The sequence below is a fragment of the Mytilus californianus genome, unplaced genomic scaffold (assembly GCF_021869535.1).
Source record: "Mytilus californianus isolate M0D057914Y unplaced genomic scaffold, xbMytCali1.0.p SCAF_3, whole genome shotgun sequence".
NCBI classification, from domain to species: Eukaryota; Metazoa; Mollusca; class Bivalvia; order Mytilida; family Mytilidae; genus Mytilus; species Mytilus californianus.
The window spans coordinates 5401321-5454315 of NW_026262679.1; the positions used below are offsets into that span (position 1 = coordinate 5401321).

Sequence of the window (52995 nt, forward strand, 5' to 3'; positions counted from 1 at the left end):
TTTTCACGTACAGACAGGTAATGAACATTTCATGTCTAATTAGCTGTATAAGACAAAAGAAACATGTTTCGTTGTTGTTTTTATTTATTGTTTGTATATTTAAAGGATGAAAACAACATTTCCGATCAGATTTCATGTCTTGAAAACATACAATTCATTTTTACATGATTTTGTGGAAGGTGAATTCGGTTTATAATTTATTACATTATCTATTAATAATTCATTCATTCACTACTTTAATTGCCATATTTTCGTGAACGTTAAAAAATATACTAAAATACAGAACTTCAAGGTAAATTCAAAAGGGGGAAGTCCATAAAAACTAATTCGATAAAACGTTAGACTTTATCAACCAACAGAACGGATGGTATTATATGGTCATATTCCTGACTTGGTACAGTCAATAAAGATATTTTAAACAATGTGTATCTATGATATTACTAATTTTTTTTTACAGTATACAAAATAAAACGTAGAAAACAGTGACTAAAGACTCAACAACACAAACCCAACCTAAAACAGGGGGATCTCAGGTGCTCCGGAAGGGAATAAATAAGCAACAATTACATTGGCGTTGTTTTCATATTTCAAGATACACCTATATTACCCACGGTCTTCATTCAGTTATACTGAGATATGAATATATATGACGGCGGTCAAGTATTGCGTGAAGGCAATTAAATTCTATTCAACTTCAAAAGCTGTGAAAAATCCGTAGTATCAATAAAAGGCGGAACACGGATCTGAAATGGGTTTGTCAAATTGGTTATAAAAATGTGTATGTAAAAATTATCAGTATTGCTTAATAATTTTGCACACACGAGAGAAAACCAGTTTGTTCAAGACTGAAACATAAAAAGCTACACATCTCCCTCTAAAAATTGACAAAGGCAACAAAGGTTTTGGAATGTATGTTGGTTATTCCAAGTCATCATATCATATTTGAAACTAAATCATTTGTGCATTATGTAGTCTAGTGAAATTCAATTGTTTTTTTTTCTGGAATTTCTAAAAGTTTTAGTTATTTGATAAAAAGTGAGATTTTATTAATTTTAAACAATAATTGCTCGTGACAAATCAGGCACCGTATAACATTGATTGTGATGGTAAGACATTCAATGAGTGGTCAGGCTGAATCATCTCTTTCACTAATTGTATACTTTTAATTAATATTAGTGCCTAGTTACTTAAAAAAAACGTATGTATTAACAAAAAAAAAAAAAAAAACGAACTCCAAGGTAAATTTAAAAAGGGTGAAGTCCATAAAACCCGACAAAAACAAACGCTCGTCTATATCAGCCAACGGAACAACACAACTGTCATACTCGTGGTTTGGTACAGGCATTTTCCGAAAAAAAAATGTGGGTTAAACCTGGTTTTAGAGCTAGCTTCATCTCTCTATTCCTGTACCAAGTGAGGAATATGGCAGTTGTTTTTCACTTGTTCCTTGATTGATAGAATTTGATTTTGTCAGTTTTTATGGACTTCCCCTTTTTTTAATTTTCCTTGGGGATCAGTATTTCTATTTTACTTTTCCCCCACTTGTACGACAGTTGTTTATAGTTCCGTTAGATTGACAAAATTGTGTAAGCAATCCAAAGAGACATAATTGGTTATTGTGACAATAATTGGGAACAGCGGCAAAAATAAACATACATCATAGATATACAACACAACTGACTTGAAATTTGGAGATGGAATCTACGTTTCTAATTGTTTTATCAATTTTATTTCATTGTCTTATTCCGTGACAAATATATCTCTGTATTCCGACATTTACTAAACCTTTAGTCTGGTTTTCATTTTAGGTATCTCGGACAAAAAACATTGACATTTTTCAAACTTACAAGCTTAAGTTATTCGAAATCGATAGTAAACATGATAAGCAGCACCTATTTTGGTACATAAATACTGCACTGCATTAATACAGTGAAAAGTTCAGAACAGTAAGTAAGCTCAGGTGCTCCGTAAGCGTACATAATGCCTGTGCTGCCGTAACAGTGAAAAACTAAATCTAATAGTGATATCATGTGCTCCATTAAGTAACACAACTCCTGTACTGCAATGCAACAGTAAAAACTAAATCTAATAGTGATATCATGTGCTCCATTAGGGAACACAACTCCTGCATTTCAATACATCAATGAAAACTTAATCTTGTAGTGATATCATGTGCTCCATTAGGGAACACAACTCCTGCACTGCAATACAAAAGTGAAAACTAAATCTTGTAGTGATATCATGTGCTCCATTAGGAAACACAACACCTGCACTACAATACAACAGTGAAAACTAAAAATACTAGTGATATCATGTGCTTCATTAGGGAAGACAAATCCTGTACTCCAATACAACAGTGAAAACTAAATCTAATAGTGATATCATCATGTGCTCCATTAGGGAACACAACTCCTGCACTGCATTACAAGTGAAAACTAAATCTAATAGTGATATCATATTCTCCATTAGGGAACACAACTCCTGCACTGTATTACAAATGAAAACTAAATCTTGTAGTGATATCATGTGCTCCATTAGGGAACACAACTCATGTGTTGCAATACAACAGTGAACACTAAATCTAATAGTGTTATCATCATGTGCTCCATTAGGGAACACAACTCCTGTACTGCAATACAACAGTGAACACTAAATTTTATAGTGATATCATATGCTCCATTAGGGAACACAACTCCTTCACTGCAATACAACAGTGAACACTAAATTTTATAGTGATATCATATGCTCCATTAGGGAACACAACTCCTTCACTGCAATACAACAGTGAAAACTAAATCTTGTAGTTATAGCATGTGATTCATTAGGGAACACAACTCCTGTACTGCATTACGACAGTGAACAGTATTGTGTGAAATCAGGTTCTTCCTAGTGGTACACAATTCATGTACTCATTACAACAGTAATAAGTAGCTGCCTGGTAGTTAAATCAGGTGTTTCGTAAATGCACATAACTCTTGCAGTCATTTTGTTGGATTCGATTTGGCCTTCCAAGATCTTCCAACTGTTCTGATTCTAGTACCACTGGTCACGAAACAAACTCGCATCTGGAATACTAAATTTTACGCATGGAATCTTTGATGAGTTTTTAAAGCCACTGGTTCGATTCCACTTATCACCAATGGTATCACCACCCCAGAAGTCATAAACTATCTTCACAGTGATATGTTTATTTTCTATAAATTTACTGTTTATATAATGTTGAACTTTTCAAAACACTAAGGGTTTTCTATCCATAGGTATAGATTGCCTGAGCTACAATTACACATTTTTTTTTTCCAAGTTTTTCGGTTTTTATCTTATTAATGCTCTCCAAGTTGTCATGTGATTTTGGCTTACAAGTGTTTAGATTTGTGCGCCACTGATGAGTCTTGTGTTTGTGCTCCACTGGTGAGTCTTCGACTTGTGTTTGTGCGCCACTGATGAGTCTTGTGTTTGTGCGCCACTGATGAGTCTTGTGTTTGAGCCCCACTGATGAGTCTTGTGTTTGTGCCCCACTGATGAGTCTTGTGTTTTGAGCCCCACTGATGAGTCTTGTGTTTGTGCCCCACTGACGAGTCTTGTGTTTGTGCGCCACTGATGAGTCTTGTGTTTGTGCCCCACTGATGAGTCTTGTGTTTGTGCGCCACTAATGAGTCTTGTGTTTGTGCGCCACTGATGAGTCTTGTGTAGGCAAAACGTGCACTGGTTTACCAAATAATAGGCAAGGTATCTTTGAGGAGTTTTCACAACAGTGAAAACTAAAGTAGGTAAGTTTCTATTAAAAGCTGTGCAGAACTTTATAATGAGTCGCAATCACTTCACATTTACAATCTAATACATCTATTCACTCATCCCTTCAAAAGAAATATTGTCCCTTTCTGAAATAATATTATCCTTTTTTTTAAATATCTTCTCCCCCCTGATTTAACTTTTCATGTATAAAAACTCACATATAACATCCAATAATATTCTGCATTTAATTTATTTCATTCAGTATGTGTATATCTTTTCCCTACGTATTCGTCTGCCTATCAGCGTGTAAATATAGTACTATAATCTTTTATTTTCGAAATTAAGGTAATGGATTTATATAAGAGCAGTGCTTTTTTTTTCTTAAATCCATTTTTGAATTACTTCTTTACTTCGTAATAATTCATTATTGTAGTGATACATGACCAATCCATCAATAAAATATGTTTACACTAAGCTGGTCGAGATATCAGGTGCCCTAAGGATTCACAGATCCTAAGATAGCTTGACAGCACAATATATCCACAACGGCTACTATTTCTTGATTAAAAAATTAAACAAAAAATGGTGTGACAATTCTTGTGAAGTAGAAATTTGCCAGATTTATACACCAAATTTGACTTATTTCGATTAAATTTGATGGCCGAACTAACCCATTAGAGGCTTTGCTTGAATGGAATTGAAAAGAACAGAAAACTGAAAATTCTTTAAATTTTCTAAATACTAGGGTCATAATTCCATGAAGAAATCTGTCAAATAGAAAAAAGAAACTCCATCTCCAGAATCTTAAAATATGATTTCATACCAAAAATCAGCTTAAGGATGTACACATCTGAGGAACCAAAAATTTCTAGAATTGAACTTTTTTTCTTAACCTGATTTTCTGGTTTATAAGACTGTAAGGTAATTGGTGAAGAAAAAATCATATGGTGGTGCACTTCTTTTTTGTTACAGCCGTTTGAAAGTACCCATTTTTAATGATTTTTCCATTTTTCATCATTTTTACCAATTTTTGACCTTTTATCATGAAAAAAATCAGTTGCACATTAAACTTTTTTTCATACTTTCACTACAGATGAAGTGGACCCATCTGAATAAATTTTACTTAAAAAAAACCATAAGTTGGTGTTGATATTAATAGAAAGTTCTTTAAAATTTTGTTGCTTTTTCATGTCATGCTGTCAATTTTGTAAATTTCAGAGTCTTCTTTTTTTTTTTAGAACAAAAAGCATATTATTTTCAACTTCTTTGTTATAAATGGTTTAAAAAATACATATCTAAGAGTTTTGAAAAGAAAAAATTTTTATGGGATGTACATATTCTTGGTTGAATCATTTCTTTGTACCCTTCATCCATTTTCGCAATATTTTGGCTGATGACACTGACCGGATTGGTTATAAAATTTGAAAATTTAATACTCAAAAAATACTTATTGTAAGTACACAACAATTTTTTCACAGAGTTTAGTTGGATTATAATATTTTTAAAATTCATTGATATTTTCCACTTGTATCACGTTTTAGAAATTCCCGAACGAGATTTCAACGAGACTGGAACATCAGAAAAATACATCCTTAATGAGTTCATTATATATATAAAAAAAAACTCATCATCATGATCATAGATACACAGTTTATCTTCAATTACAAACTTTAAAAAGTTTCCCTGCATTAAACCTGGAATGGAAGTAAATTCAACTATATGAATAGATTCAGCTTACATTTACCAATATATATGCATCATACTACCGAGTTACAGGATGAAAGTCCAAAACTATTGGTGAAATACACTCAGAAAGAATAATTAATCATTCCCATAGCAATAAAAATCAAGGCAGCCATCAGACTCAAATAGCTCTACAATAACACCAAGGCACATGACTGCAGTACAATCAATCTCCTTAACTTGGACATATAACTTAAGCCGGAGTAGTGCACAGTTTTTAGTTAATACAAGAGTGGACACACTGAAATGTCTCGCCTGTTTTAGTGTTCATAATTGAATTTATGTTGAAAGTAAAAAAAATAAGTTTATATAAGCTTTACATTAAATTAACATTTTAATGATGAATGAACATGAAGTCAAGGTGAGATAAACCCTATCAGACAAACATGTAGGCCGTACAATCATTCCATACACCAAATTTATTTAACATATATTGCCTAAAGTATCTTAGAAACAAACCTCATTGAGGAAACTGAACTTTGACCAATGAACCATAAAATGAGGTCAAGGTAAGATGACCTGTCAGACAGACATATACACATAACATTCATTCCATACAGAAAATTTTATGAACTTATCACTTATCTGCTAGTTGGAAATGTGAACCTTACGATCATTCTATACACCAAATATAGAAGACCTATTGGTGATAGAATTTGAGATATGGACTTTATCATGAAAACTAAATCTTGTTCACTGATCCATTAAATGATGTCAAGGTCAAATGAAATATGTCTGACAGATATGTGAACCATGCAAGGTATGCACATGCCAAATAAAGTTATCATTTTACTCATAATAATTGAGAAAATCACATTACAAAAACCATACAGTTTTTTTTCCAAGTAGTTGCTGGACCAAGAAAATGAGGTCAAGGACAATGGACATATGACTGACAGAAACTTTGTCACATAAGGCATTAGAAATATTAAGCTGTAAGTAATGAGATAATGACGCTGCTGCTGCCGATGCCCCTGCCAACGCTGCTGCTGCCGCCTCTGCCACCGCCCCTGCCGAAGATCACTATCATAGTGTCTTCATACTACAAATTGTATGGGTTATTATCCACTATATGAAAATATGCTGAATAACTGTGGTTAAGGTTAAATAACATAGTGATATACCATTGATATTGATAATTGTGATTAAACATGGCAGTGATGAATGATATTATGATTGTTAGATTTTAACACAAGAAGAATATTTAATCACAATCTTTGCAAGTTAAGTGCTGAAAAGTGAAATAGTTTGACATGTGATAATATTACATCTGCAGTGAGTTATAAAAACATCATAACTGCTGAAAAGGAAAATTATTAATATTAACTATTACTGAAAGAGGGGAATTTGCTTGATACCAGATCAACCAGAAAATCAGTAAATGTGATTCTGTTGTGCAAACAAAATTTCAAAAGTTCTTCAATCTGTACATATTCAGCCAATTAATCTTTATGAAGGGACTGGAGTGAACTGTATTCTATGTTAAACATTCATGCATGAGTGACCTTATTTTAACATTTTCACACCTTCCAATGTTTTTGTTAATCACGGTTTAGTAATGATCCCTTAAAAGTTTTTATTATTTATTATCATTATTAATGTTATTTAAAAAATTTTATAAAATAATCTATTTCAATGTAAGTAATCAGCAGTTAAATAATAAAATACATTCCATACACCAAATATAGTTGACCTATTACTTATAGCATCTGAGAAGAAGACCAAACAACAGAAACTTAACATTGACCAATGAACCATGAAAATAAGCTCAAGGTCAGATGAAACCTGTAAGACAGACGTGCACACCTTACAATCATTCCATACACCACATATAGTTGACCTATAACTTATAGTATCTGAGAAGAGGACCAAGCAAGAGCAACTTAACATTGACCAATGAACCATGAAAATGAGGTCAAGGACAAATGACACCTGTCAGACAGACATGTACACCTTACAATCATTCCATACACCAAATATAGTTGACCTATTGCTTATAGTATTAGAAAAACAGACCAAAACACAAAAACTTAACATTGACCAATGAACCATGAAAATGAGGTCAAGGACAAATGACACCTGCCAGTCAGACATGTACACCTTACAATCATTCCATACACCAAATATAGTTGACCTATTGCTTATAGTATTAGAAAAACAGACCAAAACACAAAAACTTAACATTGACCAATGAACCATGAAAATAGGTCAAGGACAAATGACACCTGCCAGACAGACATGTACACCTTACAATCATTCCATACACCAAATATAGTTGACCAATGGCTTATAGTATTAGAAAAACAGACCAAAACACAAAAACTTAACATTGACCAATGAACCGTGAAAATGAGGTCAAGGTCAGATGAAACCTGCCAGACTGACATGTATCCCTTATAATCATTCCATACACCACATATAGCTGACCTACTGCTTGTAGTATCTGAGAAACGGACCTAATCACGTAACTTTAACCTTGATCACTGATCCATGAAATGAGGCTGAGGTCAGGTGAACCCTGTCTGATGGACATGTAGACGTTGCAAGGAACCCATATACCAAATATAGTTATCCTATTACTCATAATAAGTGAGAAATTTACATAACAAAAAAACTAAACTTTTTTTTCAAGCAGTTGCTGAACCATGAAAATAAGGTCAAGGACATTGGACATATGACAGACGGAAAGTTCGTAACATAAGGTATCTGCATACAAAGTATGAAGCATCCAGGTCTTCTACCTTCTGAAATATAAAGCTTTATACAAATAGTTTACGCCGCTGTCGTCGCCGCCGGATAGTAATACCTATGTCTCACAAGACAAAAACTGAAAACCAAATAGTTAATGAGCAGCTGCACTATGAGCGGATGGTATGTCCAGTTTGTACATATTGAAATTGTCGCCAGAATGAAATGGAAAAATGAGAAGGCATCTGATCAGAAATTAGTAAAATGGCTCTGTAGAATACCTTTCATTCCTTCTTTCTTTGTGAATATTACTTTTACTGTTTAGTCTATTTTTGGTGATATCCATTTGACGTGGCTCGGTACTTATACATCCCGTCATTGTGTTATTGTGCTATGGTAAATTTTTGTATTCTTGTCTTTTATTTTTGTTAAAGTGCTTTGTAGATATGCCTTTTGTGTTTCTTTGTTGACATATTTGTATGTTTTTATAGTGATTAAGATTATAACACAATGTTGACTGCTGTACCCCTATTTTTGACATTTTTACCTATCATGTCAGTTTGTTTTGTTCACACATCGTTGTCAATCTAATGGAATTTTATGGGACTGTCATACAAGTGAGAGATTTAGTTAGCTATAAAACCAAGTTTAATCCACCATTTTCTACATAAGAAAATGCCTGTACCAAGTCAGGAATATGACAGTTGTTATCCATTCGTTTGATGTGTTTGAGCTTTTGATTTTGCCATTCGGTTAGGGACTTTCCATTTTGAATTTCCTCGGAGTTCGGTATTTTTTTTATTTTACTTTTTCACCAATTTCAACAATTATGTAAAGTTTCAAGGTAACGTAAGAAAAAACTCAAATCTGACATTTAAAGCCCCATTACTCTGGAACAACAAAGTGAACAAACCAAAAATTTTAAAATCAAAAGGGAGCTTCATTTTATCAATCCCAACTTTAGTGTAAATTTTCGAGGTAACCAATCCAAGCATACTGGAGTTAGTTCATGATATGTGAAAAATTGCTTTAAATCTGAGGGTTAAAGTCCTGTACCTCTTCAATGAAACAACTTAAAATGTTCAAAATTGAAATGGAGCTTTCTTCCATCTATCCAAATAGTGTTTAAAAATTTCATGAGAATTGGTTCAAGCAAAGTTGAGTTATCCTATGAAGTGTTGACAGAAGGACAAATGGATGGAGGAAGGAATGGACAGACAGACAGACAGACATATGGACGGATTACAGTATACCATAATAAGTCAATTCTTAGATGAGGGGATAAAATGTCCTAACCCCAGCCTCACATTCACAAATTCACAAATAGACCTAGTGTCATAACTAAAACATATTTGGACTATTATTAGTATAACATATCTTGTACTGAATAAAAAGAAACACATTCAAATAAATATTTTATTATAATAACATCAAGTATAAATATATCACTATCAAATGATAATTGCACATAAGTAGAATGATAACTAATCATACACCAATCAATTTACATTATAATCAAAATGGTCAAGTTGGCCATTAAATCATAGGAATTTCAAAATTATCAAATTTTCAAAATTAATCAAATTTTCAAAATTAAACATTGGATCTTTGTACTTTGATAAAACATTGCAGTTTTGATTTGCGTGGATTAAAGTACCTTGAAATGATAATAAATTCACTAAAATGGTGAAATTCACAAAATCTTGCATTTTTTTCATTCAAACATGTTGTGATATCAAATTGAACACATGCCTTGGCCGAAGAAATATTTACACAGAAAGTGTTTTATGTTTCTTTATAGTAGCTGGCAAAAACTATTTTGAGTGATGCATGTGCTTTATGTTAAAAAGCTAAAGGTGTTCCTAATATTTGCTTAATTTTGTTTAAAAATTCTATATTTTTCCATAGATAAAATAAGCCCCAAAATGTACTTTCTCGATTTGAAAAAAAATATTGAGAGTAAATAAATGTCCTATCTGATGTAATACAATGGTAGAATCTGTCTCACTCATATCAACTTCATAATTCATTGAATACTGAATTTTGCTTTTGAAGATCTGTGAAAATTTTATTCTTTCCCCTTTTTTTAACCAAAAGGTATTATCTGACAGGGTTGCTAATTGTATGCCATTACAAAAGTAAAATCACAGAAAAGCATGGAAATATTTACTTCTAGAATTTATTTGCAACCAAAAAAGAATGGTGAAAAAAATATTTTATAGACCACACATTGTTTATCAAAAAGTACACAATGTTAATCCATAAAGAATTATATGAAGGTCTAAATAAAAACACAAGACCTGAAAATATAACAATACATTTTTAAAGTACAAAATATTGGAAGACAGACAAAAAAGACTAAAACATTACACTAACACAACAAAATAAACCCAATGTACTTCAAAATGTACAAATCACAAATAGTTTTAATCAATACACAACATTGAATATTACTAATGAATTGTTTTGATTTCATTACTGTTTATAATAAACAATCTATTCTGAAAATGAAAATGAATCAAAACATCAATATGAAAACATTTTCTTCTTAAAATATGAAAATAAATCTGTTAAAATTGCAAACATAACAAATGCCCCAAAAAATTAGATATTAGTAAACAGTATAATGGAATGATCTGCTACAAAAAATTATTAAAAACTCACCAAAAACCATATAAAATACAAAATAAACTTTGATGGAATTCAACCTGACTAAAATTCATCCACCACTGAAATCCAAAGAATCTAGGTACTGAAGTGCCTTAAAGGCCCTGTCCCCTGCCCAAATTGAATGCTAACATATTATCAATTCAAACAACCAATAAATTGGTTTTATTCTATTGTTGATACAAATTCCACTCAAATTGTATATGTTTTATTCTGATGTAATTATTTTTTCATGATTTTCAAGAAGTAAACATGTAAAGACATTTCTCTTTAAAGTGGTTCTGATCAGTTTGATGAATTCAATTTTTAACTTAAAACAAACAAGTTTTCCTAAGAAGATAAATATTGTAATTGACAGGGTAAAGTGGTAGAATCTATATTCAGATTATATAATTTAATATCTAAGTTATACTTCAGAAAACATTAAAAATGCAGAGAGGCAATCATTCAAATATATATATATATGCAGCACATTTCATGTTACTACTAGTCTATTTAAAGACAAGGTGTCAAGTAAACTTTCAATTCACCTGAAAAGGCAAGATTTACGTAAATAAAATAAAATTTAGTTTTAATAAACTTAAAAAGTATAAATAAATATCTATAAAATAATGCTCTATTTGTGACCTTCAACTTCAACATTACATTTATATAATGCTTATATCTTATCTTTATCGAAATATAGTTTAAAACACTAAAGTTATTTATTCAAGGTTGCCGTATTTATCGAAAATGATCGACACTATTTCCTCCTTCTTGAGAAAAACTTGCAACCCATTGCATTCAAGTTAGATATTGAAATTGTGAAACTTTGTAGACTTCCATCCTGTTGAACAGATATTGACTGTTATGTGAAGGATATCCATTTTATTGTTTTCATGGTGATCTCATCTGCTTCTGCTGAAACTGCACAGAGTTATTTGGAAATGTTTATATATTTCTCTGTTGGTGCATGACCCTAAACAATGTCTAGATACTTATTATAATGATTTATTTTAGTTCTCTATTGGAGTATGACCTAGGATTGACTTTTACAAAGTTTTAAAATGCAAATTTTGCAATGGATTGCAAAGACAGTAATATTCTAAACAAAAAAATTTAATAAATCACAAATTCTAAAATGGCACAAACCTTACAAAAATGCTATTTGACAAAAATGAATAACTTTGCAAATATAGATAAATGAAATTATTAAAATAAAATATAGAATTAATCCATACTTGGGTGAACTTTACATAATATGACAATTTATCAATGCTGAATCTTGCACCAAAAGAATAAGACAAAGGTAAACAAATTATTGAAATCATGCTGACCATTCTAACGGTAAATTAATACATGATACTTATTTGACATACCTTACAAAAAAGACTTTAGCTTCATTCCCCTCACTTAATCACTTTGATGTAATACATGATACTTATTTGACATACCTTACAAAAAAGACTTTAGCTTCATTCCCATAACTTAATCACTTTGATGTAATACATGATACTTATTTGACATACTGTACAAAAAGACTTAAGCTTCATTCCCATAACTTAATCACTTTGATGTAATACACATGTGGATAATGCCTCTCTTCTACGTGTGGGAAGTGCTTTTAATCTAATATTCTATGGGTTTGAATGGAAAATATATATTTAAATGCCATTTTAACTTCCTTGAATGCCCTTTTGGGGGTATTAAGTTCATATAGTTGAAGACTTTATGGGAATTATTATACATTTCTATTTTGGCATAAAAAATATGAGACAGTTAATGGGTCACAAATTGGTCTGTTAAAAAAATTATTGCTTTTAAATATATAAACCGCTGTGCCATGACCACATGATACGCCCGTCGCATTTTCAAAAGATATAAACCAGTCCCCAAAGTTTCATGAAAACTGCTCAAAGCATTTTTGAGTAATTGTCCGAAAACTGGAAAATCCCCCTTTTTTAATGAATAAAACCCCAAAACTCGGAAATGTAAAATCCTAAATTTATAAAAATCAAATAGGAGCTCACGTCAATAGATATAAACAATTCACCGATGTTTCATGCAAATTGGTTAAAGCGTTTTTGAGTTATAGTCCGACATGTTGATGATGGACGAATGGAAAGACGGACGGACAGACGGATTATGGTATACCATAATACGTCCCGTAAACGGGCGTATAAAAATACAACAGAGTCAAGGTATAATATAGAAAAAATTATTACAATGAATGTATGATCAGATTTTGTGCTTACAAAAACGTAAACACATAAAAATCACCTTCCTAACATATCAAATATGATTAGACAACATGACAATACAATTACTGTTTCATATAAATTAAAATATAAATGACATGTTGTCCCATAGAATTTCCTTTTTAGCACATATTTTGTCATGATGACAATGACAACTTTTTTTAAACTATTCTATTATTCTAATATTGATAAGTCTACAATATTATGTATGCATATATAGAATAATGGCATTTTTGTTTTTGATACTGACTTTATCAGCAAGAATATCAAGCGACCCCGAACTTACATAATTTTGAAATAAGATATTCAAGGGATTATGCCAACTTTCGCCCAGTAATTTCAAAGACGTGTGATCATACAATATGGAATACATCAAAAAGTTTTGACCACTAGATGGAATACAATAAAAAAAAATCAATATTTTATTTTCTTTTAATCCCTTTTCTTGTAAATGGTAGCAGTAAGGAAAATATAATAGCATTTCCTTTCTCTCATTTTTAGGATAAATATGTTCACTAAAATGAATTACATTTTCTGATGCTGACTTAAGTTTACATAACTCACTCACTATAAAAAAGATGTGTAAAAAGGGTATGTAATCACATTAAAGAAGAAAAGTTGACTGACAATAAATGGCTACAATGATGTTATGACTAAAGGAGATGGTATAATATGAGTCATTATTTGTGTTACTGCAGAAATATAAATTTTATGTTGATTGCACTTTATAAATGTCATAATTAACCTATTTGACCAAAACTGGTCATTTTTCTTATAAACTTTGATTATATCAATTATCAGCCACAGCATTACCAACCTTTCCCCCAAAAAAAACCCAAACAAACAAACAAACAAACAAGTAAAAAAAATAAAATAAAACAAGAAAAAACAACATTTAACTCATATAAAAAATTTGCATAAATCTTCTTTTGACTAAAAATATAGGTATGGCTCAAATCTAAATTTCAATGGATGATGTCAATATGTCAAAAAATATTAAATAACTAACTCCATTGCTCAAACTTTTCAATAAGTCTGTAACTATAGAGACATTGGTATCCAAAAGACATCAAAAGTACAACATAGTCATTAGACAGGCAGGTGTCTTTACAATTCATTTTAAAGGTCCCACCTGACCAGTAAATACAATTTACACATTTTACCCAATTTCAACCAATAGAAAACTTTGTTTTATGCTGATATAGTGAACATGATGTATAGGATCCACAAGTCTGTTGGTAAAATTGCATTTTCATTTGAAAATGATGAAATATACGAAAGTTTGTAAGGAATAAACTTTGCCCTCTTATGATATGACGATAAAAACGATGAGATTCTGTCAGGAAGAAAATACTTCATCCTGCTGAGATAACTGTGCCTCCAACTGCTGGACTTTTTCTGCCAGAACTTGTGAAGCTATTTTTTGGTGAGCATATGCTTCATTTCTCTCATGCAGCTGTAAAATAAAGACAGAATAGGCTTCATTGTGTTGTTAAGTTGCTGTCTCATTGAAGTATACCTAATCTACTTTTATTCATATACAAGACTGATTAAAATAAAGTGAATCAAATTTGACAGATGTATAACCTATGCAAATCATTAGGTGAAAAACATGTCTTTTTAACATACAACATGGGAGAGAACTCTAGAAAGATTTTTTCAATTCAAAATTGAAGTCAACTACTGTTTATAATGTTTTCTATGTATAAATTTTGTCAATACAAACACACAGGTCATTATATTGAGTTTTTCTGTTAAGCTAACAACAGGTTGATATTGCAGCTGAGAATTGTCTTTATCATAATAACTAATGTGTAAGGTTACAGTGCACCTCAGGTAAACCTTACTTCATTGAAACTTAAGTCAACTTAATATCATAGTCAAATTATTTAAACATAACAAAGCCATGTAAACTGGATTTTCTACTCTTTACTCTTTCCATTGTATATTTTCTAATGAGCCATTTTAACAAGACAACTTACAATTTGCGTAAGAACAAGAACTAGTTCTCTGTCTGTTAATGGTCTGTTATCAACTTCACCATTCTCAATACATACACCCAACTTAGAATTAGAAACTGTACGTCTCATCAGATCATCTGAAGAAAATATAAATAAAATTAGTTACCTGTATAAAGTATAACTGTGAGTCTTCCAAGGAAAATGTGTGTCCCCTGCAATCCTTGAAAAATGTGTGTAGAAGTGGATTATACTGAAGGTCCTTTCTCATATTCCATTTAAGCAAAAACTAACCAAATATTGATGTTTTTCTGGTGACATGTTATTTTCCTTCTAATGTACAAATAATGCAATTCTTTTCCAAGATAAGTAACTAAATTTAACAACATTTCTAAAGTAGCAAAATAAGTATTCTGATGACTTGTAATACACTTCACAAACTGGTTTCCATTATTATAATACTTGCCATCATTTAATGTTTCCAACAGGAACCTGAAGACAGCTTTAGCTCTATCTAGCTTGTTAGTTCCTGGTACTGCCATTGAAGTTAGCTGAGATAGGAAGACTTTATTTTTCTGTAATTGTTCCTCAAATGCCTGTCTGTAAGCATCTACTGTTAACATCACTTCTTTCTTCCTTTTCTTGTGAGATTCTACCTGTAATTGTATTATATATGTGAATAAAAGGACCTCAATGAGACAGCAAACCAAAAACAGAAATAAAGAAAAGCATCTTGCCTGTGACTTCTGCTGTCAGTGTAAAAGTGTAATGTTGACTGCTAAAAATAAGTCAATTTATCAGTTAAATATAGAATTCTTTTTTCAAATCAATTTTTTTTCAGATGCATTTTCTTAAATCTTCAAGAAGATTCAGTCCAAGTTTCATAATATTCCATGAAGGTTTGAAAAAGTTATTGATTGTTAAAAAATTTAACCCCAACCTGTATTTAAAAGTTACCTGCAAAAGAAGGTGCATAATTTTATCAGTAAAATTCTGAAAAAAACAAACAAAATATTTTGCAAATTTTGCTTCAGAAATTAATCTCAATCATAAAAAAGCTTCTTCCTAAGTTTCATAAAATTCTATGAAGGTTTGACAAAGTTATTTAAAATGCCAGAAATAATTAAGCCAAAGACTATATTTTAATGTTAACTGCTAAAAAACCTAAGTCTTTTTATCAGTACATAAGGAAAAAGTGAAAAATATATTTTCAAAATTTTACTCTAGATACTGTCTTTTTATTTTTAAAAAGCCTCTGTCCTAGTTTCATAAAATTCCATGAAGGTAACTAGGTTTAATAAAATGCTCCGCTGGGGCGCAGCTTGATACGACCGCAGAGGTCTAACCCTGAACAGTTGGGGTAAGTATGGACACAACATTCAAGCTTGATACAGCACTGAATTTGGATTGTAATTAAATATTTGACACAGCATAGGTTTCTGACACAGAATGAAAGTGGTCTAAGAACTTAAAAAATTTTAATTTACATATTCAAACCATAGCATTATTATTTGCTTTTATATATAAATCAGAAATAACCAATTTAAAATGGAAAATTTTTAAAGAAAAAAAAGGAAAAAAAACCCCCCCCCAAATTTTTTGAAACCCCTTATGATTCATCACCCCCAAGCTCAATCCCAGCCTTCCCTTTGTGGTATGGTACCTTGCAGTACAATTTCAGAGAGATCCATACACTTGAACACAAGTTATTGTCTGGAAACTAGAAAAATGCTTGTTTTTTGGCCCAATATTCCTAAACGTTTAGGGCAATACCCCCAAACTCAAACCCAGCTTTCCCTTTGTGATATGGAACCTTGCAGTACAATTTCATAAAGATCCATACACTTACACACAAGTTATTGTCCTGAAACTAGAAAAATGCTTGTTTTTTTGCCCTTTTATAGCCCCTAATTACTAAAATTTTGAGGGAATTACCCCCAAAATCAATCCCAGCCTTCCCTTTGTGGTATGGTACCTTGCAGTACAATTTCAGAGAGATTCATACACTTGAACACAATTTATTGTCTGGAAACTAGAAAAATGCTTATTTTTGGCCCCTTTTTGGCCCCTAATTCCTAAAATTTTTGGGCAATTACCCCAAACTCAATTCCAGCTTTCCCTTTGTGATATGGAACCTTGTAGTATTATAAATAGGAGTATCACTGCTGGTATATTTCCTTCTGAGCTTAAAAATGCCCGTGTCATGCCAAATCATAAAAAGGGTCCTAAAGATACTGTCGACAACTATAGACCAATATTTATTTTGCCTACTCTTTCAAAGATTTTTGAAAAGCATGTCTGCAAACACCTATACCGATACCTATTAAAATATAAGCTCCTTCATGCAAGTCAGTCTGGATTTAGAAGCCACCACTCTTGTCACACTGCTTTACTAAAACTTATTGATCAGTGGTTGAAAGCCATTGATGATGGAGAAATTATAGGTATTATCTTCCTAGATTTTAAAAAAGCATTTGATCTGGTAGATCACATTATCCTTCTTCAAAAACTGCAGTGCTACAAAATTTCAAATTTATCATGTAACTGGTCTAAATCATATCTATCTCATAGATTCCAACAAGATGAAAATGGGACAATCAAGTCAAGGGCACTAGAAATAAAATCTGGAGTACCTCAGGGCTCCATATTAGGCCCCCTTTTATTTTTATTGTTCATTAATGATTTGCCCCTTCATATAACCTCATCTGAAGCAGACCTCTATGCAGATGATACTACCATTCACTGCACAGGTCGTAGTCTAAATACCATCCAGGACAGCATTACAAATGATTTAGACAGAATTGAAGAATGGTGCAAGGGAAATAAGATGTATATAAATCCAACAAAAACTACATCTATGGTTATTGGTTCTAGACAGAAACTAGCAAAAACAGACCATGTTCTTAATTTGACTGTTGGTAACTCCCACATTAGAGATGTTAATGGCGAAAAGCTCCTAGGGGTTTTTATTGATGAAAATCTTGAGTGGACAGCCCAAATTGACACTTTGTGCACAAAAATCAGTACCAGGCTAAATCTTTTGTCTAGGATAAAGAAATCCCTCCCCCTGGAAACACGAAAGTTATACTTTAATGGTTATATTCTCCCTATTTTGGATTACTGTTGTACAATTTGGGGAAACACCAGTGACCAAAATACAAATAGATTAGATAAACTTCAAAAACGAGCAGCTAGAATTATTCTTGAACTTCCTTATGATACCCCATCTAATACAATGTTTAAAAAGTTATCATGGCTTCGATTTACTGATCGTGTTATTTACCACAAGGCCTTATATGTTCATAAATGTTTATATGGATCTGTCCCAGAATATTTGTCTAACAAAATCTCCTATGTTACAAATAAAAATGGAATGCAACTTAGATCAAATACTACCCAATTACTTAAAATACCAAAGGCAAGAACAAACACATTTAGAAGATCTTTTTCATATTCTGGCCCAACTTTATGGAATAAACTACCAGAAGCACTAAGACACATGTCAAACATAAATACTTTTAAAACAAACTGCTTTAAGTTTTTACTTGAAAATCCAGGAATTATTTAAATGATTATGTATCAATTTTGATTATGTTTTCTAATGTTTATCTTTGTTATGAAGAAATTGTGTGATGCATTGTGAGTGGAGTGTGAGGGCCTCAAGGGAGAATAGTGTTTGTACTAATTGAGCATACCCTCTTGAAATAAAGATTATTATTATTATTATTATTATAGTACAATTTCATAAAGATCCATACACTTACACACAAGTTATTGTCATGAAACTAGAAAAATGCTTGTTTTTTGCCTTTTGGGCCCCTAATTCCTAAAATTTGGAGGCAATTACCCCCAAAATCAATCCCAGCATTCCCTTTGTGATATGGAACCTTGTGATACAATGTCAGAGAGATCCATAGACTTACACACAAGTTATAGTCATGAAACTAGAAAAATGCTTGTTTTTTTGCCCCTTTTTGGCCCCTAATTCCTAAAATTTGGAGGCAATTACCCCCAAAATCAATCCCAGCATTCCCTTTGTGATATGGAACCTTGTGGTACAATGTCAGAGAGATCCATACACTTACACACAAGTTATGTCTGGAAGTTACAAAAATGCTTATTTTTGGCCCCTAATTCCTTAACTGTTGGTACCATAACCCCCAAAATCAATCCCCACCTTCCTTTTGTGGTATTGAACCTTATGGTAAAATTTCATTGAGATCCATTCACTTAAACTAAAGTTAGAGTGCGAAAACCAATGTGTCTTCTGAAGACCACGACAACGCCAACGTCATACCAATATACGACCACAAAATTTTTTTTGCGGTCGTATTAAAACTGGTTCAGGGGAGGTAACTCTATATTTTAGATCTAACATATACCTGAGATTTTAATCTTAACACTACTTGTCTCAATTGAGCTGCTGCATGGAGACAACCACATGGTTCAGGGGAGCTAACTCTACATTATCATATCTGAGGACACTTCTTGTCTCAACTGAGCTGCTGCATGGAGACAGCCACATGGTTAAGGGGAGGTAAAGCTACATTATCATACCTGAGATTTTAATCTTGACACTTCTTGTCTCAAATGAGCTGCTGCATGGGCACAGCCACATGGTTCAGGGGAAGTAACTCTACATTTACAGGCTCCCAAAACTGCAATCTAAGGAGAAGTATAACCTTTTTGATAATAAAAGCTTAATTCATCAGTTATAAAATGACGTTTTAAATTTTGATATACCTTACTCATAATTGTGAAAAAGAACTTTTTTGAGCCCTTGAATTTGGAAATCAACAAGTAGTATAATGCTATGAAATAACATCCTTCAGAAGTTCTCAAGACATTCAGTAGTATGTCAGATATCAGTAGTTATATTTTGTCTTTCTTATTTACTTTAATAGGTATTAAAGGGGCATTGGCTGTCCAATTCAAATTCATGATCACGGATTTGACTCATATTCTCATATTTGATTAACATACTAAAACGTATATCAAAATTGCAATCAAAGCACGAAAGCGCTGTAAAGGCAGTTAATTACAGGTTGTGTGTATTTTAAGTCCAGTTATATCATTATCTTGCATAGTACAGTGTACTTATCAGAGGTGGCTTTCAGTATTTAAGATTTAGAGTTCTCTAATGATATTGAATAAGTTTTATGAATGTCATATTCTGAGCACTATATGAAGGCGATTGTTCTCACTTGTTTATGAACTAGTGCATTATGTCCAGTTTGTACCTTTTTTATCTATGTTTATAGTCAAATTAGTTATCAAAGGTACCAGGATTATATTTAATACGCCAGACGTGTGTTTCATCTACATAAGACTCATCAGTGACGTTCAGATCAAAATAGTAACAAAGCCAAACAAGTACAAAGTTGAAGAGCATTGAGGACCCAAAATTCCAAAAAGTTGTGCCAAACACGGCTAAGGTAATCTATTCCTTGGATAAGAAAATCCTTAGTTTTTTCATTGGCAATCATAACACATCTCCTTATTTATATAATGGTCTATATTCAACGACCTCAGGTACAAAAAAAATGTATGTAACTAAACTATGATGGGGAAACCTTTGACTTCTTTCTTTATATAAACTTTTGATTTGGTACCATAGAACTATGTAGAGTAAATGTACATTGCAACATGTCAACTCTTTCAACTCCAAGCAAAATTATATTTCCAAGCATAAAGTAATTTATGAATGAAATAAAATGCTCAGCTGGGGCGCAGCTTGATACGACCGCAGAGGTCGAACCCTGAACAGTTGAGGCAAGTATGAACACAACATTCAAGCTTGATTCAGCACTGAATTTGGATTGTAATTAAATATTTGACACAGCATAGGTTTCTGACACAGAATGAAAGTGGTCTAAGATACTTAAAAAAATTTAATTTACCTATTCAAACCATATCATTATTATTTGCTTTTATATATAAATCAGAAATAACCAATTTAAAATGGAAAATTTTAAAGAAAAAAAAGGAAAAACAATCCCCCCCCCCAAATTTTTTGAACCCCCTTATGATTCATCACCCCAAAACTCAATCCCAGCCTTCCCTTTGTGGTATGGTAACTTGCAGTACAATTTCAGAGAGATCCATACTCTTGAACACATGTTATTGTCTGGAAACTAGAAAAATGCTTGTTTTTTGGCCCCTTTTTGGTCCCAAATTCCTAAACGTTTAGGGCAATTACCCTCAAACTCAAACCCAGCTTTCCCTTTGTGATATGGAACCTTGTAGTACAATTTCATAAAGATCCATACACTTACACACAAGTTATTGCCATGAAACTAGAAAAATGCTTGTTTTTTGCCCCTAATTCCTAAAATTTGGAGGCAATTACCCCCAAAATCAATCCCAGCATTCCCTTTGTGATATGGAACCATGTGATACAATGTCAGAGAGATCCATAGACTTACACACAAGTCATTGTCATGAAACTAGAAAAATGCTTGTTTTTTTCCCCTTTTTTGCCCCTAATTCCTAAAATTTGGAGGCAATTACCCCCAAAATCAATCCCAGCATTCCCTTTGTGGTATGGCACCTTGCAGTACAATTTCAGAGAGATCCATACACTTGAACACAAGTTATTGTCCTGAAACTAGAAAAATGCTTGTTTTTTGCCCCTTTTTGGCCCCTAATTTCTAAAATTTTGAGGCAATTACCCCAAAATCAATCCCAGCCTTCCCTTTGTAGTATGGCACCTTGCAGTACAATTTCAGAGAGATCCATACACTTGAACACAAGTTATTGTCCTGAAACTAGAAAAATGCTTGTTTTTTGCCCCTTTTTGGCCCCTAATTTCTAAAATTTTGAGGCAATTACCCCAAAATCAATCCCAGCCTTCCCTTTGTAGTATGGCACCTTGCAGTACAATTTCAGAGAGATCCATACACTTGAACACAAGTTATTGTCTGGAAACTAGAAAAATGCTTATTTTTGGCCCCTTATTCCTAAACTTTTTGGGCAATTACCCCCAAACTCAATTCCAGCTTTCCCTTTGTGATATGGAACATTGTAGTACAATTTCATAAAGATCCATTCACTTACACACAAGTTATTGCCATGAAACTAGAAAAATGCTTGTTTTTTGCCCCTTTTTGGCCCCTAATTCCTAAAATTTGGAGGCAATTACCCCCAAATGCAATCCCAGCATTACCTTTGTGATATGGAACCTTGTGATACAATGTCAGAGAGATCCATAGACTTGCACACAAGTTATTGTCATGAAACTAGAAAAATGCTTGTTTTTTGCCCCTTTTTGGCCCCTAATTCCTAAAATTTGGAGGCAATTACCCCCAAAAATCAATCCCAGCATTCCCTTTGTGATATGGAACCTTGTGGTACAATGTCAGAGAGATCCATACACTTACACACAAGTTACGTCTGGAAGTTACAAAAATGATTTTTGGCCCCTAATTCCTTAACTGTTGGTACCATAACCCCCAAAATCAATCCCCACTTTCCTTTTGTGGTTATTGAACCTTATTTTAAAATTTCATTGAGATCTATTCACTTAAACTAAAGTTAGAGTGCGAAAACTAATGTGTCTTCGGACGACGACGACGCCAACGTCATACCAATATACGACCACAAAAATTTTTTTGCGGTCGTATAAAAAGGAGTTCTTAATTAAGAAATAAACTGATTCGCTGAGCGCAGCTGGATACGCCCGCAGAGGTACTACCCTGAACAGCTGGGGCAAAAATGGACACAATATTCAAGCTTGATACAGGTCTGAATTTGGATTGTAATTAAATATTTGACATATTATAGTTTCTGAATAAATGTAGTCAATGAACTTGAAATCGGTTATATGAATTGAATTTATATTCAATTAAAGATTTCTTGCTGTTGTGCAATACACTGTGCTGTTGTGCAATACTTAATAAATCTGTTGCCAGACTATAAACAAATAAAGTTCAATTTCTTCTCAATGTCATATTTGAAATTTATGAAAATCAATAGGGAGATTACATCAATAGCTATAAATAATTCACCAAAGTTTCATGTGAACTGCTTAAAGCATTTTTGAGTTGTTGTCCAAAAACTGGAAAATCCCCCCTTTTTTAATGAATAAAACCCCATAACTCAGAAATGTAAAATCTAAAATTTATAAAATTCTAAAGGGAGCTTACGGATTGATAATTTAGTCTTAGATGCAAGATTTTTTTATCAGTTGTTAGTGGCTTTGAACTAGCTGCCAGTAACTGCGAGTACTCTCAAGATTTGTACTTAGTGTCTTTTTGTGTTTGGATGTACAACTACCCGACCACGTCCACTTGTATTTGTATTTATCCATCTGATGAGTTTAGCCTCTTTCAACTGATTTTTATAGTTCTTTCTTATATTGTACTGTTACACCACTGTCCCAGGTTAGGGGGAGGGTTGAGTTCCCGCTAACATGTTTAAGCCCGCCACATTCTGTAGTACATGTATGTGCCTGTCCCAAGTCAGGAGCCTATAAAAGTGTAATTCAGTGGTTGTCGTTTGTTTATGTGTTGCATATTTGTTATATTTGTTCATTTTTTTACATAAAACAGGCCGTTAGTTTTCTTGTTTGAATTGTTTTACATTGTCATTTCTGGGCCTTTTACAGCTGACTGTGCGGTATGGGCTTTGCTCATTGTTGAAGGCCGTACTGTGACCTATAGCTGTTAATTTCTGTGTCATTTGGTCTCTTGTGCATGTGTGGAGAGTTGTCTCATTGGCAATCATACCACATCTTCTTTTTTATATTTACATCAACAGATATAAAAAATTCACCAAAGTCAAGGTGAGACAACAAAACTTAGTTGTAAGATCTCTGAAATTTTTTATAGGGTACGAGTTTTTCTCATTGTTGGAGATTGTACGGTGACAGTAACACCTGTAACTGCTTAAACCCATTTCTTATGCACTTTAGTTTGATAAACTCATACCACATCTCCTTATTTTTATATGCATTACAATTTACATGTGCATGTAATTGTAAATATATATATATCAGAACAAAATTCATTGCGTCACTTTTATTTATGCATCCTTTGGCACAATACAAGTTCTAAAATTACACAACATAAAACAACTAAATGTTATTTCAGATGAAAGTTTTGTTTCAGTTCCATTCATAGGATTTATTAGAATTTTGTATGTTTTGCCAAGTCCAATAATTCGCTCTATGTGACATAGAGACATAGTTGACTAAACCACCAGGTGTCGAACATTCAAGAATTTTCAGTGTTTCTTTTTTTATTTGATGAAAAGGTTGCCTGAGCTCTAGGAGCTTTAGGTTTTATCACGGGATATTCTGTGCTGTCAATAATAATCCAAGTCGTAGGAAACTTTAATTTGAAGTTGGATGGTGAAAAATACCTGACTAAACCACTAGATGGCCAAGTGTTAGCCTCACACCACTGTTTAGACATAAAAACAATCCATGTATACACAATATTCTTAACACTAGATTCAATCTAGAATCTAGACAGTTCAAAGTTGGTTGTATGATGCCTCAATTTCATCAAAGTCATAAAAAAACTGATTTTCAACTGACACCCTATCAATTTGAAAATATATGTATCTCAAACAATGTGCTGCTGGACCAAGTGTGGTCAAAACAAATAAAAATTTAGTATACAACTCTAAACCGGTATAAAAATGCATGGCTGTGTCACGTGTCTTCATTTCAAAATTCTCTGCTGAAAACATAGGCATTGATGGTGTTTGCGTAATTCCATCTGTGAAGCTCAACATTAGCTCGGCAGTTGGTGGTGGACAGTCATAAATCCTTTCTGCAGTATGAATGACTTCTTCAGGAAAACCAACTTTACAATCAAAACTTTCCTCTAGATTTCTACTACAATATTCATCAAGTTTAGTTCTTTTGTTTTCACAGGAAACTGCCCTGATTTTTCTTTTTGCGGACGATTCAGTCTCTTGCTTGGTCCAGGAAAATAGGCTGGGAATTGCAGTAGACTTAAGTCTCTGTATGGTGGGTTTGCGCCCTGAAAAAGGTTATAAAACATTAGTTTTTTTATAATTAAATGAACTTCCATTAGCAATGTATACTTTGTACTACCTGGCGAAATATTAACTAGATTTATTCATTACAATCTGGATAAAACTATGTTTGCCTGATTCAATGTATGTTATGTAAATCCAAAGGACAAACAATGAGAGACTTATGCAACAAACGTACATTGTTTGTAACTCAATAACTATAATATAGATGAGAGCATGTCATTGTTTTGTTCCTGTTAACATTGTCATTGATATTTTTCAAGAAAGTCTATGAGGCATAGCTTATGCATTCCTGTCATTACTACATTAGCATAATTACTGCTAAAATAATTCTAAGTATGATATACCTCTTGTAAGAAATCATTATAATTGTAGCAATCACCAAAAAATCTCAAACAGATCACATTGAATCGTAATCCAAAAAATTATGACGTCTTGAATTACCCACCCCCTTTTATTCTAAAACGATAATTGCGGTTGTAAACAGACTTTGGTTTATACGCATGGCGATTACATATATAACTATATATTTCACAAAGAAAATAGAGTTTTACCATGAATAGTTTCCTGCACGTAGTCTTTTTCAGTAAAACGTGCCTTGCAAACAACAGCTGATTGAGATGGACTCCACGATATCATCGTGTTCTCGTCCAATCTGCGTATGGGCCATGGCGTTGATCCACCTTTTACTTCTTTTTAAGTCATTTGGAAATGCATGTCCTCCTCTTAAATGACATCCAGGTACACAACAACAAGTACTTGGCATCGTTAATTAAAAATATAACTGAAATAGTTGCACAGTGCAGAAACCGGAAGTAGAGGAACAGGATCCGCTACCATAGCGCCACCTATTCAGGAACGATAATTTGCTAATTTATATAACTGCGAAAATAACGTTAGACGGGTTCACGTGCATAAACAGAAATGCGCTTTAAATTGTATAATATAATTCATGTTCAGTCGACCTTTTATTATTATATCAACGACTGAAATGATTTATAAACATCTAGATTGCATATAACACTCGAAATTAACCCGAGCTCTTTCCACACGGAATTCAAATAATTCTAGTTTGTCAATCGGTTGACTGCTTATAATGCAAAATACTAATATATCAAAAGTTTTTAAAACTAACAAAACACAATGATCGTTTCTCTATTTCCCAATGTAAATGAAATGAAACAAAAAACATTTTATATCGCAATAAGAAGAGGAGAGAATTCAACATTTCCGGATCTACTTGGAGTCTAATGACCCCCCACGTAGATAAGTTGGATATCGCGGAAGGAAGGATTAACCCGGCAACTAGAAAGGCATTAAAGCACTGCCTTTAAAAAATCTAAAATAAACAATTAACAATGCATGAACTTGATAATATGTATCAACACTTCTTGTGTACTTTTGCCTAGACATCAATTAAATTAACCACCGAGATGACCTCCAAAGACTACCGACAGTCATATAACCCTATATAAATATAAATAGATAGAGAGCATGTGCAGCTTGATTTTTCTACGTCTGTTTATGTTAATCAGTCTTTACCTGTATAAGAATGTTTTTTAGTGGATCGAATCAGTCAACCAAATGGTTCACTCTTGTATCACTTTTAATGATGATATTTTTTTCCTTTTAATAACTGAACATGCCTAGTACATGCCTAACCCATCTCTAGCTATGGGTTAAAATAAAGGTAACATGAATACGGATTCAATGAGGTTACATTTTTGACTTGCCAGCCAATAATACATCAGCAATATTTTTGAGCTTATTTTGAAAAATTTTGACCAAACTGACTGCTAATAACGAAATATTATTTCAAAATTCCGCTTTTATTCATACTTGAAACAAAAAAAAATCGTATTCTAAATTCATATCTAAATCCTAGCTAATGCCCCTTTTAAACCTCTTGCATTTACTGACAAAAGTGCCAAAATAGCCCCATGTTGAGATCTTTCATTGATATTAAGTTATGCACCAAAACCTTACACAAAAAATATTTTGCAACAAGATGTCTAATCTAATTGTACCTCCTCCTTTCCACGATTTTCTTATAACATGTTGTTCATTAAAGAACATTTAGGTATATGAACTGATGACATGTAATGTACACTACCTATAGATAATGTTACCTCAGCTGAAGTATAGTTGCTATAATGATCATCTGAGGACCTGCTACAAGTTTTCATGTATCTCTCTCTTTCTTTTACATCTAACAGTGCCAATAACTCATCTCGCTCTCTGCTTAAACCTGTAAAGAAGTGAGAGCATAAAATATACAAATATTAGGGAGTACCTGTTCTTGATTTTCCCTAAACAATCTTGAACTTTACATTTTATTTACAACTGTTCCTAGAGACAAATGGTCCATGGTTTCTTTTATTCTGATGAAATAAACTTTTTACATTTTATATATGAACAAAAAATATAAAATAAATAATTGGTACCAGATTGCAGTGGATTACTTCTCGATCTTGTCTTTACATTTTATTTTAGAATTTCTTTTAAACCAGCACTATATGGTAAAATTCATACCTTTATTTTGTGCTGACACTTTCTGTAAAGCCTTATTTTTTTCCTCCAGTACAGATGTCAATGATGAATTCTCTCTACATACACTGAAATTACAAAAACAATACTTGAATGAAAAAAATGATCCCTGTTCTTATAAATTGGTAAACAAGAATATCAGCTCTATAGGATACAATGCACTCACTATCACATTGTTATGTTCCATTCTTAATTCAGGGAGATAACATTAATTGAACATACTGTGAAAGTATTTTTATTCGTGGGTATCAATTTTCGTGGTTTGAGCAAAAGTTATACGTTCCTAGGTTCTTAAATTCGTGGATTTTAGTTTTCTGAAATAAAAATGAGTGAAGAATTTGAAGCCATCAGTAACAAAGATTCTTGAAATAATCCTATGTTGTTTTATAAAGATTTGTGGGACATTGCAAATAAGGTGTTCATTTTCACTTACTTATTCGTCAGCTTTCATTACTGACAACATTCATCAAATCTTTTAACAAAATAATAGCTTTAGGAAATATTATAAAGCTGATTCAACTATGCTCTTTTACAGTGTCGACTTATCTATTGAAGGAAATTGCAAAGGAAACATTTCAATTGTTGCACACGTGTAATCAGAAGTGATGACACTAGTAAACCCAATATAATATGATCAACAGATTAACAATCATCAAAGGTGTTAATTGGGCCATAAACAAGTCACTTAAAGAAAACATGTAAATGAAAATTGCTACAAATGTACATTGAATTGTAGAATTAATTCATATGAAGTAAAAAAGCAAGTTCAATATGAAATTGTTATTTTTTTTTCATATGAGAATTATGAGGAGATGAAATGAACACTTCATCATTGCATATCATCATTGGAAGTCTGACTTTCATCGATTTAAACTAATTTTTCATGAAAATTAAAAGGTTAAAAGTCGTACAGTTTAGGTTTTTTAAAGATTAAATGGGTAAAATCCTTTCTAAAGTTGTATATATAGTTCATAGTGCGTTTGCTGATATTCTATGTATTCTCTAGATTATATGCTGATATTTATGTAGTCAAACCTACATGGGGATCTTTGGACAGCACTTGTTATATTTCGTTGGACACTTAGATTCATGGATAAAGCCATCGACGAAAACCATGAAAATTGGTACCACACGAATAAAAGTATTTTCACAGTATATATTTTAAAAAGTTCACATAATAATGAACATATGTACTAAGTTTCAAGTTGATTTGACCACAACTTAATGATAAACTTCCACCAAACTTTAACCTGAAATTTGACAGATTGATGGGCAAACAGATCAAAGTAAGGAGTAGTGCACAGACCAAAAAACAAAAGGCTCAGAAACAGGTAGAATGTGAGGCTGTGCTAGTAAAACTCTTGCTTTGAGACAATGTATAGTTAGCATTAATTACTGTTGTTTAACATGAAATACTGTGGGCTGAGCTAGTAAAACTCTTGCTTTGAGACAATGTATAGTTAGCATTAATTACCGTTATTTAACATGAAATACTGTGGGCTGTGCTAGTAAAACTCTTGCTTTGAGACAATGTATAGTTAGCATTAATTACCGTTGTTCAACATGAAATACTGTGGGCTGTGCTAACATGAAATACTGTGGGCTGTGCTAGTAAAACTCTTGCTTTGAGACAATGTATAGTTAGCATTAATTACCGTTGTTCAACATGAAATACTGTGGATTCATTTATTTTACTTGGATACCAATTTTTCGTGGATTAAGGGAAAGTTGATTTTGTGGTTCTGCAAAAGTCTGTTTATATGAAACAGAAAATTTGTGGTTTACCTGTACCCACGAAATACACCAAAATTGGTCTCCAATGAATAATGATGAATCAACAATATCTTGGATCAAAATCAACAATTATGAATTTGAATTAGAACATGAAAAATAAAATGCTTCGCTGGGGCGCAGCTTGATACGACCGCAGAGGTCGAACCCTGAACAGTTGGGGCAAGTATGGACACAACATTCAAGCTTGATACAGCTCTGAATTTGGATTGTTATTAAATATTTGACACAGCATAGGTTTCTGACACAGAAAGAATGTGGTCTAAGAACTTGAATTTTTTTTAATTTACCTATTATGGTCCAATGTCCAAAATCAAAATACATGGTTAGATTCAGCATATCAAAGAACCCCATATATTCAATTTTTGTTAAAATCAAACAAAGTTTAATTTTGGACCCCAACTTGGACAAACTTGAAAACTGGGCCCATAATCAAAAATCTAAACACATGTTTAGATTCAGCATATCAAAGAACCCCAAGAATTCAATTTTTGCTAAAATCAAACTAAGTTTAATTTTGGACCCTTTGGACCTTAATGTAGACCAATTTAAAAAACGGGACTTAAAATTAAAAATCTAAATACACGGTTAGATTTGGAATATCAAAGAACCCCAATAATTCAATTTTTGATGAAATCAAACAAAGTTTAATTTTGGACCCTTTTGACCTCAATATGAACCAATTTGATAGCGGGGCCCACAACTAAAAAATCTAAATTCATGGTTAGATTCAGCATATCAAAGAACCCCAATAATTCAATTTTCGATGAAATCAAACAAAGTTTAATTTTGGACCCTTTTGACCTCAATATGAACCAATTTGATAGCGGGGCCTACAAATAAAAAATCTAAATACATGGTTAGATTCAGCATATCAAAGAACCTCATATATTCAATTTTTGTTGAAATCAAACAAAGTTTAATTTTGGACCCCAATTTGGACCAACTTGAAAACTGGGCCCATAATCAAAAATCTAAATACATGTTTAGATTCAGCATATCAAAGAACCCCATATATTCAATTTTTGTTGAAATCAAACAAAGTTTAAATACTGGACCCTATCTTGGACCAACTTGAAAACTGGGCCCATAATCAAAAATCTAAACACATGTTTAGATTCAGCAAATCAAAGAACCCCAAGAATTCAATTTTTGTTAAAATCAAACTAAGTTTAATTTGGACCCTTTGGACCTCAATGTAGACCAATTTAAAAAACAGGACCCAAAATTAAAAACCTAAATACACGGTTAGATTTGGAATATCAAAGAACCCCAATAATTCAATTTTAGATGAAATCAAACAAAGTTTAATTTTGGACCCTTTTGACCTCACTATGAACCAATTAGATAACGGGGTCCACAAATAAAAAATCTAAATACATGGTTAGATTCAGCATATCAAAGAACCCCATATATTCAATTTTTGTTGAAATCAAACAAAGTTTAATTTTGGACCCCAATTTGGACCAACTTGAAAACTGGGCCAAAAATCAAAAATCTAAATACATGTTTAGATTCAGCATATCAAAGAACCTCATATATTCAATTTTTGCTAAAATCAAACAAAGTTTAATTTTGGACCCTTTGGACATTAATGTAGACCAATTTGAAAACTGGACCCAAAATTAAAAATCTAAATACACTGTTAGATTCGGCATAACAAATAAATAAATGTGATCAAAGATTTTACAAATCTAATGCGCCATACTGTGCAATTAAAGATTACTTCTTAAATTTTTCAATATTTGAAATTTGAAAAAAAAATAATATTTGAAGAATAATTCTTTTTAATTTCTGAAATCTGAAATGAGAAAAAATTGGCCCCCCACAATTTCTTTTTATCCCCCCCCCCCCCTTTTTCCCCCCAAAAAATTCTTTCCCTCAAGATATGGTCATAATCTCAATTCAAATTTCCAATGGAGTTGGCAACCATAATTACCCATTTAAATTTACCATGGTGCTAACTTAATCTATTTTATAATAGAATTAATAAAAATAAAGTGTCAAATCTTTCATATGGATTTTTTTGTAAAAAAAAAAGATGAAAACATTTGCAGATATTTTTACTGGTCTTCCTTTATAAATATGCATTTCTTTAAACATAATTTAAAAGCAGTGTAAGGGAAGTAACCAAAACGTTGTATTTGGATTACCTCCCTTACACTGTTTTAGATTATCTTTATTGTTCATTAACCATTACTTTATACATAATTTAAAAGCAGTGTAAGGGAGATAATTTCAATGATGTATTTGATTTATCTCCCTTACACTGCTTTAAATTATGTTTTGTACTAAAGTATTTGTCCATTAACCAGGACAACCTTGTTTTTCCCCCTTTTTTGCCCCTAATTCCTAAACAGTTTGAGCCATAACCCCCCAAAGCAAATCCTAACCATCCCTTTGTGGTATGGAAACTTGTGGTATAATTTCAGAGAGATCCATACACCGTTCCACAGTTATTGTCTGGAAACTAGAAAATGCTCATTTTTGGCCCCTTTTTGGCCCCTAATTCCTTAACTGTTGGTACCATAACCCCCAAAATCAATCCCAACCTTCCTTTTGTGGTATTTAACCTTATGGTCAAATTTCAAAAAGATCCATTCACTTAAACTAAAGTTAGAGTGCGAAAACCAATATGTATTCGGACGACGACGCCGGACGACGACGCCGGACGACGACGACGACGACGCCAACGTCATACCAATATACGACCACAAAATTTTTTTGCGGTCGTATAAAAACCTCCAGAGTCCTTGAACCTGCATTCTTTTACGACACATATATACTTACTTGTCAAATCTCTCAGCCCATATAGCTTGACTGCTCAAAATTGACACCTACTTGTCAAATCTCTCAGCCAATTTTGCTTGACTGTTCTCTAACAATACCTACTTGTCAAATCTATCAGCCCACATGACTTGACTGTTCTCTAATGATACCACTTGTCAAGTCTCTCGGCCCATATATACCTACTTGTCAAATCTCTCAGTTCATATAGCTTGACTGTTCCCTTATACCTACTTGTCAAATCTCTCGGCCCATATTGCTTGACTGTTCTCCAATGATACCTCCTTTTGGTCCAACTCAAAGTGCAGCTTATTTACTTCCTAAAAGAATTATAATGCACTGAAAATACTTTTTGAACAAGAATGTGTCAATAGTACACAAATGCCCCACTCGCACTATCATTTTCTATGGACACATTCTTGTTCTATGTTCAGTGTTCAAATTGGGGTCAAAACTCTAATTTGGCATTAAAATTAGAAATATCATATCATAGGGAACATATGTACTAAGTTTCAAGTTGATTGGACTTCAACTTCATCAAAAACTACCTTGACCAAAAACCTTAACCTGAAGCGGGACAGATGGACAAACGGACAGACGAACAGACACACAGACCGAAAAACATAATGCCCCTAGGTGGGGCATAAAAATCTATTGTTAATAATGCCTTTGTTTATTATCTTTACTGGTGTTCCATAATTTTTTAACATGCTGGTAATTAAAATAATATATAAACCAAAACTGTAATGAAGATACGGATTATTTCTTCAGGTTCAGTAGTGAACAAAAAATAGAAAAGGTAAAAAAAAAATGGATTAAATACTAAGAATTTTATTTTTCATAAATATATATATTATCATAATAATTTTTAACAATTTACCTGTTCTAATGAATGATTATATATGTAAGATTTCTTCTTCTGTACCTCCCTAAAGTCTTGTAGCTTTTTAGACTACAAACAAAACATAAATATGATCATAATGCTGTACAAGTCTTAAGTCCTGTCATTGAAACAAATTAGTCTTTTTTAAAAGGACAAACAAAAGGGAAATCTGTTCTTGAGTGGTAAAGAAAGTTGAGCAACATTTATTAATGAAAAAAGATAACTTCACTCTTTGACTACAATTAAAAAATGATTTTTCAAAGTAAATAAATTCTTTCCCCTATAAATATTATATATAAAATTTTGATTTCAAGTTTAATATGCTGAATTGTGCATCAGTTAGTAATTTGTCCTATAATATCTGTGTGAATGTGAAAAGGACTGAAGATCATTAAACATGTCAGAATTTCATTAAAAAAGTGTTGTGATACAACAAAACTGTGTAACTGTATCTCATACCAGCATTTTGTACTGAATATACCTGTTCTCTTAATATTGCTATTGCTTTATATTTGGCATCCAGTCTTTTCTGATAAACTTCTATTTCACATTTTAGTTCTTCAACTTCCTGAAAATATATATAAAATACCTCAATCTTGTATCTGTAAAGAGAATTTGTTTTTTTAGATAAAATGAACTTTGTGCAGGGAGCCTCAGATGTTAGTTTATTAAGACTGATAAAATGACCTACTGTTGATTTGAAACAGACCCCTTCTAACACCTGCATGGACATCTTAATGATTTTAAATTTTACTGTAACTAAAATACATGCAAGAACTTGGTATAGAATTTGAACGAGATCAGTGAATCAAAAGAATAAGGTTATTTAATGCTGACCTATATATTCTGTATTTTACTTTTAAAACACATGGCCAAGATAGGCATATAAGGTTTTTGAGCAAATAAACCTAGTTTAATCCCATTCTTTAGAGGAGTCAGGTGTCGGTTGTAGGTGTGGCCTGTTAACACATTTTTATCCTGTACCAAGTCAGGCTATCTGAAAAATGTGTTTTTCATTGTTGTCATTTGAAACACCTATATTTTTGGTCCAGACAGGTGTTGGTAGTCGGTGTGGTCACATTTTAATCATGTACCAAGTTAGGCTTTTTCAGTGTTGTTTGGAACACCTATTTTTTCAGACAGGTGTTGGTAGTCGGTGTGGTCACATTTTAATCCTGTACCAAGTTAGGCTTTTTCATTGTTGTTTGTTTTGGAACACCTATTTTATCAGACAGGTGTTGGTAGTCGGTGTGGTCACATTTCAATCCTGTACCAAGTTAGACTATTTCATTGTTGTTTGTTTTGGAACACCTATTTTTTCAGACAGGTGTTGGTAGTCGGTGTAGTCTGTAATCCATTCTTATAAAAATTTGTCAATTAACAAACTTCTTCAGCTGTTTTTAGTTTTCTTTCTATTTCTTCTTTTCCGATCTTTTTTAACAAATCTGAAAATAAAAAATAATATAACAATTAATAACTGCTATGGTAGGCAAAGGATAAAACATTAATTATCTGTTATGTATTAAGTATCAGGATATTAAACCGTTATCGATCATTCATATCATATATTAAACATTTTTTTAATTGTAACACCTCATAATAAATGCATTTCAAACTCTCTTTTCAGAACATATTATCGAAGTTTAACAACCCATGAAGCCATGTTCATATTGAGAATTAAAATCCTAAAATTTCATCAAAATAGAATTTTTCATATGAATATTAATACTTTTATGTTTGGAAGTTTCAAGGTAAACTATTCTCATTTCACTGCACCTGCTTATACTATCAACAAACCTTTCTTTTGTAATCAGATTAAATTTGCAACCAATTGCTTAGTTGCAATTAAATAAATTTATACAGAAACTTGAAAAAGAGCTAAGTTCAATAGAATTTAGAAAGGAAAAAGCCTCCTTCATAATCACAATAATAGACTTATTGCCAATAACTCCTTTAAAGAGTTGCTTGATGATTTCAGCCTTGGTAACTTATTTGTAGATCTTGTCCTGTAAATCCTTTTTGCTTTTTACAGTTTTTCTTCATATATTATAGTTTTCAAGATAAAATCCAAAATCCCACAAAAATGATTATTTAAGGGCAACAACTACTATACCTAGTATGCTGAGAATTTTGGTCTATTTTTGCTTTGGCTGTCATGATAGATGGAAGACAGGATCGTTAGACTGATACACTGAGATTGATTGTGGTCAAGTTAGGTTCGAATTGTTCTACAGTTTCAGAGAAGAAGATTTTTTTTAAAGTTAACAGACAAAAGGACTACAACAAGGGACATGAAATGATCACAATAGCTCACTTCGGCCTTTTGGGCCATATGAGCTAAAAATTGATCACTTGCATAGAAAGAATTAACTCATGATGCTGTAACAGTTTTAATAGGTTATAACTGGTATAGTTTAAATCTAAGATCAACTTACAAATCACATGAATGTGACATTGCTTCCCTTCTCTAAATTTAGGTTTCTTTTAAACAAAATTTATGGATAAAATGCATGCACAAGTATATGTCATTATACTAACTCATGTTATTGAAGACAACTGATGTTTTATCCATGATTTAAGAGTACGGTTTCAAATATTTTACATCTAAAAATAGTTGTATCAACTACTTCACATTTAGATTTCTATTTAGAAACATGTTTGTACAGTTAGTCTTTGTATTACTTATCATCAAATTCATACAAATCTCTATATTTATCAAACCCTGATTTTTAATTTTTGTCTTTTACAGTTTTCAAGATGAGAAGCAAAATTGGTAAAAAATTGTCCAAATACAAACTGAAAACTTTTATTTATGATAGTCTCTGTAACATGAATTATGTTATGTCTTAAAAATAAAAGTACCTAAACAATAGCCAAATCCATCTTAAGGTCAACTTTGCCCGAGGGAGTTGAAACCTCAGTTTCTTCATAATTTCAAAATTTATAAAAAGACAATTTTAGAAATGTTTGTTATAAATCAAGACAGAAACGAAGAAAATCATGAGATTTATTTTAATATTACAACTGTTTTTACAATTACAGAGTATTCTTTGTTTTGTCTGAGCCATATATGGGGAGATAACTCAGATAACGTTATTCACAATTTTATAGGGAATGTGCATGTACAGTTAATTTACCTATTTTGTTTTGTAGCAAGAAAACTATAACCATGATCTCAATTCTTATTTTTATTTGGAAATAGAACTGTTTCCCCAAAAACATAAAAAATCTTTTCTGATAACACCACAATACCAGTGCTATATGGCCCTGGGGAGAGCACCGCATACAAAAGTGTTTTCCCCCATGTATAATTTTTACAAATTTTGACAATTTTGAAGACCTGTAGCTTGAAAAAATGCTTCCTGACCCCCACTTTTTATAATAAATTTATCATATTTTTGAAAATAGCATAATAAAAACTACATTTTGGCAAAGTAATAAAATATCAGTTGTTTTTCATGTTTTTAATTAGACCCATCTGTCTACCTTAATACCTCTGCTTGGCTATATTCAAATAAAGAAATTGGCAAATGTAATCAGAAAGTTTGAATGCATTACTGCATATAAGTGTATTTTGTCTTGGACTTTACATGGTTATTGGCTTGATTTAATATTTTTTGTAATCGCTGTTACCTACATGTGTATCATTCATTAAATTTCAGATGTTAAAGACAGCAAATGGCCTCATTAGATACGACCACTAGCAGAGAAGATCAAGCACAGTGTGTTGTTCCAAATGTTCCTGGAATTGAACAAATTAAACCAATGAGATTTGGAACCCTGGCAATGCCAAAGAAGAAGTCTATAGAGATATCAGCCTGCAGAATACTACCTGATGGTAAATAATTAATTCTTGATTGCGATTACAAAGAAAGTTGTCTGCTGCTTTTCAGCAACGATGGGACCTTTCTAAGAACAGTAGCAACATTCAAAGGTTCCTCATTTCATGTTTGCTTTGTCAGAAATAATACAGTAGCTTTCACATTACAAATAGAAAATGAGACAGCACTGGTGGATGTGGAAAAAAATGAAATTATGGAAACAATTAAACTTTGTCATAAATGTTGTGCTGCAGCAAGTGATGGTAAGAAGATGATCATCAGCAGTATGGAGAAAAGTACCTTAGTTTATCTGAACGATAAGTCTCAAACAATCTTAGATGGAGTCAGGGCACATCTTAATTCTTTATTCAATGGAAATATCTATGGTACTATTTATCATGAAGACAAAGTGTATTGCTACAAAAGTACTGGAGATGTTCTGTGGACATTTGAGCACTATGACATTGACAATCCTCAGGGAATTACTGTAGACATGTATGGTTTTGTTTATTTTGTTTCCCAAGAAAACAACAAATTCTTACTAATACATGTAATATCACCAGATGTTCAAACCAGTAGGATAATACTATCAAAAGATGATGGAATCAAATATCCTTATGAAATACACATAAACAGAGGAACAGGGATTATGATTGTGTCCAGTAAAGAAAAGTATGATAGTGATAGTAAATCATATGAAACAGCTCTTGTTTATAAAATGTAAAATCTGAGATTAATTCATTTTGCAAATTAAAGTCTCTATTCATCATGTTCATAGTGTTTAATTTATAAATACTCAACAGCAATAATATATAACTTATCTATGTAACTCAATTATCAATAATATATAACTTATCTATGTAACTCAATTATCTACAGATCTATACATTTATCATATACAGAATCTCATATATGTCATGTATGTACTACATTTTCAAATATACCCTCACATTCAAATTTGAAAAGAAATTGCAATGTCAATGTTTTGCTATTCATTGATGAAAATTGAAATGTAAAAAGAAAAAAAAAAACAGATGTCGGATGGATAATTCCATTGCAAACATACGCCGGGTCAGCTTGTGTTTAGCAGTGTGTTTTGTTTTCATGACCAACTCATAAATAAGAGAGATATCTTTTATAACTGAAATAATAAAAATTAGCTCTTAATCAGTTAATTTATAGGTGATTGACAGATGTATACATGTATAGAGCTTCATGTATAGGTCTACAACCATTCACAAGAAATACAACTGACATGATGTCCTGGACATTCAATAATGTTTAAACAAAATCATGAGAAGAATTGGTGATAAAAATGAAATTGCCAAGTCATCAGATAAACTGGGAGTCATATTTTTCTAGATGTTTAAAAATAAATAGATGCAGATGCACACAAGATTAATGTATGATATACTACATTGTACTACATTGAACTAGCAACAAATTTTATTGAAATTTAATTCAAGTTGACAGTATAAATGATATGCCTAATAAATAAATAACAACTATATTGTCTAAACTTTTTTATAAGGAATTTTAGGTTAGGAATTTTTTCAATATACATGTATATACCATATCATTTAAAAACACTGAAGTATATTTTTTATTGCAAATATAAAACAATTTCCTTAATGATAAGCACAAAAACACAACCTACTAGTAACCAAAACTTTAAAGGAATTTCACTTCTCCAAGAAGTTGACCCTCTCCAAAATCCTAGATTAGGCCCTGATAACGCCTAAAAAGAATTAACTGACAATGACTTATTTGTAGATCTTATCTTCCTGACCATTTTTGCTATTCAAATTTCTATCTTATTCTACAAAATGTATCTATTACAGTAATCAAGATAATTGGCAAAGCCGTAAAAACAATAGTAATTTAAGAGCAATAACTCCTATAGAGAGTCAACAAACTACATGTATTTCAACAATACTAAACTATTTTTAGATCTTGTCTTGTGTATCATTTTTTTCTACAATGTATTTAAAGTTTCACTCTATTAGCATGATTAGTTTTTCCTTTGCTCAAGCTTGAAAGGGAATTCTTTTTCCCCCCTTAAGGTAACAGTATAAATCAGATTTGACTCAGTGATCACTTTTTCTAAAGAAGCTCTATAGTATGGTCTACAGAATATAACCAATAAACCTATAATAAATCTTTCTGTCAAACTTTCATCTTAGTTTTGGTTCTATATACAGTCAGAGATACACTGTATTACTCTATAGGGTTATTACAGAAAATAACTTGTGTGTGTTATTACAAATACTTTCATGAGTTGTCTACTCTTTATTCCTTAAATTTTCCAAATCTGCAATAACATATGTTTGTTATTTGTAAAATAAATAAAAAATATTTTAATTTATAATGGGCTCTAGGGAACTCTTGAGACTTTGCGCAGAAACTAAATGCATAGCCTTGATAATTAATTCTTTAATTATATTAATACATTTTTGATTAACCATGGTAAATCAATGAGACAAGGCTTTTAAGGGATAAAATTAGCTGTAATAACATAGCTTAGTTATTAAAGGAATGTAACCTATTATATGAGACACTTGGGAATTACTGGGAAGCTTGCGCAGAACCTCATTACATGCTCTGGTCATTATTTCTTACAATAAATTAAAATATATTGTAATTAAGCATGATGTATGTCTGAGAAAATGCTTTGGAGTGATATAGAGAAGCTGTGATAACACCCTTTAGTTATTACAGGCATATTTTTTCTGTAATAACATATAGGTGTACTATGCAAAATTGGCGAACTATGAACTGTTATATCTTCCTATAGTTAAGTATACATAAAGACAATAGTAATATCAATAGAACTTGTATGCATTTTAACTAAACTAGTGATGTATATTGTCCCTTTGAAACATGTAACATATATATGTTATCACAGTTCTTTGATTTTTAAGTCCACAATAACAAATGTATGTTATTTTTCTGTAATAACCCTATAGAGTTATTTCCCTGACTGATGTCCCTTAAAAACTTTCAACAACATGGTGAAAAGCAAACATCTTTTGATTTTGATTTTTTCTGGATTTTTTGTAAAACATCATAATCAATGATAAAGAAGCATATGATTTCTTGCAAATTTGTGTATCTGATTGCCAAAAAATATTATGACAAGTAAACAGACATGATAAATCCACTTAATACACCCAATAACCACCAGGAGAGCATCATGCAGCAGCACCTGTCTCATATTTAAGAAATCCTAAGCAGGCATTAAGCGTTTGAACCTACATTATGAGTACATAAATTATGATATATATATAATATCCTATACCTGGGGATTTGTTCATCACACGACTGCAGCAACCTTCACTTTGAATTTCAAGTTCACATGATGACTGTGTATGATGCAAAACTGGAGTTTCTTCTGCAGTTTCAGTTTGTTTTGTTTTGATATCTGATTTTTTCGCTTTCAGAAAAGGTAAGGTGCGATATTTATTTTGAGCAACCGGCGTATATAACGGTGTTGATTTTTTCGATGGAATCCCCTGACAGTTATTATTGTCATAAAAATTCAACCTAAGACCTCCTGGTTTTAAACCTAAGCCTAGTCCCAAGTCACCATTTTCTTTAAAATCACTGTCATCGTCACTTAAAACAGACATAATTTAAAATCCATTTCTCATGTTTGCGTGTTAACCGGAAGTGCCTAGGAACTCATTAAGTAAACTTAAGTGCGCCAAAAAAAAGTATTATATTTACGGTCACTTCTTGGTTTTCAAGTCTATAAAACACATTTCATTAATGAATTTCATTCAAATGCCCTGCTTAGGAAAATAAATGATTGTTTAAAATAGAATGTTCTTGCTAAAAAATTGGCGAATGAATATATTCTAGGTATGACCCAAGACCTTTTTTAATATTAAGTGAACGACAACAAAAACGGTCTTCAAAAAATGAAAAAAAGGGGGGGGGGGGGGGTTGCGAGAACAAAAAACTATTTATACTCCGTCCCTTTCCCTAAAGCCAGGAGACTTGTCAGTGGTTGTCTTGTGTTGTTTGGAGGATTTAAATTAGAGTTGATTTGATTATTTCGATTTACTTTATTTAATGGGTGTAGTATGTCATATCTTATTCTATTCCGATTCTTTTTAATTTTAATTTTATGGTGGCATATTGTATAGACAACACAGTCACTCGTCTCTGATTTTTTTTACCTATTTACCTTAATCATTTTGAACAGAGGGTATAGATGGGGGACCTTCAACTCTGCCGGTTAGTTAACTTGTTTCAGTTTAAAGCCATTTTTCGTTATTATTTATAAATTTTGCCAATTATTCTTTATTCTTTATATTTTAGCACCCCATTATTCTATATTCTTTATTTTTCTCTATTCTTTATTTATTTTGCCTATTTTTCTCTACTCTTTATTTTTTGGACCTATTTTCTGTAGTGTTGGCCTACTATTATCTATTCTGTAAACCCCATCCAGACCCTCATACTGTTTACTGGTAGGTTCCTCATATCTAAGGAGCACTCCCGAAGGATAAATTTATGAATTATTAGAACGTATATGAATATTTACAAAGACTTAGTTTTGACTTACTGTTATTAGTACCATCACCCATATAAAATTCATCTATACAGTACAATATATTCCTTTCACTTAGAATTGTCACTTTGATATTACTTATATATGTAATACTGATCTTATGTGATACTCCATTTAAGCCTTGGTCTGATTTAATAAGGTACGTTTGATATGAAGGCTGTAACATATTGTCCTTATAACATTAAAGGTGCTTTTTTCCCCGCGGAAAACGCCATGGTCTATCAATCAAGACTATATGTTGCCCTCTACCATATAAAGTTTGTGAAATAAAATAGTTCGATGATTTTCTTGATTGTTTTTTGTATATGCTGTATTCTTTTCTTTGAAATTATCAATATATATTTTCTACACTTTTTTGGACTACGGGTTGAAAAGAATTCCACAATAAAGTAGGACTAATATATTATTGAGTATAATAGTCCCAGACGGTACCGATATCATGATGGAATGTTTCTTCACTAAATTTTAGTGGAGTCTCGGAGAAGTTTCAAGTTTTTGACGACCTCAGGCTGCAACTTCACGGAATATTCTGTACAATAAGCACATGTAGTAAAGATGGGACACATAAATATGGAAGTGGATTATTATTTGTACACTTAAAAATTAAAACTCTCTTGTGATATTCTATTCTAAGATGAGACTCGAGTCAAGACATCAGTGGACCAGTTTAATATTATATGAGGAGTAGGGGACTAGAAAATGTATTTACTGAGCTACTTCTGATCGATGACTTGATTTAATTGCTATGACCACTAATCTTCTCGTAGTCACAATCTCGTCCTCTTTTCCTCGATAGTGACATCACCGTCTGTCATGTATCCCCGAATTTTCACTGAGTCACCAGTAGCAACACGACAGGTGCCACTAGTGGAGCAGGAACTGCTTACCCTTCCGGATCACATGAGTTCACCCCCCCCCCTTTTTTTTTTGGTGGTGGATTCGTATTCTTTAGTTTTCTGTGTCTATTGTTTTTATTTTTTTTGTTTTTTTTTTCTTTTTGGTCATGGTATTGTCTGTTTTTTCGTCGACTAATGTTTTTACTACCCCTTTGATATCTTATCCCTCTTATTGGAGTTCATAGTTCATATAGCATATTGTTTTGTATATGTGTACCGACTTTAGGTAAAACTTATTGGAGTTCAGATAGCATATTGTTTTGTATATGTGTACCGACTTTAAGTATATGTAAGAGAATGATAATCCCTTTCTTCATGAATAAGTACGAGCGTTAGCGAGTACTTATCATGAAGTAAGGGATTATCATTTTCTTACAAACTTAGAATATTGTAAAGTGCTCAAGGCTCAAATGATCTATTCAAGAATTAGTTTCATTGTCAGTGCAATGTTTATAATTGATGCATGACTTCCTTTTTCGGCATGTCATTTATGGATTAGTTCTAGTGATGTGAGGACTTTCTTATCATTTTTTGAAATATTTAAAAAAAATGCGTTATAGATATTAGGTGACACAACAGTAGAAAGAAAAGGTAGGAATTGTATGTTTCCTGATTGTGAGTATGAATGTAAACATGTAATATTTCAGTGAGGAATTATCCTTTTTTTATTTACAGTTTAAATCAATTTAAAATACATTTGAGTCACAACTAAATTTTATTTCACAGCCAATAATTTGGTCCGGCTTTTTAAATCAAATACTGTTTCATTATGTCAGGGAAATGTTCAAAAATAATGCCTTTAAAAGTTTTTAATATGTTCAAAATTAAATTCCTGATTTTTTTTATCGGAATACATGTATTGGAAATAACTGTTCTCCCCAACCGCTGATCAAGTAATCAAAATTTTGGAAAGCTAAAGATTTAGGTTATTTTTGATCTCAAAGATTTTTTCTTTTTTTTTTGCATTGCTTTGGTATTGTTTAATTTTATAGTAATTTGAAGTTATTAATATTTTCATAATAAAATTCACGGTACCAATTTTACTGCACCAGTAAACTTCAACTTATTTTGAGATTTTTGTTTGTTTCACTATTCAACTTTTAGTCAGTTTCAATCACTGTGTGATAAATCCTTTCAATCTGATAAATGTGCTTCGGGGCAGTTGTAACTCATTTATAGAAACTCTTTGTTTTGGACTGTAAATAGACCCAAATAATAGGATAATCCCTTACTAAGAACATGATTTACATTCATTCTTCACAATTAAGAGGCATCCAATCCTACAATTTCATACAAAACAATACGCTATATGAACTCCAATAAGTTTTATTTAACGTCGGTACACATATACAAAACAATATTCTATATGAACTCCAATAAGTTTTATTTAGAATATAGCAAAGTACTCTCGACCAATGAAATTGTAGGATTGGATGCCTCTTAATTGTGAAGAATGAATGTAAAAGATGTTCTTAGTAAGGGATTATCCTATTATTTGGGTCTATTTACAGTCCAAAACAAAGAGTTTCTATAAATGAGTTACAACTGCCCCGAAGCACATTTATCAGATTGAAAGGATTTATCACACAGTGATTGAAACTGACTAAAAGTTGAATAGTGAAACAAACAAAAATCTCAAAATAAGTTGAAGTTTACTGGTGCAGTAAAATTGGTACCGTGAATTTATTATGAAAATATTAATAACTTCAAATTACTATAAAATTAAACAATACCAAAGCAATGCAAAAAAAAAGAAAAAATCTTTGAGATAAAAAATAACCTAAATCTTTAGCTTTCCAAAATTTTGATTACTTGATCAGCGGTTGGGGAGAATAGTTATTTCCAATACATGTATTCCGATAAAAAAATCAGGAATTTAATTTTGAACATATTAAAAACTTTTAAAGGCATTATTTTTGAACATTTCCCTGACATAATGAAACAGTATTTGATTTAAAAAGCCGGACCAAATTATTGGCTGTGAAATCAAATTTAGTTGTAACTCAAATGTATTTTAAATTGATTTAAACTGTAAATAAAAAAAAGGATAATTCCTCACTGAAATATTACATGATTTACATTCATACTCACAATCAGGAACATATAATTCCTACCTTTTCTTTCTACTGTTGTGTCACCTAATATCTATAACGCATTTTTTTTTTAAATATTTCCCAAATGATAAGAAAGTCCTCACATCACTAGAACTAATCCATAAATGACATGCCGAAAAAGGAAGCCATGCATCAATTATAAACATTGCACTGACAATGAAACTAATTCTTTAATAGATCATTTGAGCCTTGAGCACTTTACAATATTCTAAGTTTGTAAGAGAATGATAATCCCTTACTTCATGATAAGTACTCGCTGAAGAAAGGGAATATCATTCTCTTACATATACATAAAGTGTTCCTTATAAAACATATATCATTATGATTGTCCAATATTATATAACATTAATCGGATTAATATCCTCCGGCCAAACTTCGGAAATAGCGATAATTGCTTCTTCTTGCGGGGGCGGATCCAGCCATTTAAAAAAAAGGGGGGGGGGGGTTCAAATCATATGTCCCCATACAAAAGCATTGATCGTCAAAAAAAGGGGGGTTCCAACCCCCGGAACCCCCCCCCCCCCCCCTAGGATCCGCCACTGTCTTGTAAGTACATGTAGTTGAAATCAATAATCGAATTCGACATTTGAAATATTAAGACACATTTGAAATAAATAAATATACAATTTAAAACCATAGTAATACGAATATTAAATCACTTCTTGGTCGAATGTCCGTATGTTTCTCTTGGTTTTAAATTAATATAATGATTAAAGTCAAATAAAATTCATTCCAAATATTTTTTTTAACATTTTCATATTTTCTACTTTTTATCTTTTTTTAGGATTCTAACAGAGAAGAAAGATACTTAGTGATGCATAGGAAGACTGAAGAATAGCAGCACAAGTGTCAAAAATCGACGTACTCAGAAAGTTATATTATAGACATTTGGAAAGTTTTGCAGGTCAAATTAATATTATTGAAGTGTTTGGAACTGTTGTGAACAAAGGGTTATATAAATTTTTAGACAAATAATCATTATGAACTGTTCTACTTTTCATTCTATATCAATCAGAAAAAACAAAAATACCGAACTCTAATCTGATTAAAATTTAAATCGATCGTTACTCGCTTACCATAAGGAAATCAGAGATCTATATATTAATTAGATTGGCCGAACTCCAAGGTAAATTAAAAAAGGGAGAGGTCTATAAAACCTGACAAAATCAAACGCTCGCCTATATCAACCAACGGAACGCAGGAAAACAACGGTCTGTTCCTGACTTGGTACATACATTTTCCATAGAAAATCTGATTTATTATTAACACTTGATATATATACATATAGATTCTACTACTGCATCGAGTGTGATACGATATTTATCCACTCGAGACAGTTAATTTTTCAAATTTAACTGTCGAGAGTGGATAAATATCGTATTACACGAGATTTGGTGGTGGAATCTGTTTCTCTAATGATTTTCAAACAATATGCAGGCAAACTTATTCCTTCTTTTTGAATGATCTGCAAAAAGATGTGTTCTTTCTATGTGACGTCATCAGGCATGGTCGCCTTTTTTCATGCCTTCACAATAGGAAATTCAGAGGAAAGCAAGAAAATTCGACGTCATAATCGGATTTTAACCAATGAAGAACTGAGATCAAACGAACCACACGTTAATTAAATTTTTTTTATACAATGGGTGCAGAAAGGGATAAATTGACGAAGAATTAGAGAAATTTTATATATTAAACTATCTGGATTTGAATTCCCTACGATGATGGCAAAACCAACACAAAGGTTAATAGCATCTACTGAACCTAGAACAGTGGCGTAGCTAGGCCATTTGTAAGTGTACGCCCGATACTCGGCGAGGTGTCTGAGGGACCAAAGCGGGTCCAGGGCAGAGAACCTCCTAGTAGGGGGTTGATGGGGTGAAGCCCCAGATACTCGCGTTATCGAGAAAGAGATACCATTTCTGTCATTAAAAACTCATCCATAGCTAAATATTTAGAGTCTAGTTTATTTTTTTTTAAGTTTAATTTATTCATTGTGTTGATTTTGAATCCAATGATCATTTGTCTTAGAGAAAAATGTCCAAACCAGTTACTTAAAATATGTGTAAAAGGAGATGTGGGATCTACAAATAGCCAAATCAAGATAATAAAAAAAGCAAGTCTCCATTTCAATGTTGTTCTTTTAATTATTTCGACTTCATCTAAATTTTCACCCATTTTTATGCGCAAATTCTGTTAATAGACACATGAAATAAATAATTTTCATAGATTTTCAGGTGAAATATAAAATTCGTAAAGAGTTCCGTGGAACCCTGTGTCTCGCCTGGGATTACTTCTGTCAGTGTGACTATAAAAAGTTATCTATTGATAAGTGAAATACATGATTTAAGAAAAGAAAAACTTTATCTTTAAGATAAGCTTATTTCCAAGGTTCATAACAATCTATGAAGGTTTACAAATTCATCATGTAAAAACAGACCGTCTGTTAATTATAAAAAAAAAATAAGTCAGTAAAATACTGAAAAATAAAAAAATAAAAAAAATAATTTCAAAATTATCTCTTTTAAAAAGCTTCTGCCAAATGTTCATAAAATTCCATGAAAGTTTGACAAAGTAATTGATTTGTAATAAACTTTAACCTCAAAATGTATCTTCTTATTAACTACAAAACAACAAAGTCCTTTTATTAGTTAAATACGGAAAATAAAAAAATATATTTTTTCATTATGCTCTGGATACTGACTTTTGATCATAAAAAGTTTGTGTCCAACTTAGGTAAAATTTCATGAAGGTTTGACAAAGTAATTGATTTCTGAAAAAACTTTAACCTTGTACGGCATCTAAATATTAACTGTAAACAAAAATTAATAGATATAAGAAGATGTGGTATGAGTGCCAATGAGACAACTCTCCAACCGAGTCAAAATTTATAAAAGTAAACCATTATAGGTCAAAGAACGGTCTTCAACACGGAGCCTTGGCTCACACCGAACAGCAAGCTATAAAGGGCCCCAAAAATTACTAGTGTAAAACCATTCAAACGGGAAAACCAACGGTCTAATCTATATAAAAAACGAGAAACGAGAAACACTTATGAACCACATCAACAAACGACAAGTCCATTTAGTCGACCGTGCAAGACCCTCATTGAAGTCAAGGTCGTTAAACACCCCCTAGTAGTTAAATATCGTTGACATAACACTAGTGGTTTCCCATAAACAAACTTATTACAAACTAATGCATGTAAACCAAGCAAAAGTTTCAAAGTCAATAGACCATGACTGAGGGGGCGGGACCAAACAATCGCCATGGAAATGAGATGTGTCAATGATAATACAACTGCATACTAAATATTATTTGCCTACCACTAGTGGTTCCTCATAAAGTGACCTAATAACAAACTTATACATTGTTGACGCCGCCGCCGACAACGACGCAGGAAACAACATACCTATGTCTCACTTTTTGACTCCGTCAAGGCGAGACAAAAATCAAAAGAAATATTCATAAAATTTTGCTCTGAATACTGTCTTAAATTTGGTCATAAAAAGCTTCCGTCTAACTTCCGTAAAATTCCATGAATGTTTGACAAAGTTATTGATAAAACCAAAAATAACTTTAACAACAGACTGAACCTAAATGTTGACGACACCGATGGAATCTAGGAACGCTAAGCCACGGTCTCGTTTTCCCGACATTAATGTCGCAGGCTCGTCAAAAATGCAAATCACATATCGAATGAATTACTTTAAACAATAGGAAACTGAGTAGAATTCACAGTAGATTCAGACTTTGACGGAAAATGAACGAATATGTAAGGTGAAACTATTTCATTAAAAAGTAAATTTCGTGAATTTTAAAATTTATTATTGAAGAAAGAATATGAAGGCTCGTGTGGTTTAAGCTTTTTTTTATTTGTTTAGATTAATTATTTTTTTCTCCTAAATTCATGTGTACGCCCGGGCGTTTTGACGTAAACGTAGCTACGCGCCTGTAGAATCATACCCAATACCCAGCATCTACTGAACCTGGAATCATACCCAATACCCAGCATCTACTGAACCTGGAATCATACCCAATACCCAGCATCTACTGAACCTGGAATCATACCCAATTACCAGCATCTACTGAACCTGGAATCATACCCAATTACCAGCATCTACTGAACCTGGAATCATACCCAATTACCAGCATCTACTGACCCTGGATTCATACCTAATACCCAGCATCTACTGAACCTGGATTCATACCTAATACCCTGCATCTACTGAACCTGGAATCATACCTAATACCCAGCATCTACTGAACCTGGATTCATACCTAATACCCAGCATCTACTGAACCTGGATTCATACCCAATTACCAGCATCTACTGAACCTGGAATCATACCTAATACCCAGCATCTACTGAACCTGGAATCATACCTAATACCCAGCATCTACTGAACCTGGAATCATACCCAATACCCAGCATCTACTGAACCTGGATTCATACCCAATACCCAGCATCTACTGAACCTGGAATCATACCTAATACCCAGCATCTACTGAACCTGGAATCATACCCAATACCCAGCATCTACTGAACCTGGAATCATACCCAATACCCAGCATCTACTGAACCTGGAATCATACCTAATACCCAGCATCTACTGAACCTGGAATCATACCCAACTTGATTACCAGCATCTACTGAACCTGGAATCATACCTAATACCCAGCATCTACTGAACCTGGAATCAAACCCAATACCCAGCATCTACTGAACCTGGAATCATACCTAATACCCATACCTAAGAACTGCCAAATATGATTCAGTTTTATGAACTCCTGAAATTTATTCAGGAAATTTAATTTGTACTTTTACCGGTTGGAATAACAAATATTTCAAACTTCATAGTTACATTGTCTTTCAACAGAGTAGCTAAACACAGAATTTCACTGCAATAAAGAAGTAAAGGTTTAACACAAGAATCAAATAATTTGACAATTGGTAATTTATTCAGTTTGTCTGAATATAATGTTTTGTAAAAGCAAAATAAAGCTATTCTAGCCTTTTTAAATAAATATTCATTCCCTTTAGTAAAGCTTTCAGAAGGTTTTAAAAACACTCAAAGATATTTATAGCCGTAACCAATTTCTAGAACATTTTCTTTGTACATAAAATCATCCTTCTTAATAGCCTTCTAAATTTATTGAATATCGTAAGCTTAGATTTTTCTACATCAAATTGATTTACTGAAAATTCTATGTATCAAAATTATTTGACAATTTATTTAAACAATTTTGGAAGATTCTGAAATCAAAACAATATCATCTGCATACATAAGACAATATAATTTCATGTTGTTAGTTGAAGTGGGATCAGATTTGTCGTAAATTTAATCGAATACATGATTTCATTGTCCATATTTTTCAAAATATTGAAAAAACAACCTCATAATTTATGATGAGATAGTTTATATAACAATGCTTCTCTATTGACTGTATCAAAAGCCTTCCCTAAATATATGTATACATACAATGATTTAGACAACTATATAAGATAATGTTAAAATAGGATCACTTGTTCTTCAATGTTTCTTGAATCTAATATGTTCATTTCATACAGTATCATTTTCTTCCAGGGATTTATCTAATCTGATTGATAATATTATAGAAAAAAATCCCAAAACAACTAGGTAATGCAACTCCTATTTAGTAAGATGGGTCATTCAATCACCCTCCTTTGAAGTCTGGTTTAATAAAGTTTTCTCTCCATTAATCAGGACAGATTTCAGATTTTAATATGGCACTGAAAAACACACAAACACCTTTGTATCAAAATTACAGGATATTTTTAACATTTCGTTTAATATTTCGTCAGTCCCACTGGCCTTTTCATACTTTAGTTTCTCTACTACTTTCTGTACCTCCTCATTTTAACCATTCTTTAGGGGATATGTTACAACTGGGTTCATTGCATCTTCTTCTTGTAGATGGCTTACATACTTCCAAAATTCTGCTTGGTTTCTGTCCTCAGACTCTAAAATTCGTTTCAAAATATACATTTAAATCATCTGTGTTTCTTTCTTGTTAATTTGTTTTATTTAAAGCAATCTTTATTCTCAATTTCTTGTCCCAGGGTTTATTACTTAAAGTTCTTGTGAATTGTTTTTTACATGTCTGTATTTGACTTCACATTCATTATCATACCACATTTTTTTTTCTTTCTCTTTTCCTGAAAGTTGGATCTATTAGAAATTTTTCTGTCAATTGTACTTTTTGTTGGAGCACTAATCAAGAAGGACGAAAATTCATAACTTTTTTTCATTTATAATAGTTTCATTTAATCTATGGAAACCATAGTGGCTAAATTATATTTTCTAAATCTAAATTTTATAATTTTGACTTGAAAGTAGTTTGTATGGTCTCAGTTCACTAAATATTGGTAACATTTTTTTTAAACAATTTTGTGAATACCTCTCAGAAAATTGAAATAAGGACAGTGATCTGAGAGTATCGGGATGAATTCATTAACCAACATTAAAAATCACAATATTTGGTAAAAGGTTTGCATAACAAATGCAATAATCGTCAATTTAAGATCCATTATAGATATTATATTTAATTCTCCCTACTAAAGCCCCACTTAAGCTGAGCATCAATGCATCAGTCATATTATTTGTATTTTGATATATTCAGTATTACGACATGTTTGAATGTTATCTGATACATATTTAAGTGGTAAAAAATGGTCAAGATCATGATCCGAGTCATTTACTATACGTCAATAAAAGTAACGATACACAAGTTTGGAGTCCAATTTATCATGAAATATAATAAATAGGAAAAACTGTTAAATTATTCAATGAAAAACATTCCCTTGCAAAACAAATGCATATGATTAAAAGAATCTGACCAAGTTGGAAAGTGAGAAAATACCGTTTTATTGCGCATAGGGGTCAAATTTATTTTGCGGAAAATGATGACAAAAGTCGGCACTTAATCTCGAAGATGAGAATTAAGTATTCAAATATCTGCAAAGGCATTCAAAATTTTAAGCAGATCATGTTTAAGTTTAAAGTTTTAAGTTCTAATATCGATTTTTGAATTTTTGGGTGAAAATACGATTTTTGAAATAAAAATAACAAAAATTGAAAAAAAAATCGAATATTTGCCTTTAATCTATGGTTTTGATAAGGAAATAACACTCTGTAAATATGAGACCAATTGGGCAATTATTTACCTTGGTACAGTGTATCCAATTTCATTATATAAGGAAAATACATTGCCTTGTATCGTTTCTTTTGTTGACTAGTATATATATAGTCTTTTTGGCTTTGAACTGGCTGTCGGTAACTTCGAGTACTCTCAGATCTGTACTTAGTGTTGTTTTTTTGTTGTTGGGAGGATATATAAGTACCCTGTCACGTCCACTCTGTGCTTTTGTTATATGTATTTCCGTTTGTATCCATCTGATGAGTTAAAATTGAGAATGGAAATGGGGAATGTGTCAAAGAGACAACAACCCGACCATAGAGCAGACAACAGCCGAAGGCCACAAATGGGTCTTAAATGCAGCGAGAAACTCCCGCATCCGGAGGCGTCCTTCAGCTGGCCCCCAAACAAATATGTATACTAGTTAAGTGATAATGGACGTCATACTAAACTCAAAATTATACACAAGAAACTAAAATTAAAAATGATACAAGACAAACAAAGGCCAGAGGCTCCTGACTTGGGACAGGCGCAACAATGCAGCGGGGTTAAACATGTTTTTTGAGATCTCAACCCTCTCCCTATACCTCAAGCCAATGTAGAAAAAACAAACGTTCAACAGTACGCACAGTAAAACTCAGTTTAAGAGAAGTCCGAGTCCGATGTCAGAATAGGAAACAAAAGAAAATAAACAAAATGACAATACATAAATAACAACAGACTACTAGCAGTTACTGACATGCCAGCTCCAGACCTCAATTAAACTGATTGAAATATTATGTCTTCATCATATGAATATCAGGCACAATCTCTCCTGTTAGGGGTTTAGTATTATACCATCATAAAATATATGAGAAGAACATAACCCGTGTCGTGCCAACAACTGGTTTTAGAATAAATATGTTTAATTCCGATGCAAAGACCCTACAAGTGAATCAATATTAAAGCCAAAATATGCAATTTTTAATGATCTGACAACAGTATCGTAACTATATCCCTTCTTAATAAGTCTGTTTAAAGGTTTTGTTAGCTTTTGAGGTGAATACTGACATTTTTGTGCTTTGTAAAGAATATTACCATAAAAGATTGGATGTGAAATACCCGAACGTATAAGATGTCTGCATGTTGAGTTATATTTACGAATGATGTCCTTATACCGATGATAAAATTTAGTAAATGTTTTGAATAGTTTATGATATCGAAAACCCTGGTTTAATAATTTTTCAGTAATACATAAATTTCTCTCGCTAAAATCTAATACGTTGTTACATATACGAGCGAATCGTACAAGTCGAGATATATAAACACCATCAGATGGTGACAAGGGAACGTCACCATCTAAAAATGGATAACTAACGATAGGAAATGAAAAATCATCTCTTTTATCATAAA

The 52995-nt window shown here is 32.1% G+C and overlaps 2 protein-coding genes across 4 annotated transcripts; both read right to left on the bottom strand.

Moving 5' to 3' along the window:
• Positions 1-9565: 9565 nt before the first annotated feature.
• Positions 9566-40547, bottom strand: LOC127733873 (coiled-coil domain-containing protein 125-like). Of its 3 annotated transcripts, none has more exons than XR_007997225.1 (12): positions 40158-40547; positions 34425-34483; positions 33520-33606; positions 33036-33107; positions 32390-32475; positions 27563-27645; positions 27160-27278; positions 19583-19690; positions 15492-15681; positions 15050-15165; positions 12339-14523; positions 9566-12263 (listed from the first exon to the last, which is right to left on the bottom strand). XR_007997225.1 is itself a non-coding variant. In XM_052243319.1 (11 exons), the coding sequence occupies exons 1-11, from the start codon at positions 40486-40488 to the stop codon at positions 14407-14409; spliced, it is 1368 nt and encodes a 455-aa protein (XP_052099279.1). In that variant the 5' UTR covers positions 40489-40547; the 3' UTR covers positions 9566-14406. The 3 variants fall into 3 exon arrangements, 1 of the variants encoding a protein (XP_052099279.1); XR_007997226.1 differs by having other exon boundaries at positions 9566-12188; positions 12264-14523; XM_052243319.1 differs by having other exon boundaries at positions 9566-14523.
• LOC127733877 (uncharacterized) lies at positions 24014-25855 on the bottom strand. The gene is made up of 2 exons (XM_052243324.1): positions 25585-25855; positions 24014-25014 (listed from the first exon to the last, which is right to left on the bottom strand). Exons 1-2 carry the CDS (start codon positions 25667-25669, stop codon positions 24500-24502), a joined length of 600 nt encoding a protein of 199 aa, XP_052099284.1. The 5' UTR covers positions 25670-25855; the 3' UTR covers positions 24014-24499.
• Positions 40548-52995: the final 12448 nt, after the last annotated feature.

Excerpts from the sequence above, each read along its gene's own strand:
- LOC127733873 (XM_052243319.1), bottom strand. The coding sequence starts at position 40,488 with ATGTCTGTTTTAAGTGACGATGACAGTGATTTTAAAGAAAATGGTGAC. Across the intron at positions 33,108-33,519 it reads TAGCAATATTAAGAGAACAG|TCTAAAAAGCTACAAGACTT; the intron begins GTATATTCAGTA and ends TTTTGTTTGTAG. Across the intron at positions 27,646-32,389 it reads TGGGCCGAGAGATTTGACAA|TGTATGTAGAGAGAATTCAT; the intron begins GTAGGTATAAGG and ends TTGTAATTTCAG.
- LOC127733877 (XM_052243324.1), bottom strand. The coding sequence starts at position 25,669 with ATGATATCGTGGAGTCCATCTCAATCAGCTGTTGTTTGCAAGGCACGT. Across the intron at positions 25,015-25,584 it reads CGTGCAGGAAACTATTCATG|GGCGCAAACCCACCATACAG; the intron begins GTAAAACTCTAT and ends AACCTTTTTCAG.